The following is a 72,089-nucleotide window of genomic DNA, read 5'->3' as shown; positions in this document are numbered from 1 at the left end:
ATGAAAAGATGGCCGAATATTTTTCCCTTTTGACTCGTTAAAGAGAATAAAATGGGGGATCTACTTTTAGCTCTTTTCCAACGTTTTAGACATGGCAAGATTACCGAGCTCTTGTCATTTTGAACTCGTTAAAGGATGCGAAACACCATTTACCCAGTATATGTTACCCCCTTTTTGTGTTGGGATAAACTATTTACGAAAAAGGTAATCCTTGACTGAAATGGTCAAGTGTTTCTCTTAAGTATTGTTTTCTACCTTTTTGAGCTCGAGAGACACATATGTACGAAAAGGGACCATGTGGATTTTTCTTTTCTGTGTCTTTTCAAACTCTCTAAACATGAAAAAGATACCGAGTTACACCTTTGTTGGACTTGTTAAAGCATTAAACAACATCAAATTCGTCACCATGACGAACGTGAGCTTCTCCTTCCTAGCGCTCATTCAACTTACTAGGTCAGATTCGTCAGAAGGATGAACTTACAGTGCAAGCACATGTTATCCCCTTCAAGCTTGTGATAAAAAATAATTGGGGTACCTACCAGAAATGGTGGGGGAAAATTGGAAATCCTATCATTCATGTTAGAAGCTCACTCTTGAACATGACACTCTCTATTTCATGTCGGATTGGGATATCCTCACTTCATCATTGACTTTCATAGGTTTGGTCATTTACTTGACCTTCCATTTGATCTCTGCCATGTCATCACGACCACCGATCCCATGGATCCGAAAACTGCAATAGTCTGGAATTGTGTCGCTGATATGTTCAAGAGTTAGTCCCTCTACAGTTTCACTTACTCTTGATTCTCTGTACCATTTGAAATCATTTTCATCCCTTTGTCTCGTGTCAATGATGTGGGATACATCATGGCCCTCCTTCGACGCAGTCATTTCCTATCGACTTCAGCTCATTATCCAGGAAGTTGACTGAGAGACTCCCTTCCAGTACCTTAGAGCTTGCATGCCCTAATGGAAATTTCTTCACACTCGATGACAAGTTCACGTCATTGGCTTTCGATCAGGTGATTTCATGGGTGTTCAAAATCAGTTCCTTTATTCACATTCCGTGAACTATGCTTCCAGTACCTTGAGAGCCATTGTCATTATCGATGGCTTCTCTCGTGCTTGTTAATAGTTTTCATCATTGACCGGTAATCAAGCGATTTTATAGCATGTTTAACTTCAATATATCTATTCACATGTTAGAATTTGTACTTTAATTGGGTCGTGTTGGAGCGCAAGACTCTGGGCTCAGATTACAAACATCCAGGTTGCAAGGCCAAGTGACATGATCATGCTAATATAGATGTCTTTTTCAGATGGATGGTTGCGACCATACCATGAGTTGTTATATGTGATTCTTCGCATTGTTGGATGGCTGTGACCATACCTTGGTTTCATTATGATTCTCTCTATTAGATGGCTGTGCCCATGCCTTGGATCCATTTATATGATCATTCTCTTGATGGCTGCGTCCATACCACGATTCATGTATCATTTTTCAGAGTTTTAAGTGATGTATATGTATCTATACTTGCTTGTAGGTTCTCATAGACTCTGATTCCCCGCACGCACTTGTAAATAATTTCACTCCTCACTCTAATTCGGCCTTCATGCTTTAGGGGCATTTGTTACACAATATTTTGTCACTGTCCCTATACTCCCCGTCCATGATCCTGGAGGGCCTCTACAGTGAACCCCACATGCTTTCCTCTCATGAAGAAACTCCCATTATGTCCCTCTTCATGAGCAGAATAATTCCCTTTTGCATCATTTCCTAAAAATCTCCAGTTTACCCCAATTTACAACACCGATGCTAATGACCCATGTCCTCCTCACGCCAATATGCAAGGATTAAAACTGTCACCAGCACTGATTGGATAGACTAAGCCCTTTCTCATTCGTGTCAATCCTCTTTTGGAAAGTTTTTTAAATATGGGGCCGAAGCTTCCAACTCTAGAATATTTGGAAGAAAAGTCTGGTAAATCGTTACATCGGATGGAGCCGAGGAGGTTAGTTTGGTCTCCTTAGCCCTATTAGGATGGAACAAACTTAAGAGATAAGGCCTTCTCCCATGAAGAGAGAAACCATCTCCTATCCATCCAAGCTATATAAACCTCTCTTTTTCCCAAGCAAAAGTTAGTTTTAGTTTGGAGTTAGAATAATCAACAAGACATCTATAGTTTGAAGTTTTCTAGTGTGTGCTTGAGGGAGAATAGTGTGCTTTGGTGTGATTTGAAACTAGAGGGAAAGAGGCCTTAAAACCTCTATTGTTGGGGCTGTCCATAAAGTAGTAGAGGTGTGGGAACCCGGATACGTTGGAGGAGACCAATAACGTCAAGGCACTGGTTGTAATCTCTTTCTGATTTATATAAATGCAACTATTGATTGATTTCCTACATGAAGTGTCATTTTACGTCTTAGTGGCTTAATGTTCCTTGACCTATTAAGTAGGTTGAATACAATATTGTATCCTATTACATTTGTTGTTTGTTATTGTTTTCTCATTTCAGGTGTTCGAAGGAAGGAAACAAAAGATAGTTGGAGCGAGGAAGCAGGATCATCAACAAGAAAAATAACGTTCTAAGAGGTAGGCCCTCTTAATTGATTCTAGCTTAAGGAGATCTTCCATAGATTGTTTGTTTGTGACTAGACCTACTCTCTCGAACTAGAGGAATTGTTTGTGTCCACACTTAAAATTTACCTGAACTACAAATCTTCCTTCTGGCGATCTAGGCATCCCATATTTTCTCCCCCATATTTATTTACATAGATCTGTTCCTCCTTGTATCCATATCCACCATAAATTAGCCCCCATTACCTGGTTTAGGATATATGAATCATTACCTGGTTTAGGATATATGGATCTCAAAATCCCAGCCCCCCTACTTTGTTTGGTTTAATTATCCAATTACAAGAGAGTAATGCCCATTTTTTAACAGTTTGTAGCCCTTGCCATAGGAATTTCTTAAAGATATTGATCATTCCATTACATACTATTTTAGGAACTGCTAGGCTTGGGAGCTGGTAGATCGGGATTTATTGTAGCATTGATTTTAGCAGAATGACACTACTTGCCATGTTTAAAGTCCCGAATGTCCAGTTCTAAAGGCATCCTTGAATATTTGCCAGAAGTGCTTTCCAATTTTCCATTCTAATCAGGTTTATACTTAGCGGAATCCCTAGGTATTTCTATGGGAAGGTTCCGATATGAAAGCCCATTGTTCTTGCCAGGAATGCTTGTGATTAGGTTGTTGTATTGAAGAAAAAGATATCCGACTTCTCTTTGTTGATCTGCGTTCCTGAGGCATTTGTGAAGTCTTGCAAGGTGTCTAGTAAGGCCATTGAGTTTTGCTTACCCGAACATCATGATGTCGTCAACAAACTATTGATGAATTAATGGAAAATCATTTCCCCACATTAGCAGACCTTTGAACTATCCTGCTTGTGCCTTTGCTTTTACATATCCTCCTAGCCCTTCAGCTGCTAATATGAATAAGAAGGGGGACATCAAGTCTCCTTGTATTAGTCGCCTTGTTGCATTGAATTCCTCTCTCGAAGCTCCATTCAAGAGAATTGAGAACACAGGCGTTGATATCATAGAGTAGATCCAATTTATCCATTACGAATCAAAGCCAAAGGCTTTTGGGATTCCTTGGAGATAGGTAAAACTTCATCAGTCGTATGCTTTCGATAGATCTAGTTTTATCATCATTCCATTAGCTTTGATATTCTTAAGTGAATGGATTGCCTCTTAAGTCGTTACTATCCCATCCATAATTTGCCTTCATTTTACAAAACAGGTATGTTCCTATGAGATTAGACCTAGGATGATCAGTTTGAGGCGATTGACCATTATTGTTGACAAAATTTTATATATTACATTGCATAAAGCTATAGGTCTAAACCCCTGGGGCTCTTCCGAGTGATCAGATTTTGGTATAAGAGCTAGGAAGGTTGAGTTCAGGGCCACTTGCATCCTTTTAGTTTGTCTGGACTCCTCCACCACTTCTAGGATATCTTCTCCTAAAATCAGCGATGTTGCCTGGAAAAATTCTGTTGTGAAGTCGTTCGGTCCCAATGCTTTATTCTTTGCTAATCCTTTGATCACCTCTTCCACCTCTCCCATGGTTATTTCCCTCATTAGTGCTAGGTTCTGATCCCTATTGACCAGATGAGGGATATGCCTAGTAATCTTATTTATATCCTCCGTCCTTTCTAAATTTGGTTTTGTCATTATATTTTGGAAATGTTGGACCAATAAGTTATCCATCTCTTCCTTCTGAATTAGGCGATTTCCTTCCAAGTCTACTATCTTTTCTTGTAACAATTCGTGGTCTTTATGTATATTTCCAAATTCTTCCTTATTCCATTTTCTTATTTTTCCTTTGATTTCTTTGAGGCGTAGTTTGAATGCATGCATTTTGTTTCTCCCTTGTTCCTTACTTGAGCTCCACCATTCCTTCAATTTTCCTAGGAAGGTCGGATCACACAGCCAGAATGCTTCAAACTTGAATGGTCTTTGGTTTGTCCTTGTTCAAGTCCACTTCTAATATAATCGACCAATGGTCAGATCCCATGCAGAGCAGGATTGACGCTTCATAATATACGTCTCTGCTTATTAATTTTTCAGTGGCCAAGAATCTATCTAACCGGGACATAATTTTTCGATTTCCACCTCTTCGGTTATTCCATGTGAAAGTTCCATTGGTTGTCGAAATGTCTACTAGATGGAGCTCTTCTTGTAGATCCCTAAATTGTTCCATTTCAGGTTCTTCTCTTCTTATCCCACCTTTTTTCTTTCCTTATACATTGTATAAATTTTTCTTTCTCTGCAAGAATATGCAGCCCATATACTACTGAGATTATGATCCATTCTTTAGTACCTATATTCCAGAAGCAACCTGTGAGGATTCTCTGCATTCCTATCCAATAGTCTACCTTTACCTATGTCAGGTTCCATATGATTGCAATGCCCCCTTACACTTCCTTTCACATCCAATGCTACTGCTTCATATCTTGGTTTCATTTTTCATAGAATATCTTCTAGTTTTTCTCTTGTTATCTTTGTTTCCTCAAGAAGAATTAATTGAGGCTCTTCCTTTCTCAATTGATCATGTATATATCTTTGTTTTCCCCGGCTGTTAAGGCCATTTATGTTCCATGATAGTGCTATCATTGGGTAACTTTGTTGAGTTGTTGGAATACTGCTGATAGTGGTACAACCCTTCTAGTGTTTACTAACATCTCTCCCATTATTTGGATTGACTCCTGTAGTTTTATCCTCCCTATTTTCTTCCCTCCTTTACTTATGTTTTGTTGTTCCTGTAAATTTTCTTGTTGCATGTCCAATTTCTCTGGTATCTCAACTTATCTTTGTCCTTGGTTGGCTTTGTATTGCTGAAAGGTTTCCTTATACAGTTTCTTTTGATCCTCTAGGATGAATATTTCATCCAAATGTCTCCATTCATTTAGCAGATTTTTTATAAATTCCTCTTCCATACTTAACTCCTCCCCCCTACTTGTATCTACTTCCATTATAGTGAGATCAGTTCCTACCTGCTCTTCCTTTTCTATAAGATCTATTTGGGATTTCCTCTTTGGGGTTGCTTTTTATTTGCTTGGGCTACTTTCTTTTTCTTTTTCCTAATAATCCATAACTTCTATTTCATTTTCTATTGCTTCTTCTTCTTGCAATACCTTATATCTATTTTCACTGATTTGTTGTTTTTCATTATTGTTTACTAGGTTTTGATGTCCTTTCGGGTTCTTCCCCTTATGCTTGACCTCTTGGAATCCATCACTCACTTCCTGTGGGGGCTTCATTTCATTCTCTTTTAAATCCTAGACCCATTCTTGGTTCGGCATGCATTCTTTAAATAAGTGTCCATATTCATGGCATTGTTGGCATTAGAATGGGATATGCTCATAGTCTACGGTCTAGTGCCAGATTTCTTCATGATATTCTAGTTCTATTGCTTCAAGGATAGGCTCTGATATATATTCATATACACATATTCTACCATATGAGGTATAGTGGCCCCTTTTTGTGGTTTCTTCTATTTTGACAAATCTTTCTATTGAATTCCCAATTCCTTCCAGTATTTCTGGATCCCAGAAATCCATTGGGAGAATGAATAGTCTTACCCATACAGGGGCTGCCAGGAATTTCTCTTTATCCAAGCTATAGCATTCTTCCCAATATCTCATAAAAAATCCTACATTATAATGAAAATATGGACCGTTTTAAAAAACTCTTTCCTTATCTCGCAAGTTTGAGAAGATTATCGTGAAGAAGCCTCTAGCTCCCAACTTGAGTTCTACATGGCCTTTTTGTTTCCATTTTTGTTGGATCCATCTTGTCAGGTCCTCCGTTGGCCAGATCCCTATGAATTTGCAAATCATCGTGTGGTCCTTCATGTAGCAGTGGTATCTTTCCAATTCATTCATCGATATTACGAACCTGGGTTTCTTTGTTGCACATGGCGGGCACTACCCTCTACTTCTTGCCTGCCATCTCGCTTCAAGGACTGGGCCATTATTCATGCATGCTGCTTATTGGGATTTTGGATGACTGCTGGTTTTCCCACTTGAATCTCCAGCCATTACATTCCAAGAGGGGATCTCTTCCCCCCGTCTACCGCTTGCATATTTCTTCCTACCACTGTCTTTCTGTCGTTCAGCCACTCCACCTGTATTGTCAAGGTTTGTGCAGGTTTTCAAACCCTAGGGTTCGCTAAGCTTTTTCATAGCACTTAATGCTTCCTTCTTATTAATATATGTGTCAATGTTTATTATTAAAATGATTCCCAATTATTATCTCACGTCCTGTGAAGGCATGGAGAATTTTTGTGAAGGGTCGTAAAAGTCATTCCATACCAACTTTATTGTTGGGAAAATTATTTGTTGAGAGGCGTATAGATTTATCAAGGGTTATTGACTCTCGAAGGCCCAATTCTTAATTATTTTATAAAGCCCAATAGTTATTTGAGCATGGAGTAAAGTTTTTGGAAATTATTTCTAAGGCGGATTGATAGGGGTTGAATTTTTTCAGCGATCAACCAATTTAGCACTGAGAGGGCCAATTATTCATTTGCAGGTGTTTTCATTTTCAAGTTGAAGTTGTTTTTGGAAAATCCAATTATTCATTGACCTCCATTTGTTGGGCGAGTGACAACGATCCATTTTTAAAGATTATCTGAAAGTAAGAGCACAAATTTCTCTCTAGAAGCTGAGTTTGTTCATCATTCTGAGCGCGGGGGTTTGTTTTCCCAATTCGAAACCAAGGGTCGGTTAGTTGAGGAATCAGAAGTGATATAACTAAAAGGTTCGAGATGTCCCTCTCTTCCTGGTGGCAGAGTTCTCCCTCTAGGTAGTGTGAGAATTAATTATTTGAGGGTCAATATTATGTGTTGTGTTTCCCATCTTGTGAGTGCCAAAATTATTGTCTTATAATAGAGCTGTATCATTCACGTTTGATATTTCTCAACAAAACTTAGGAGGCCGAGATCACTATTTCTGACCAAGAGCATTTTTTAATCAATGTATTCTCTGAAGAGTCCACGTGGGATGGATTTTCTACTTCCATAAGCAACCAAAGTCAACCAACATAGTGATCCTCTGTTCCAATTGTTAAGGGCATGGTTTAAGATCAAGCTGAGTCACGTGTTCTTTGGAACTGGGTTTATGGCAGAGTTGCAGTACGATCGGAAAGCTCGACGGTGATGTTTTGGATGAAGTCGATTTTTTAGGATGATGTGAAAAATAGAGTTAATCACAGGTCCATTACTTCTCTAGATTCATGATTCCTCAATAAAAATCGAGTTAATTGCACGTGCTTGAAAAAAAAGATTGAGGTTGTATAATAGTTATACTGAAGTGGGAACAATTACATGGAAGTGTATTGTTAATCATTTGTTGCATACACAACTAAAGAACATCTTGCGACCAAGTTCCTTTTATAGTCTCAGTTGTGTATCTCAGTTATATCAATGTTGTGGATTTTTTGTCAAATATTTGAGTTATTCCTAGTGATCAAATACATTTTGAGTATTGCATGGTAATCAAGATTCTTGGAATCACCCTTTCTCTACACAGTTTTCTAGCCAGGTTTTGTAATTAAGGTTAGTGCTTACTTGAGTTGTATACAACTATCCATTGTATGGAGTGAAATGGTTGTCAACTATCATGAGGGTTTTTCATGAGGACAGAGCATGTGAGAAATTGATGGTTATTGAATTGAGGGTATAGTATTGAGAGGAGAGAGTATGTCTTGATACATTTATGTTACTTTGTTCTAGTGTTTCTAAGTCATTTTAATGAGCAAAGAGGGTTGAATAATTATTGTCCATTTTTTAGAGTATTGTTGCTAGAACTGAGTGTGTCCTATCACAAAAAGGTTGAATGCTTGATTGTTGAAGCTATTATACCATGTATGCTACTAGTAAAAGGTGAAAAATATACGTATTGAGTTAGCCATTCATATTATTGAGTACTTTTGTTATGTTACCAATTAGTCATATAAAAAAAAAATCTTGATATACTTAACATCATTAAAATAAAACATGGATGAAACCTTCAAAAACTCACTTAATAAACTATCAACAACAATGAACATATCCCTTTCCAAGGGGATATTTACTATGATACAACAAGAGCAGCCATAGAAAGACGATGAAATGGGACACAAACTACTTGCACTTGGGATAGATTTGAGATTCATGGAGGTTATAGTAAAATTCCTTCCGAAGTTTGAAGAAATTGCTTCACAAATTTCTATGGTGGATCAATCAGATGGGAAGAGCTTGATTTGGGCTCTAAAACCAGCCATGCTTGCCTTAATACAACCCAAGTACTTGGAGCACCCCTATGTAGGGGTCGAAATTTTAGTTGTTTCTTGTCTCAGTAGTATCATGATGTTGACCGCACCTACCCCCCTACAATGATGACATTGTGAGGGGATTCTTCAGGTTGATAGTGGAGACCTTTTAGGATTTGGATTAGAGTGAGCGCCCTACCTTTGGGAAGAGGATACAGATTCTATAAGTCATGGCCTTGATTAGATATTATGACCTCATGTTTGAGATAGAATGTGATGACTTGATCCTACAAATGTTCCAATGTTTCTTCAGCATTAGGAAACACCATCCTAACACGGTCATAACACACATGAAATCCATTTTGTCCTCATGTATGGGGGACCGTGATGCCACTTGCAAGAGGTTTCAGTCTAGGTTGTTGGCCATTTGGATGGAGGAATGGTTGGTTTCACCTGCTTCTTAGGAACTAGTTGAAAGGTTAGTTGAGTAGAACACTAGGTTGCTCAAGAGACAATTAACCCAGGAGGAGTTGCAGAGGATTGGTGGTGACCAATCATGCAACAAGAATGAGATGAGGAGGAAGGGTCTTTACTTCATTTGCAAGGAACCTTCGAGACCTTACCACTCATGCTTGAGTGACACTAAGGAAATGGTAGAGATAGATTAGGAGGAGGGTCCTTCTAACTTTCCGAATGAGGATTCTTCTTTTCTAGTTGAGTCCATGGGTTCTTACGAGGATACCTTTGTGGAGCATGAGCAGTCATGTGAATTTATTAGCAACAATCCAAATATCCATCCACATGAGATGGAGTATGTTGAGTAGTAGATTGTCCAAGGAGCAAGCTTGTTAGATGAGCAACTAGTGATTCAACGTTGAGAGTGCATAGAGGAGTGTGGGTTAGATGCGGAGGATGATATTCCTAGCGGGTGTGACATGCCATTTTTGGAGGGTCGCTAGTGGCTCATGCTAAGCCAATGTCAGGGGAGGATGAGTAGCAGTCCTTTGGGCTAGCCATCGCGAGGAGTGGACAGATGTACAAATATCCAATAGGGTGGTATTATTTGCAGAAACTTGTCGCCAGGAGGTGTTGGAGATTAACAAGTTAGTTTTGCATGAGGCTAGTAGACGAGAGCAGAGTGGAGTTTCTGATCAGAGAAGAGAGGAGATTTTGGAGATGGTGGTGCATCCATATTTGGGTCTACCCACTGACAAGGTGTAGGTAGATGCAGTGGCAGCTAGCGAAGCTGCAGTATTTCCAGAAATAATTCCTCTCCAGGATTACATAGATAGGGCATGTAGCATGGTTTTCTCACATATAGGGAGAGAGGCAAGGATTCCTAGACATATCTGATTAAATCATTGGGCAGAGCTACATGAGTTGATCTTGGCATCTCAATAGACTCGTACCATATCTAGGTGCACGTGCATCTTATCCTTCCCAAAAGATATTGGCAGGAGATCATGACTTGGTATCATGTTGGTGGCATGATATCCTTAGTCTAGAGCATAGTGCAGTAGGTCCATGGAGCATTGATACCTGTTCTGGGTGGCATTGGAATCCAAGAGGATTTGTTGATGATAGTCGAAGGTTGGTCTGGGATCCAGGCATTGAGAGGTTTGTTCATGGTTGATTGACATAGAGGCATAGCATCACCCAGTGGTTTGTATAGGACCCGAGCATTGGGTCTTAGCTGCATTGGGCCACCAGATTAGTCCACAAGTTCAGATTGCTTAAAGGAAATCAATCTTAGGGTGGGAGTATTTTTGATGTTCCTTTTTCTGGTGTTCCTTATAGCATGGTTAAGGTGGAATTTTAGGGTTGGAGGCAGACAGGTCACAGGTCAGGTTTATGTCATCAGCAGGCCTAGGGGTTTTTGGATATATTTTATGGGGTCTGGAGGAGTTCACTTGCCATAATTGATCATCAGAATTAGTTCTCCATAGCTCGCTTCATGTTCCATTGCATTCTAATAATTCTTGTAAAACGAGGTTATTATTTTGTATAACTCAATTAATTACACTTAAGGTGGCATTATGAAAGGAATACTTGACAAAATACCTTAGTGTAATAGCTCATTGGAACCGTGACAAAAAGATCTACAAGATGGGATATCTAGAGGTGATTTTCAGTGGCCTAAGGAGATATGGTGGCCAATTTACCATTTTCCCTCATTAAAAATATATTTTAATTAAAATAAAAAGTGGGAAATGTGCTCAATAATGAAAATGATAATAAAATAGGAACTTCTAGAGGGGTTCATTAGATCTATAAAAAGAGGAGGAGGAGGCCATTAGAGGACATCTTGGATTTTATCTTCTTTTTGTATGAGAGGTTTGAGAACCTGGTTCTCTACTTCATGTGTAGCCCCAGAACGGAAACCCTCGGGTCATTCAGTGAGATTGGGTGGGTGCCCATCTCCCCTTGGTGAATTCATCTAGAATTCACAAGAGAGCTTAGCAATGCAGTTCATGTCAATTTGGATGGTCGATGCAGTATAGAAGATTATCTCGAAGGCTAGCTTTTCATATTAGCTATTTTGGTTGTATATGCATGTAACCCTAGTTTATCTATTATAATAAATTTGAGAATGCTCATGTTTACCTTGTTATTTTTCTGTATTCTATTGATTATATTTTTACATGGAAATTTTCTATTGAATGAATGGTAATTTTATGGAGAAATTTGGTTGAGTTAGATTTCTGCAAAATTAGCCAAATATCCCATTTGGGATATTATAAATTATCTTAAAATATTATAGGAAAATAATTTTACATGTCGTAGAGGAACAATATTTCAAGACAAATTCAACAATTTATATAATGGAACGTGTAGAAACCCTACTACATAAATGCAACATGAAAAATATAGAAAATATGTAATAAACTTGCAATTTTTTAAAAAAGAATCACTTCAATCAATCCCATGAAACCATCCTCAAGAAAAATGACATCTCCAAGAGAAATTCACACCACAAAAGATCACATTTTGGCCAAATTTAGAAACAAGGACTAATGCACACTCCCAAAGAGAGGAGAGTGTGATGAGTGATTGATGATCCAAAAATGAAAGGAGGACTCCTCTATTCATATGAGATCTAATATGTCTTATTTCAATAATTTTAAAGGAAATACCTAAAACATGTTTGGATAAGTGTTCAATGTGTCTAAGGTCATAAGAGGACCTTAGGATAGCTTGAAAACATAACACAAATGTAAAAAATATCCCACACATATGGGAATCCTCCATAAATGCTCAAGGGGCCTCAAGCAAGTGACAAAATGGATCATAAGTGCTCCTCACTCTAATAAAACTGCAAATCGCATGGGTTTGTCTCCATAAAATACCTCCTCAATGATGACATCATCCAAATTATGCCCTACGCCACCCTTCTAGGGTTGAAGAGTGGAGTGGCATCGTGATATGCAAGCATTGTCATCCAAAGGTGATGTGTAAACCATCCCAAGTCATCTCAATGATAACCAACCATCATTGGTGCTTCGAAACAAGTAACATCCATCAAATAGTGTCAAGGCTAGCCTGGGAGCATCCTAGGCCCATTTAAGCACATCACCAAGTATTCCAATGGCCAACATAATTAGCTTAGAATTTCAACATATAGGTGTACATGTGGGGATCAACTACTGTGTTGGATAATCTCGTAGCCAAATGCTCATCTCTGAAGGGGAAACATTGCATCACAAAGGTCAAAACTCATCTCAAAATGGGGTACAATAACCTATAGAGTGCTAATGAAGGATATCAATGCTCCATCACCTAGGGGGGCCTCTAGTGCTATGATAACACCACTTTAAAAAAACCTCCCAAGATCAAGTGAGATGAATAATCACTAGGGAAAGAAACCATTAGAGCATCATATTGGACTACATGTAATGATAAGGGTACAAGAACACTTCACACAAAACTCACCTTCAAATGTGTAACTAGATCAGGACCTATAAATAAGCTACCTTACTTATATTAGGGATGATTTGGTCAACAACCCTATTAAGTGTTTCCAAACCCCATCCATAGGTGTGTGTGACAATTATGATTACAAAGTGGGATCGAAATATAGGTAGGAGCCACAACCATGAGACTAGCTAATGGGGTTCCAACATCTTGAGTGTATATATGTAAGGAAGGAGAAATCATGGTGGCATGAGTTACCCCTTTCCTTGGCCTACTTTTTCCACCCCTTTGGTGCATCATTTACTTTAACGATATGTCTATATTTGGTGCATAGCTCAAGAGGCCAATATTTCTTTTGTATCTCAATACAACTTTAATATGTATCAATTGCTTGCTTATCAAGGTTAGTTCTTTCAATAATTAATTTCTTTAGATGAAGCATTAAATGCTTGAGGATCTCGATGATGGCTAATGAGTGGGGTAGAGCTCGTGCTAGGATTTTTTCCACACATAAATAATGTCTCATCCATCTTTTGTATTTTACATTTTCTTCCATTGTTGGTTTATATGATTTTAGCTTTATTTTAGTTGCATCAACCTCTAGGGCCAAGTTTATAGGCCCTGACTCAAGGATGTGGATGAAGGGTGCCAGTCCTAATGACCAATAATTACTAGGCCAAAGAATGGAGATGGATAACAAGGAGAGATGGAGAGTGGTAACTATGAATTATCTTAGACACAATACATCAATTAAATTTTCCCCAATAGTTCACTTCCTAAACTCTTAGGCATCATAGGAGGTCCCACTAGACTAGAGTCAAAGACTAAACTCCTAGGTGAATTGTGGGAATAAGAATAGTATCTAGATCAATCAATGATCTATTTTCCTAAGGGTTGCCAATTTTTTGGTGGGTAACATTTAGCTCCAACTTAGGGACATGTGCTAACTATAGAGTTCATGATCCCTATGATAAAATTAGTGCATGAGAATCCCAACAATCCTTGGTGCTCATAAACATGATACTTGTACACTTACGTTAATTTGTTGATAGCAATTGAGCAGTGTTATGATCTTCACCCTTGCAATACTACGGTAGAAGTTTAGCTACATACAAACATGGTATCTAATTACTATGCAGACACATCAACATGAACAATATCAAAAGAAGGATGCACACACAAGAATTCAATGCACATGATTTAATTCTAATATATGTTATCATATAGTACATATACAACTAATGAAGCCAACATGTTATCAAATCAATATCACACCTCTTACCCCTATACCTAATCATGTGATAAAATAAGGAAACATCACAATAAGCAACCATTACCTCATAATACTCAAATGTTGGATCAAATCAATAAGGGTGGGTGGTGGGAAAACTACAATAAAGAAACCATGGCTCATCCTTGCTTGAAGTTGAAAAGGAAACATAACAAATTTTCCCACATTGTTGCATCCTCTCTTGCAACATGAGGATGGAGTATTCATAGATCAATTTTAAACACTCGTTCCCAATGGCTATTTCTAAAATACAACTTTCCTTCATGTCAATAGGGACATATTGAGAGTGGAATTTAGAAAAAGATGAAGAGAAGATCTCCACAATAGGTTGCTTGGAACAAAAATTAGATTCTATAGGGATAACCAAATCCAACTCTTGACATTTATAATTCATATATTTTTAATATGATTGAGAAATGGCATCACGAGGAAGCAAAGATGGTTCAAACAAATTGGTAATCATATATTGCTAATCCTCATATTATGTGAAAGGGTGGGAAATATCATCATCAGTATCAATATTCAGTATCATAAATTGAATCCTCGTCAAAATGATAACCATTAACACCCCACTTCTCCTCTTCCATGTGCTATAAATCATAAATGTTATTCTCTAGAGAATTAATAGGACCATCCTTTTCAAGGTTTCCATAATATGTATCATCAAACTCAATAGCCATAGAAAGGATAAAAGCTACCTCATTTTTAAGAAGATCTCCTTTATCACTACTAGCATCTCTACTTGGATCATGATCTTCTTCTTCACAAGTGAAAACTTGATCAGGATCATGATTTTTCTTAAGATATTTTTTGCCATTTTCCTCTTGATGATCAAGAACACAAGGTCCTTCTTAATCACAAAAATAGTATTCATCAACCTCCTCTTCAACACATTTAGGAGGATAAAAAAGAATCTCCCTTTGAAGGTCCTTGACCAAGTCTTGAAGGGTGTCTTCATAACTTTGAATCATTGGCCCCCAATATTCAAGAAATTTTTCAATAAACACCTAAAGAGATGGTATGTTTTTTAGTTCACAAAAATATTTAACCCAATCACTTTTATCTCTTATAAGAGAACTAATGAGTAATATCATGAGAGCATCCTCATGAACAATATTGATCTCTCTAACATGCTTGAGAAACTTCACCGCATAATCAATGGTTGAAGAAGGGACACCATCACACTTTGTAACATCTATTATAGAATTTGTACAGTAGGATATCTAGGAATATCCTTAATATAATATTATGTAGGCCTATATGGCCTATATAATATTTACGAAAGTCCAAACAATATATACCTAGACCAATTAAGTCAATTATAGGGTTGCCATGAGTTATGGTTTTGCGTATTTTCAATAATAGGGCAAGGTATGTCATATAACAGTCAAAAGAAAAAGGACTTTCAATGATAAATTGACAAAGGAACAAGACCTTCAATTATAAATAAAGGATCTAAAGTTTTCAATGGAGTTTTATGGCTAAAACATTCACAAAACAATAAAGGATGATGATGTTAGTCCTAAAATAGGGTTTGACATCCAAAGAGTGTTCGTTTTCTCTTTTATACAATTATTCGATGCAATTCCTATATTATGAGCAATGACACATCAAAGATAAATATCTTATTAGCAATAATTTCCAAAGAGAGGAGAGTGTTATGAGTGATTGATGACCCAAAAAAGAAAAAGGCCACCTCTATTTATATTAGGCCTAGCATGCCTTATTTCAAAAAAATTACAAGAAAAGCTCTAAACAAATTTGCTTAAGCATTCACCAAGTCTAAGGTCACAAGCCAACCTTAGGATAATTCAAAAACATAACATAAATGGCCAAAAATAGCCCACGTGTGTGGGAAATAATGATCTTCATCATGACATCATCCTCCATAAATGCTCAAGTTTCCTAAAGAAAGTAAAAAATGGATCATGAGTGCTCCTCACTCTAATAAAAGATCAGAGTGCATGGTACATCTCCATAAAGTTCCTCCTCACATCTTCCAAATTATTCCCTATGTCACCCTTTTAGAGTTAAGAGGAATCACAAGCATTACATTCCAAAGGTGATATGAAAACCCTCTCAAGTCATCTCGATGATAACCACCCATCATCTAGGATACAAAACAACTTCCATCAAATAGTGTCAAGGCCAACCTAGGAGCATCTTGGGTTGATTTGGGCACATCATCAAGTAATCCAAAATACAACCTCATTGGCTTAGTGTTTCAACATTTGGGGATTCAAGTACCATGTGGAATCAATCCTCAACTTTAGAGGAACAACATTGCATCACGAAGGTTCTTAGGATGTGGTACAATTACCTCTAGAATGTCAATGAAGGGGATCAAACCCATAACTAAAGGGGTATATATTGTTGTGATAACATCACCTAACAAAAACCTCTCAATATCAAGTGAGACCAATAATCATTGGCGGAAAAATATATTAGAGCATCATAGTGGACCATATGCAATGTAGGGGAACAAGAATACTTGATACAAAAGTCACCTTCAATTGTATAACTAGATTAGGACCTGTAAATCAGTGACCTTACTTATATTAGGGACAATGAGTTAGAAACCATACTAGTTATTTCCAACCCCCAAGGGAAGTGACATGTTCGAGGTTAGCCCATTAATCCATAGTTGTGTGGGACAATAATGGTTATGAAGTGGAAAAGACTTTGAGGCAATGGCAACAACCACGAGACCAACTAATGGGGGTTCAACATCTTGAGTGTATAGATGTAATGAGGGAAAAATTGTGGTGGATTTAATTACGCCTTTCCTCATCCCGCTTTTTCCACCCCTCTGGTGCACCTTTTTACTTTAAATATTTGTATTTTTTTAGTGCATAGCTTAGGATCCAAATATTTGTTTTGTATCTCAATACCCCTTTAAGATGTAGCAGTTTCTTTCTCATCAAGGTTAGCTTTCGAGATAAATCATTAAATTCTTGAGGATCTGGGTGATGGATAATAAGGGGGTAGAGCTCATGCTAGGCTTTTTCCCATGCACTAAATATTGTCCCCGTCATCTTTTGTATTTTACATTTTCTTTCATTGTGGCTTTAAATTCTTTTAAATTTCTTTTAGTTGCATCAACCATTAGGGCCAAGTTTCTAGGCCTTGACTCAAGGATGTGGATGAAGGGTACCTATCCCAATAACCAAAAACTACCAACCCAAAAAATAGTGATGGATAACAGGAAGAGATGGAGAGTGGTAAGTATAAATTATCTTGGACATGCTACATCAATCAAAGCTTACCCAATAGTTCCCTTCCTAAACCCTTGGGCCTTGAAGGAATTCCTAATGGAATAGAATTAAAGGCTAACATCCTAGGTGAAGTGTGGGAACAACAATACAATAAAAATTAGTTAATCATACAGTTTTCCTTGTGATCCATGTTAGTATGTTGATAACATTAAATGAAAGCATGTGATTGTAATAATAGTTATGGTAGCTTATGACAGATGATTCACCTTCCTTCAAGAAGAAATGTTAGATGGGAGAGAGATATGACCGGAGTAATATGTGGAGAATCATGGCATAATGTTATGTATTAATAATCATATATATGTTGGTTGGATAGCTATCCAAAGAGGAGAAAAAAATTCTCCTATGCGTTACCCACTTTCTGGTGGGAAACAAGAGCAAATAATAAAAATAAGATAATGACCTATAAAAAAGGATACAAATATCTATAATACGATAATAAATTTGTTGGAAATCAAGAGTGACTCCCTACTTAATGTTGGAAAAATAATACAATCCTATCACAATAGGGGAGTTGTAGATTTGGTCAACAATTTCTAATTGACGCACATAACTTTACAATTTTCTCAGTTGATTGTATGGATTTATTACTTAATACTACTCCATATGCATAAAATTACGAAGACCATAGTTGATTGCTTGTTATAAAATGGGATGATTTTCAATGGGATAATGTACAATGTTTGGAGAAATGATCAGTCCAATAACTCTAGTCAAGTTTTAATTGAATTGATCCAATTACCCACATTGGACAATAGTGGTATTCAAAGTAGGGTGGGTAGATTAACAAACCTGGAAATCATTTTTGAACACATGAAACCCCTAATTATATCCTTGTTTTAGGTGTAAGTTAGATATCATAAATACTACTCCATATGCATAAAATTCGTAATAACATAGTTGATTCCCTTGGGGTATTAAATGGGATGATTTTCAATGGGGTAATGTAGAATGTTTGGAGAAATGATCAATCCAATAACTCTAGTCAAGTTTTAATTGAATTGATCTCATTACGCACATAGAACCATAGCGGTATTCAAAGTAGAATGGGAGTTTCAATAAATTAGGAAACCATTTTTAAACACATGAAAACCCTTAAGTATATCTCAATTTTAGGTGTAAGATAGACAACATATCTATCCTCTTGATTCCACAAGAACTAAGGACACAATGGTTTCCTTATTTCCTAAAACCTATGGACATGGTACAGCAATTTCTACATAATTTCTCCACCATAAATAATAAGTGTGGATTTTCATCAAGGATTAATCAAAATTTATTAAACCTTGAGGAAAGTACACTTAATATTAAGAAACCATATGTTGCAAGTAGTAGTTGATATTGCTTATTGTTTCATACATGAGTGTTCTCCTCTATCATAACATACATTTCAAAAGAGAATGGGGGATTGTATGAACAAAATAATCATTGTGGGGAATAATGGCCATTAAAAGAAGAGGATGGAAATGGGTTTTGGAGATGAATAATAATCATGATTTTTACTTGCCTATTTTCCTTGCTAACCATCCATATACATGGGTAAACCTAGGAAAAAATATTCTGTTTCCAACTAGTAGCCTCATATGATCCTCAAATAATAGCTTCTCAAATTCCTCTCACCCACTCATTGGATATCTCATCCACTTCATTAGCATGCTCACACCTAGAGTATACCAAGGTCAAACTGGAATTCCAAGTGTGTAGAGTTTGCCTTGAAATTGCAAAAAGAATTAATCAAAGTAGCACATTTGGAACTATGGGTGAAATTTAAACTCAAATTTACCCACTAAAATTACAAAATCATAACCACCAAAAAGAAGTATAGTATTATTGAATCGAACATAAAAATTCAAAAGCATGACATAGACGGAATATTTCAAGAAGAGATCTAGTCAACTTTTAAAGCTAAATTTATGTATCAGAGTGAATATTTTCTACCAAGAGGACACCCGCTTATGACTGAATCCATTATTGATAGATGTCTAAATGATTATCTTTTCCCATTACCAGATTTTCCTAAATCTCAAGATCCATTTTATCTGAAGATGAAATGTCAATGATTGAAGAAGAACTACACAATCTGGGAAATCATATAGAACCTTAATACAAAAGCATCGTGGACCCAACCTTTATTTATTATAAAAAAAAAAAAAAACAAATTGTTCAAGATTTTTGACCATATATTGTAATAATGTTTTGTGGGTGGCATAACACTTTTACTATGCAAAGTAGTAGTGGTATTGTTTAAGTTTCTCCTTGGTTTTCAATACACTCCACTTTGTAAGGTAATTTCAATGTTTATTTCAAGTCCCCATACCTCAAAAGACCAATTAAGGGATGAGCTAACATGAGGTAGTCCCCTCTTGCTTTGAATCATAGTATTAGTGTGCCATAACTTTTGAATTACGAATGCCAGTCATGTCTACTAGATACATCAACTAAAATTCTCTAAATAAACTATTAAAGTCCCATTCTCATCATCGATAGTTAGAGTCGTGAGAAGATTTGGGTATAATATCTTCATGTGCATCTCATGATTTAAGAGATTAAAAAAAACTAGCATGTTTGTATTGTTGAATATTAATACAAAAAATTATTTGCATATGCTCTCACCCTATGCATACAATTATCTGGGCAATCAAAAATAAACTTGGCTAGAGTCATATTCAATTTCAAGTATTCATGAGTATATACAAGTCTGAATGAAAAATGGAGAATGAAGATTTGTAAAGTTAATAATAGAGTCTAAGATTGGGCATCAAAGTGGTATCGAAGCCACACTCTGTTGTATTCAATGAGCTTCTGTGAATTTTTAAAATGACTTGTTGCATTAATACAATATTTGGCTTTAATTTATATTAAATATGATGTGCATTGTTCAAAATGTTTATAGTCTACTTGGTTATCTCGTGAAATTTCCATGAATGCATCAACTAGATATTGTTTTCCTAATTGATTAGCAGTTTATTTGTTTATGGCGATTACCAAATAACTCACTAACGAATTCTTCACAAATAAAATATGTTGCGGAAGTAAAATCAAGAACTGACAAATAGATGCACATAGATAAAAAAACCAACAATTATTTTGGACTGAAAAATCCCCGAAAAAACCCCGAAGGGAAAACTAATGTAGCAAATTAGGGTTTATATTATTATTATGCAACAAATTTGGAGAGTAAAATAATCTAGATGCTTAGCTGGAAATCCTCTCAAAAATATATTGACTAAACATATAAGAGAGAATTTTCTCCCTCTGTAAATTGATTAGCCCTCCACTAGCCTCCTCACATTGCCCTATGGAAATGTGCACTGCCATGTCTAGATAATTCACACTTCCCACTAATCAACACAATTTGAGCCCTCCAACCTCCCTCTACCTCTGGAAATGACTTTCTCTACCTTCCAGGTGATCTCTCCACCTCCAACAACTGAAACGACCTCTTTCCAACAAATCACATTAGGGTTTCTAGCTACACTGGGTAGCTCGATCTACCTTAGCTAATTCATTCTCCCTCTTATGTTTATATCCATCCATCAACTTACTCTTACACTCTCTCACTTAAGCATCAACAACCTATATCTAATCACGATCAATGGATAAGATCATCTTAGACTTGATCCAAGTCATTTTTTGGAAGTTCTTAGAGCATAAGTTGATCTCCTCAGTTAATTCTTTTTAATTAACCACTTTTCCTAAGTTAGACTTAAGAAAAATTAAATGATGGCTAATTAATTTAATTAAGATGTTTCACAAGCTTATCTCGCAAATTTTTTGGAGATATCATGTTCCTTAGACTCTTAGACATAAATCAAGACTAGAACACTTGTCTAATGCTACCATATCATCCAAAAACTAACACTCCCTCTTACCAAGGAAGGTGTTCTATCATTCCCAACTACTATACTCTACATCCTGTAGCCAAACCATGCTACTTGTATATGACATCTACAACATATTGTCACTATCCGCCAAGCTACTACACATACTTTGATTCACCTGCTAACCTTGCAGTTGGACCATCTTACATGCGATGTTGTTAACATGGTATTGCGCCATCCTGCACTTCTACATACGCTACAACTGATCTCATGTTGTTGATCCATCACTACTACAACTATTGTAACTGAGAGTTGATGAATTGTTTCCTTGCAACTGGCTTTGCAGCTATCTCTTGAGTCTTTGACTGCAACTAGCATTTCACTATCTAGCGAGGAAATTTTTATGCCCAATTGTCTTTGCGCCTCTCTAGTATTTGACCACAACTAGCTCTACACTATCCCTCGAGATCTAACTTCACTTGCTAAAAATTGACCCTCCTACTACTGAATATTTTGGTCGAACCTTGCCCGATCCTAGAAATTTGAAGCATCACACTCCCCCTCAATCTAGAGATATAACTATTATCAATGAAAATTCCTCCAACCTGGAGGTCAACTCATCTATCTCTGTTGAAGCTACTTTTTGTTGTTGCCCCTTCTTATACTTCTTCCTCTTTGGACACTAGGTAATGTAGTGACCAAATTCACTACATCCAAAGAATTTGACTTTTGACAGGTCCTTCTTCTTCTCGCCTCCCTTTGACCTTTGTCCCTGAGTGGAATTCTTCTTCACTTTCCCTTTACTCACAAGGGCTACATTCTCTTCTTCCTCCTCAAGTTCCAGTCCTCTATTTTTTTTTTATAAAACCCTCAGTGAGACTAGGCCTTAACTCCTCCTCTTGAGTGAAGGAGCTCCATAGTTGTTCCCAATTTCGTAGCTTGTCTCGTCTAGTGATTCCCTAAACAAAATTTCTCCATTCCTTGGTAAACCCGTTCAAAGTTCTCCTCACCAACTCGCTAACTTATGGCTTATCCACTACAGCTACAAGCTCGTCATGGAGTCCTTGAATTTTGGTGAGATAGGAACTCACACTCTCACCTTTCTACATCTTAATGGTCCTAAAATTCTCCTTGATAATCATTTTGTGATTCTTTGGTGGTTCTTGGTATAGCTTCATGATGGCATCCCACATTTCCTTTATTGTTTCCTTCTCTGCAATGTGTGGAAGGATATGATATTTAGCCCCATCAAAGATTATCCTATTTGTCTTGGCCATCTCTTTCTTGAAGGCTTCCAATTGTTGTGGATCTGTTGGTTTTTCCATGAAATTCATCACAGACTCCTTCAAGTCATGCCCGCCCAAAAGAAACTGCATTTTGGCTTTCCAGATGCCAAAATTAGAGGCTTTGTCAAGTTTATCCTAATATCTCAGACATATTGTGGCCATTCCTGTGAAACTCAAATAAATAAGAGACTATTGCAAGAAAAACCATCCTCTTTCCTGCTCATCCTTCCTTTCACACTCTTTCAAGATTGCACAAATCTGCCTCTAGAAGTCCTTCTCTAGAAAATATACTACCTTCAGTTGCTTACTATGACTACTTACTTTTCCTTTCGGGTGTCTTTATCCTAGAATTAGCACGCAAACTGCAACTTCTACAATGACTTTATCCTAGAACTGGCACACAAACTGCAACCTCTGCAACTCAAACTGGTTAAGCCTAGAAAATTTGCACTAAAAAAATAATTTTCTTGCTTCAATTCTACTACAACTGTAAATTATGGATATCCTCTTGGAAAATAGATTTGGAAATCCTTTAAGAAATTATGAAAATTTCCTTGTGTTTTTTTCCCTTCCTACCCAACACAACTTTGTAACTACAATCCTTACTACAAATCTATAGTGCCCAGATCTGCTTTGTGAATCAACTAATCTGCTCTCTAGAACCACTTCTCGGCAAATCCACTACCTACTGGAATTTTTCTCTAGGAAAATCAAAATTTTCCTACACTCTACTTCTGGTAATCGGTTTTCATACCCCACAATTCACACTGCTTGGCTGACCTACATAGATCTGAACTTTGTGCTTCAGATCTCCCTCTAAAACTACACGATCTACTAATCTTTCACACCAACTGGATATTATTTTCTAAACTTATTAGAATTTTATTTGTTTATGGTGATTACCAAATAATTCATTAATGCATTCTTCACAAATAAAATGCATTCCAGAAGTAAATTTAGGAACTAAGAAATAAATGTACACACATAAAAGATTGACACAATTATTTTGTACTGACAAGTCCCTCGAAAAACCTTAAAGGGGCTATTATCAATGAAAATTCATTTAACCTGGAGGTCAACTCATCTATCTCTGTTGAAGCTACTTTTTATTGTTGCCCCTTCTTTTACTTCTTCCTCTTTGGACACTAGGTGACGTAGTGACCAAATTCACTACATCCAAAGCATTTGACTTTCGACAGGTCCTTCTTCTTCTTCTTGCCTCCCTTTGACCTTTGTCCCTGAGTGGAATTATTCTTCACTTTCCCTTTACTCACAAGGGCTACATTCTCTTCTTTCTCCTCAAATTCCAGTCCTCTATTTTTTTTTTTTGATAAAACCCTCGGTGAGTCCTTAACTCCTTCTCTTGAGTGAAGGAGCTCCACAGTTGTTCCCAATTTGGTAGCTTGTCTCATCTTGTGATTTCCTAAACAAAATTTCTCCATTCCTTGGTAAACCCATTTAAAGTTATCCTCGCCAAGTCACTGCCTTATGGCTTATCCCCTATAGCTGCAAGCTCATCATGGATTCCTTGAATTTTGGTGAGATAGGAACTCACACTCTCACCCTTCTACATCTTAGTGGTCCTAAAATTCTCCTTGATAATCATTTTGTGATTTTTTTATGGTTCCTAGTATAGCTTCATGATGGCATCCCACATGTCGTTTATTGTTTCCTTCTCTGTAATGTGTGGAAGGATATGATCATTAACCCCATCAAATATTATCCTGTTTGTCTTGGCCATCTCTTTCTTGAAGGCTTCCAACTATTGTGGATTTGTTTTTTTTTCCATGACATTCATCATAGACTCCTTCAAGTTATGCCTGTCCAAAAGAAACTGTATTTTGGCTTTCCAAATGCCAAAATTAGAGGCTTCGTCAAGTTTTATCCTGATATCTCAGACATATTATGGCCATTCCTGCGAAACTCAAATAAACAGGAGACTATTTCTAGAAAAAACATCCTCTTTCCTGCTCAGCCTTCCTTTCACACTCTTTCAAGATTGCGCAAATCTGCCTCTAGAGTTCCTTCTCTAGAAAATGCACTGACTTCAATTGCTTACTATAACTACTTGCTTTGCCTTTCGGATGACTTTATCCTAGAATTGGCACACAAGCTGCGACTTCTGCAATGACTTTATCCTAGAAATGGCACACAAAATGCAACCTCTGCAACTCAAACTGGTTAAGCCTCGAAAATTTGCACTAAAAAAATAATTTTCTTGCTTCAACTGTACTACAACTGTAAATTATGGATCTCCTCTTGGAAAATAGATTTGGAAATCCTTTAAGAAATTATGAAAATTTCCTTGTGTTTTTTCCCTTCCTACCCAACACAACTTTGTAACTACAATCCTTACTACAAATCTATAGTGCACATATCTGCTTTGTGAATCAACTAATCTGCTCTCTGGAACCGCTTCTTGGCAAATCCACTACATACTAGAATTTTTCTCTAGGAAAATCGAAATTTTCCTACACTCTACTTCTGGAAATCGATTTTCCTACCCCACAATTCACCCTACTTGGCTAGCCTGCATAGATCTGAACTTTGTGCTTCAAATCTCCCTCTAAAACTACACTATCTACTAATCTTTCACACCAACTGGATATTATTTTCTAAGCTGATTAACATTTTATTTGTTTATAGTTATTACCAAATAATTCACTAATGCGTTCTTCACAAACAAAATGCATTACATAAGTAAATTTAGGAACTAAGAAATAGATTTACACACATAAAAGATTGACACAATTATTTTGTACTGAAAAGTCCCTCGAAAAACCTTGAAGGGAAAATCGGTGCAGCGGATGAGGGTTTATTTTATTATTATGCAGCAAATTTATCCTCCGAAAAATATATTGAAAAATATTTGGGAAATAATTTTCTCCCTCTGCAAATCAACTATCCCTCTGGAAATGTGCACTCCTTGGCCTCGTTAATTTGCACTGCCTAGTAATGAACTCTAATTGAGTCATCCAACCTCCCTCTACCTCTGTAAATGACTCGCTCTTCCTTCCGTATGACCTCATGGTCTCCAAAAGCTAAAACAATTTATTTATGGCAACTTGCATTGAGGTTTCTAGTTGCACTGGGTAGCTCAATCTTCCTTAGCTAATTTTCTCTCCCTTTTTTGTATATCTCCTTGCCATCGAATTGCTCTTATAGTCTCTCATTGAAGCATCAATGACCAAGATCTAATCATGATCAATGGCTAAGATCATATTAGAATTGATCCAAGTCATTTTCTGGAAGTCTCTAGAGCATAAGTCGATCTCCTCATTAAATTCCCTTTAATTAACCACTTTTCCTAAGTTAGACTTTGGAAAAATTTAAATGATGGCTAGTTAATTTAATTAGTTTATCTCATGAAACCTTTTCTGGGTTTTGGAAATATTATGTTCCTTAGCATATTAGACACAAATTGAGACTACAACACTTGTCTGATGCTGCCATATCATTCAAAAACTAACATATCCATTCTTGTAACTTCATTTGCTAGTAAAATTAAGGAACCATATAGTAGTGGAATGTGAGGTGGTCAAACTTTCCTCCTAGTCCAGTGTAACGACTTTTAGGTCTTTCATTGACTATCTAAGAGGGGCATGGATAAGAGGCTTTGATTTGAGGAAGTACATCCATATCCTTTCATAATTAACACTTGCAATGTATCCTTGATATATTGTCCTTTCTTTTGTGTGACTATTGTCATTTGCTTGTACCATTTCCTAGTTTACCTCATCCTATGAAAATAAAGGCTTGGAAAATGCTAGAGGTGATGTAGTTGCAAAAGGAAAGAAACTAAAAGAATATTCCAATTGTTAAAATGCAAAAAAATGGTAAAAGATGAATGACGATTAAGATCCAAGTGACTTGAGTTCTGCCTCCTCATGTGAGGCTTTTTGTTCATAAATGTTTACACCCAGGAATGTGGGAAACTTTTTGAATCCCACAAGGGTGTGTTCTTTATGGCAACACTTAGAGAAGGGGTTGTCACATAATCTCAACTCTCTCCTTCTATACTCTCTCCTAGCTAAGCCAAAGGGGGTAGACCCTAAGGAAGATTCTAAAAGGAAATCTTGCTAAAGATAACAACTTCTAGGAGATAGTTAGTAAACCAATTAAGAATTCACTATTCAAATAACTTTAAATATAACTTGAAAATGCAATGAGCTTGAATAACAAGTACACATGTTTATGAGCATATAAAAATAACAATAGATGTAACATATTCAACAAGATATCCTACAAGGAAAATTGTAAGTAGACCAGTGCCAATAATACTTGCAAAAAATATATGCTCAAAATGAAATCACAATACATACAATAAAATATAACTTTTAAGTTACTACAATTTGCAAGAATGGGAAAACTACAAAATAAGTGTTAGTGAATCGAGACAAAACCACAATAGTAAGAGACTATATACAACTTTGAAAGCTGAGAAACGTAAATTGAAATAGAACTTGCAAGTGAACAAAACTTGTACTTGAAAATGAAATTGCTCCAATAATGATATCAAAGGAAACTTAATATTAGCATGTAAATAAAATGGAAAATACAAGTTCATGAAATGAAATTCTTGCAAGTAAATGTAGATGCTCACCATCCAAATTGTATGATAACCAATTAAAAGTAAGGCGAACCAAATTTATAAGTGAGTATGTGAATTAAAGTGGTATTGGTAAATTTTATTAATGCATATTATAAGGTGTGACGTCCCCTCAATTTCTTCAACTTGGTAAGGACTCGAGGTGGTTGCAAGAAGGCTAGGGTCATGAAAGCTATGGCTTCATTAATGATACCCACCTAGTGCTTCAATACAACCTTCATGCCTTCATTCCTACAAGGGACTTAACCACATAAGAGAATTGTGAGGTCATGTGTTTTATCTTTCCTCCAAACTCAAAATTTGGGAGATTAAATGACAATTGAGGAAGTTTCCCTAAATATCTATCAACCAAGCTTATGCTTGGAGGTAAATTTTAGAGAAACAAAACCACTGAATGTGAGTGAAATGAATCAAGTTAATACAAGTGCTTAAGATTGTTTATGAGTTGATATGTCAATTCTAGCTCAACAAAAAATCACACTTGTATAAAATTGTTAGATCTAAAATGCAAACCAATTAGACAATGAAGTGACCAATAAAATAAATGATATACTAGCAATAAGATGAATAATATATACAATGAATAGATCATATCTAGGCTAGTAAATCAACTATGAAAATTAGTACACTTCAATGTGCTAAATAGTTTAATGAAATATGTGAGTTAGCGATTAGATCTAGAAATTAGATGAGAAATCATATGATGAAATGAGCAAGTAACTAAAAAAAACTAATCTAGCAAAGCAAATGCAAAGAGTTAGTTACTAACTATCTAAAAATCCTCCTTCCAAATTAGAAGATAGGGATACCAAGGGGAAAATCCCAAGCTCCTCAAGAAGAAAAAAGATTTTATTATTTGGAGAAACCCTCTTATAGAGAAGTGAGGGTTTTAAATCTTGAGGAGGGTTTACAAATAGAGGGTTTCAAAGAGAGAATACCCTTCCTCAAAATTCAAGATGGAAATGAGAAAATTATTTACAATTCTTTTATATTATAATGAGAGAGTTCCTTAGTAAGGAAAACTCATTATTTTCCAAGAGATATAGCTCTAGGCTCAACATCAAAATTCTTCAGGAGGAGCCTGCGCAAGAGAGAGGAATAATAGGGTTTTATCCATGAAAAATGGTAGGAGGAGGTTTTAAAAACTATATATCTCTTTATTCTCAAGCCTCCTTATAAATATTGTCAAGAAGTCTACAAACAAAACCCCTCCTCTCAAGCCTCCCTATAGATCCGCGCAAGCACAAAAGAGGAAGATCGGATCTGAAGTAAGAAAAATAGATCAGAAAATAATGATAATATATGCATAAAAATACAGTTTCTAGTCACAAAAGGATGAGGATACCTTCGCTCTTGTGCAAGCACGAAAGGGTAAAACCCTTCAAATAAGCTCTTAAAAGCTAGATATATCATTGAAAGCACATAAAATGAGTAGATCTTGATTTAGAAAATGAAATACCTTAGAGATCTGGGTAGAGACTCCATTCTCAATCTTTAGATTAGATCTTTGAGGAAATAACTCAATGTGGATCCTTGCTCATTTTTCTTCCTTGAGAGTGAGTTCATTTAGCCAAGAACTTACCCCACACTCAAGATCTCATTCAAGACAACAAGATCTCTACAAACTTGAAATAAAATTGTTAGATCCATAAGGGACTGGACTACAAAATGAAGAAAGAAGCTAGAGTTTCAACCAAAAACCTAATAGTGCTTCTAGATCTAAAGTGGTCCTCCAATCCATATATTTATACAAGATAGCTTGCATAAATTAATCCAATAATCTGGAAAGTGAACTAACAAGATTGATTAGAACAAGTAGAGCATTAATCACAAACTAAAACAAGTATATCTGAAAAGAAGAAGGATAACACCACATATAATAAACCCCAAAGTATTTTTATTATAACATGAGAAAAGAAGTTACAAAATTTGGCAAAGTCGCTAGCCCAATAGCTAATGTATGCAAATGATAAGTAAAAGCCTCAATTTATAGAAAAAATGGTAGAGATCTCAATCTTAGATCCATCTCCAAGTGTCAATTTATGGTCCCAAGTAAAATATCTAAATCTCCTTGAGAAATGTCTAGATCCATTAAGGAAAAATTGAAACCCTGCATTGGCTCACGCATATCCCCAAGAGAAGTAGTCATTTGCAACTTGGAGTAAGTTGAGTGAAGGGGTATGGGACTTGGTACCACTTCTAAAATTTTCCTCTTAATTTTCATCATCAAATCCCATTCAATTTCCATGATTTAATCAACTAACTTAGACCCTTCCTCAAGGAATGTGATTTTTTGGACCATTGAGCCTTTGGACCATTGAATTTTTCTTGGTGGTTAACTTCTTTAGTAAATGTGATCCACATTGGCTAATTTATTTGTCAACTTTTGCCAAAACTTAGAAAAAATGGGGTTTGAGGGGTAAATAATCATTTTTTGACCCTCAAAGTGTATCATAGTGTAAATTTGAGGTTTATAGGTCTAATTTACAACACTCATACCCCTACAACTTATCTATACAACACTTATTACATTTTGCATCATAAATTTATTAAAAATCATGTACTGCAAGAAATTTTAAACATTTAAAATTTGACACCTAGACTTAACCAAATTCCGTGAAACTTTAGAGATGATCTAGTATGGTAATATACATTGACTCTAGACATTAGGACTCACCTAAGACTCTACCATCAAGCCACACTCCAACTTTGGGGTATATATGGGAGAAAAACTCAACTAATTATTCAGTGTTAAAAAACACAAATAATTAGCTAAGGAAAAAAGACTCCCTAGAGTGAACTCGCTTGCTAGTAAAGTCCTATGGTACCTAGATTTGTTACATGGCTTTCTTTCATCATAGTAGCATCATTTTTATAATGTCCCCGCAGGGCTATAGAATCTCAACAAAAGAATGATGAGAAGAAAAAAGGGACTTAAAATCCTTGATGAACTCTAGAACTCTAACTGATTTAATGATATTGGAATGCTCTAAGTGTACTTTGGGCATGGAGTCTTTCACAAATATTCAAATGAAAATTTAGTGGTTAACAAGGCCATCACCCCAGTCCCATGCATATCATCCAAAGTAAAAAAAACAAATTTCCCATACTAAAAAGGGATTGAAATGAAATTAAAAAATTTTAAGCAAGTCAAATCAAAGCAAAGAAAAAGGCCAAGTAAAAGGTGGAAAATGAATGTCAACAAAAGGGTAACTCAATTAATGCAAGCACTCCCTCCACAGAGGCACTCACATATGATGTTCTTTCATAACCTATGTATAGAACTATGACACCTCTCATGAAGTACACCAGAGATAATATCACTTATCACTCATGCCTAATGATTGAACCATTGGTCTAGGAACTATTACTCACCCTAGGAAAGGGAGCATCTAATAAAGGAAATTGATTATCTTCTCATACCTAAACATGGGAACTTGTATAAGGTATTAAGCTAGTGTGAAGTTTGAACAAGATACTTTGTGCGATACACTTGCATGGATTTAACATTGAATACGGTCCACTTTTTATTCTTTAATAACTCTTGTGTCCATGTTAATGGATTTCACTTGATTTCTTGGGCTTGTACTTGATGACGATCTAAACATGGCCATGGTCCGTTGGAGAGCGTTGTTGGTGATTTTGTTGCACTTCATGAATGATGATTATGGACCTTTTGGACGACCTTCCATTTCACCTTGGATGTTACACACTTGATGGTGGGCGTTGAGCTTGATGATGATTTGGAATGTAGCTAGAGACACTGCATCCCCAACACCTTGGACATTGCCCATTAAAGCTAGGAATTGTTTCCTAGATGATGATGTGATACCCTATTGTATACAGGTGCTTGAGGACGATGACATGGGCTTCAGGAAACACTTTTTTATGGTAAGACACAACCATTGATGAGGAGGCATGCCCCTTGGACCATTCATTACACCTCTTAATGTATAGACATGCCTTTTGAGGATGATGTTACCCCTTTTAGGCCTTTACACTCACATGTGTGAGATTTTTGAAGGGCTTTTCCATGTTTTATCATCATATTTTCACATTTGAAATGTATCATGCAATTTCATGTTTTAGGGGCTTGTAGGAGAATTTGAGGCTAACGTTTGATGTCCCTCATATAAATAGGGGAGTGTTAGGCCTTATTTCATCATTGCACCAATTGAGAGATCCATATTTCTTGGAATATATCTCTTTTCTCTAGTATGCTATGGAGCATTAGTTGAGTGACTTGCGGGGACTCCTTGGATATGGATTTTATCTCTTTTCATGGATGTTTATGGTGAAACTTGGATGAATGGATGGTAACACAAGTAAGTTAATTTATTTTATCTTGGTTTTTGTCTTATTCGATGGATAATTCATGTATTAATCATGTTGGCATGATGTTTGTTTCACAATTCTTGTTAAACTAACCCTTCTTCCAAGACTTTGAGGAAGTAGCATTTTAGTTCCTTCCCTTAATCTATCTTTGAAAATTGATATCCTTGATCCAAATCCTAAGGTAAGTAGGTTAACCTGCCCTAATTATTTTGAGTACTATTGCTATAAATCTCCCCTAATTTCATATATTCCTAGACACCATTAGCATGTTATCATGGTATTTGTTTCATGATCATTTTTAAACAAATCCTTCTTCCAAGACTTTGAAAAGTAGCATGTTAATTCATTCCTTTATCTATCTTTGAATTAAGAGCCTTAATTCAAAACCTAAGGTAAGCAGGTTAGCTTTACCTAGTTCTTTTAAGTCTTATTTACACTACTCTTAATATCCCCTAAGTTTGAATGTTCCTAGACTCCATTAGCCCTAGATTGAGAAAACACTAGTCCTCTGTCTTATGATAATCCTGAAAACTGTAAAAAAAATATTAACTTATTATAGGGTAAATTAGGGTTTATTTATAGAAAATTCATATATTTTTAAACATTTTTTGACTTGAAAAATGATGTCCTAGGGTTAGGAATTGTTTGAATGCATTGAATGAATAAAAATTACATTTTATGTGCATTTTCTAGCCTAATTAAGGGTTCAAGTGTCCTTATACCCATTTTAAACCATAGAAAATTGTTGTAATTTATTTCTTTTTTTCCACATAATTTTATCCTTCATTCCACATTTTATTATCACAGCTAACATGGTAACCTAGAAAACAAGTACTTAATCAAGTTCTCGCTTTTTAAAGGTAGAAAAAAATCATTCGATTTCAAAAAGTATTGATTCAAAATACACCTTTTTTTTAGAACATTCTTTAGACTTTAAATTTTCGTATATATTAAGTATGCACATTTTTTTAAAATGTTAGTTATCTTCATGTCAATTTGAAAAGCGTTATTGTAACATCGACCACATTTTTTGGGCTTATTTTTTACTCTAAATTTTTTTGATATATTAAGTATGGAAATATATATATATATATATATATATATATATATATATATATATATATATATATATATATATATATATATATATATATATATATATATTGGTGATTTTCATGTGGATTTTGGAAAACATTAACTTTTTTTGGCGGACATATTTTTGACACTTTAAATTTTATTATGTCCTAAGTGTTGTAGCTTTTTCTATCTCCTGTTGCACAAGTGCTTCAGAAGATATAGAAGCCTCCTAGAGACATCCTCTAGATTGATAGGAGACCAATTTCTAAGGCATCCGAGAGGAGTGCTTTTGAAGATTTTCTAAGGGATTTATGTTGCACTTTATATGTCATGTAATTGGAAAAAGATAATTCAGGGGATTGGTTCAATAGTCCTTCACCAAGGTAAACTCAAGAAAATATGTAGATCTAAATAATCAGGGGGTAAATATGGCTAATTTCAAAGAGAAATGTCTTTGGTGGCCGACACACAACAATAGGCGACTTAATATTAGCATTGTAGTAAAAATGAAGAAGAGGAAAGAAAGGAGGGAATTTGATGCAGAGGTTTGGGTACAACACATAATGTTAAGCAACAAGTTCCAATAGAAGTACGAAAAAATGAGGTGAAAACGCAAAAATAGTGGAGTGCAAATTAAGGTCTCATGCTCTATGCCTTATCACCAAACATCAATTAGTAAATCTGTGCACACATAGGTACTACAAGCTATAGACTAACATAAGTAAATTTTTCATTTGCACAAGTACTATTCACTACTTAGTAGCATAGATACATCCATAAATGAGAGTGGAACCGACAACTTCATTACACAATTTTAGAAGAGGAAAGACATACATGAAATGGTATACAAAGGGGGAACATACTACACATTGCTCTGATAGGTATCAACAAAAAAATTTAATTAACCTTCAATATGTTTTCCAAATCAATGGTCCATTACATTTAGCAATTGCATAGCTCAAGCCCCTTATGAACAAGAAAATTGAACCAATGTGGAACCACAGAATTCGAGCCTCTTAGATGCAGAATTCAGGAACCCACCTTAAGTGTTCCATCCCTCTATATATAAGGAGTGGGGAAGCTTTCAACAAAGGCCACAAAATATCTCAGCTAAGCTCTAGTTGTCTGATCGACTAGTTATATCAGCATGCAATGGTTTTGTAGCCCAAAATCATTATAATAAGATTTGATTTTTTTCTTGAAAATGTAAAAATTACATAATAATAGACAAAAAGGAAAACTGAATGATGGATGAGGAAAATATCTCCCTTCCATTCCTGAGATCGCCTCTGATTAGGCCACGTATTTTCCATGAGGTGCCTCTCCTGTTACTCAGTTGGTTCACCTATCGCTTTCACCTTAACTACTTGATTTCCCATTCTCTAGAGCCAGAAATGATCAACTTTGGTTGCTTGTCATAGTGCAGAAACGAAAATTGACCTGGTATTATTTCTTTTCCTGACTATGTGGAGATCCATGTTGAGGAATTATTGCTTCCTGAGTCCCATACCTCCATTTACCTCGTTGAAGATGTGCACGTGAAGCAATCAAATTCATTTATGTTGCCACAATTGTCCTTGGTTTCTTGTTTCAGAGTCTTCCACAGGATTTTCCCTTTTCAATTACCAACTCCTCTATGCCTTCATTTAATATCACAGTTGTTGACCCATCCATCTCTTACTTCTATGCATTACACTATCATAGCCTAATATGCCTTGTAATATTGCAATAATGTTATATCATAGCTATGACTTTTCAAAACTTTATTCTTAAAAGATATTACGAAAATAGTGAGTTCTGATGTCCTTGGCGCCCCTCTTTTTTAGCCCCTTTCTATTTTTATCCATGGGACCGAGGGTTGTGACCTATTGCTTAGCCTTAAGGAGCTAAGGAATTTTGTTCCTGCTAAGGGCCATTTTTCCTTTGTAAAGCGCTTTGCACCCCTTGGTCCTTTAAACTCTTCTCGACCATGCACTAGCCAAATATCGGAGCCCCTCTCATTAGCAATTTCCAATTGTGGAAATAACTTTGGATTTGTGACATTTTAATTCTCTGATATGTCGACCTCCAATATGATGTCATCACTCCACGTGGAACTTCCTGAGTGGTGAGACATGTCACCCATATTTTCCCCCTTAGGCACCTCAAAATGCCAAAACTACCTGCCATGTGTCTTGTTGTACCACCATGTCATGTTGACGTTAGATGCTAATGTAGCTTTATTAGAAACAATCATATCCTACCACATGCCCTACTAGAGGAGAGAGAAAAGGGCCCATCCACCTTTGGTTTTGCAATGAAATCCTTTGTTAATCCTTATTGGAGTTCCCTGGTGGTTTTTACACTATCCACACATTACCCATGTCGCAAATTTTAAAAGGTTGTAACCTTCAAAAGTTCTGATTCTCTGACTAACGATGTTCCGATGTTCCGGTATTGTGATGCATCGATCTCCTCTAAGCTCTAATGTATTGGACCTCCAAAATTGGGACTTCCAATATGCTTTATGCTCTGATTATTTCAGTCACCAATATCCCTGACACCGTCGTCACTGATATGCGATGTGCTGGTATGCATGAAATCTGTGATATTATGTTGCTCTAATGTGCAATCACCAATATGCGATTGTCGATATCCTTGATGTTCTGATGTTGTGATTGTCAATATGCCTCTCGCTCTGATGTATGATCACTGATCTTTGATGTCGTTGGACCTTTGATATTCCTTCCTAAGGCTTCAATCCTTGCACTTCAGCATACCATATATTTTGATCCAGGAGTCCATTTTTACTTCCACGTATCGTTGGAAGCCTTGTTCATAGAACTTTCCAATGGAGAGGGTCTGATGTAGGATTTGAGTCCTTTTATGACTTGGAGGATGACTACAAACTTCTCTTCTCATTTACTCTTTGGACAACTGAAAAAACATTTTATAGTAAGTGACAACATTGGCTCCAATTGGGGACAGTGCCTTGCTGGTAAGGTGTTGAGAACCTGCAAACTAGTAGCCTTCACTATTAGGCATGGATTCAAAAAATACATTGAACCTATAAAACCAAAAAAATCTTCGTGGAACCTTATTTTTTGGAGTCTTTTCCTCATACTAAAATGTAAAAATATAAACTCTAACAACTGGAAATTAAATGCTTAGCTAGTGAGCTTATTTATATACAACTCCTATTTAGGCACAGGGCTTAATTCACCCAAGTGAGGTTAACCTTCCAATGGTACTAGGTCAGAATTTGGGTGTGGGACCTAATGCCTCCATACTACTGAAATTTAAAATTCAAAACAAGCATGCACCATGAAAAAAATTCAAACAAAAAACTTACATACTCCAGAAACAACATATGTTTTTGACCAAATAATGTTGTCATGTTGTAAGCTACCGGGTCATAGAACTGATGAGAAAAATTTATAGTTGTCTCCCTTTCTTGAACAATTTCCAAGGAGGAATCTTTTTACAATAGGCAGCCACAGATATTGCTTAGCTCTTTGACTTTGGGCTCCTCTTGAAGAATTTATTGTTGATCATATTCTCCCCACTTATTTGTAAGAAAATCCCTTTGAAAGTTTGCAACCATCTTATACTCCTTTGAATCATCTGAATCATAGATTGGAGAAGGTTCTTGAACTTGTTCTCCAAGTGAAGGATGTGAATCATAAATTGGAGCCTCCTTATTAACCTCATGGTGGGCCTCCTCTTTTTGTGTAACTTCCCATGATTGAGACTGTTGTGGTTCTACATTTCTTGACTCCCCATCGGAGTCATACACACCATAAGAAGGAGAATCATACAACTAATTCGGCATAATAAGGTCTTTGAGGATTTGTTTACAGCTCGATGATGTCTCCTTCTCTTTCTTGATCGCTGGGTGATGCTTCCTAATGTGAGTAGATATCCTCTTGGAGTAGATCCCCACAAATATCTTTAGCAGGATCATTAACCTCAAAAATATTTTCAACATTAAAATGCGCACAAAAATATCCAAACAGAGCACCCAGTGGATATAATATTTTGCAAAAATGATTGAATGTTATGTGAAATCTCTTTAAGGAAGATATGTTGCCACGAGGTATTGTTTTTTACCAAAGTCTAACATCTTCTTCTAAAGAATACATGAACAATTTCATTTTCACATCTTTAAAAACAATACCCAGTTGTTCCATGCATTCATGAAAATCCTTGAGGTGCTGGCCTGACCTTCTATCTATGTTTCCACTGAATCTAGGCACATAGGGATACAATTCATGAAATGAAGGGACATGATGGGGATAACCAGCAATAGAAGAAAAATCCATTAGGGTAAAATTTTTAGCCAAGAATGCAAGAAGGGCCATTTTGAAAACCCCTTTAGGTGAGTGATCTCAAGTTCAAATTGTAGGAGAAGTTTTCTGTTGTTTAGCATCAGAGCAAGTATGAGGCCTCTTGAAAGCTAGGATGACCAAATAAGGATATAGGTAGTGGAGTCGCCAAGGTATTTATTATAAGATTCAAACAGTGGATCCGCCAAGGTGAGAGATTTTCAACCCACACTTCCCTTGCTCAACCGATAGAGGGAATGTAAAATTTTCCGTACCTAGGGAAAAATATTCAGATTCGTTCCCCGATAATGACGCCAGAAAGATGTGTCACTTTTTCTATCCCCTGTCACACAAGTGCATCAGAAGATAGAGAAGCTTCCTAGAGATAGCCTCTGAGTTGATAGGAGACCAATGCCTAGGGCATCCGAGAGGAGTTCTTTTGAAGATTGTCTAAGGGCTTTCTGTTGCACTCCATATGTCACGTAGTTTGAAAAGAGATAATTCAGGGGCTCGGTTCAATAGTCCTTCATCACATAAACTCAAGAAAACACATATATCTAAATACTCAAGGGGTAAATATGGCTAATCTCAAAGAGAAATGTCTTAGTTCTGGTGGCCGACACACAACAATAGGTAGCTTAACATTATTGTTGTAGTATAGATGAACAAGAGGAAGGAAAGGAGGGGAATTGATGCAGGGGGATGGACGAAACACAAAATCATAAGCAACAATATCCAGAAGAAATATGGAAGAGTGAGGAGATGAAAATACAGAAAGAGTGGAGCGTGAATTAAGGTCTCAGACTCTATGCCTCATGAATACATTTGTCACCAAAAAAAATAAATAAATATGTGCACATACAGGTACTATTTACTATAAACTAACATAAGTAAATCTGTCATTTGCAAGGTACTGTTCACTACTTGGTAGCATAGATACATCCATAAATGAGAGTGAAACCAACAACTTCATTACACAATTTCAAAAGAGGAGAGACATACATGAAATGATATACAAAGGGGGAACATACTGCACATTGCTCTGATAGGAATCAACTAAACAGTTTCATTAACCTTGAAGATGCAGTCCAAATCACCAATCCATTACATTTAGTAATTGTATAGCTCAAGCCCCTTATGAACAAGCAAATTGAACCAATGTGGAACCACAAAATTTGAGCCTCTTGATGCATAGTTAGGGAACCCACCTTAAGTGCTTCTTCCCTCTATTTATAAGGAGAGGGGAAGCTTTGAACAATAGTCACAAAATATCTCAGCCAAGCTCTAGCTATCTGATCGACTAGTTGTCTCGGCGTGCGATGGTTTTGTTGCCCAAAATCATTACAATCGGATTTGATTCCATTCTTGAAAATGTAAAAATTATAGAATAATAGACAAAAAGGAAAAATGAATGATGGATGAGGAAAACATCTCCCTATCATTCCTATGATTGCCTATGATTAGGCAACGTCTTTGCCATGAGGTGCCTCTCTCGTTGCTCGGTCAGTTCACCTGTCCCTTTCACCTTAACTGCTTGAATTCCTACTCTCTAGAGTCAAGAGAGATCAACTATGGTTTCTTGTCAAAATTTTCAATTCTTCCACTGTCAATGTTCTGATGTTGCAGTATTGCGATGAGTCGATCTCCAAGCTCTGATGTATTAGACCTCCGACATTGCAACCATTGATATGCTTGATTCTATGATTTTTCAGTCGTTGATATGTCAGATGCCACGATCATCGATATATGATGCGTTGATGCATGCGATCTCTGATATTTTGTTGCTTTGATGTGCAATCACCAATATGTGATCGCCAATATCCCTAATGTTCTAATGTTGCGATCTCTGATATGCATTTTTCTCTGATGTGCGATCACTAAAATTCAATGTCGATGGACCTCCGATATGCGATCTCCGATATTCCTTCCTAAGGATTCAATCCTTGCACTTTAGCAGACCATATCTTTTGATCCAAGAGTCCATTTTTAGTCTTCCAAATATCGTTGGAAACCTTGTTCAGAGCACTTTCCAATGGAGAGGGTCTGATGTGGGCGTTGAGTCCTTCTGTGACTTGGAATATGACTGTAAACATCTCTGCTCATTTACTCTTTGGACAAAAAACACATTTTGTAGTATGTGACAACGCTAAATATGCACAATTTTTTTTTTAATTGTTGATTATTTAACCATTTTCAAGTTGTCTTATTCATCTTCTTGTTTTTCATCCTAAGATGCTTGTTTTTTATGGGTTTTCCAAACTTTTGTTTTTTTTTTCTTTGTAAAAAAAATTATAATGACATTTTAAATTTTTTTGCAATGTTTAAAAAAATAATAATAAAATTAACATTTTTAAGTTAAGATTTTTTATATATTCATATATCATTAATTAATACTTCAATACACATAAAATAATTGTCATTAAAAAATAATAATTTCAAATACTCGATTAAAAATAAACATTTTGCATGTAAATATAATCAAAACTAGTCTTTTTTGCTAAAAATGACACATTAAATAAAATATTTTTATAAAAAAGGAATAAAAAATAGCTGAAAAAATAGCAAATTTTATGAAATTTTTAAGAATTTTATATTAAAAATGATAACGATTGAAGTTTTTTTTTCAAAAAAAAAAATTCAAACAAAAGTTTAAGTAAAAAAAAAAATTGATATATATGTAATTTTTTAATTACATATATTATTAATTTTTTGTTTTAATTTTATTAATTTAAATTAAGTTAAATTTATTTATTTTATTTATTTGTTTTTATGCTTTTTTTTAGTCTTTTTTTATTTAGCACCACATTATGTGTTAATTTGGTAGTTGATTTTAAAGTTTTCGTTATATTGGATCAAGTCCGTCCCCACAATATATCAATTTCATGGTTGATTTATAAGTTTTCATTGTAATGGGTCAAGTTCACTTACGCTACATGCATGTCAATTTGATGGTTGAGTTTTTAATTTTTGTTGCAATGTGTCAAGGTGTCTTATTTTAAAATGGCTATTAAGAAAGAAATTATTTTTCATGCGTGTCAATTTGATGGTTGATTTTTAAATTTTTGTTGCAATGTGTCAAGTTGTTTTATTTTAAAATAGCTATTAAAAAAAAATTGATTCTTTCATTCAGGTGTTCATTTAAAAAAAAAAGAATAGTCATATAATTTTTCCATAATGCCATGGTTGAAATATGTTGAAGGTTTTCTATAGTCATAATATTTGGTTTTAATTCCATGGTTGAAAATTTGTCGAAACTTTAAGGTTTTCCTTGATTTATGATATTTTATCTTTAATGCTATGGTTGAAAACAATTATAAGTATTGAAATTTTAAGCTTTTTGAAGTCATGGTATTTATCTTTAACGTCATTGCTAAAAAATGTTCAAATTTTACCTCAAAAAAAAAGACGTTATTCCAGCATCAACACTTTTCGTTTTCAATTTATTTTTTGCAAAAAAAAATGGCTTTCAAGAAAAAAAATCGTTCAAGCATACACACTTTTCATTTCGAGGTTGTATTTTCATGTTTTTTTTTGGGTTTTTGGGCTAGAGTTCTCATTTTGAGGTTACATTTCCCGTTTGATAGGTTACTTTGTTAGTTTCTAGGGATAAATTTGTTTTTGTTGTGATTGTATTGTTGCAAATTCTGATTTTAAGAGCTAGTTTATGACAAGTAAGTGTAATATCTTTAGTATGTGTGTTTCATTCTTATCTTGAGACTATATTGGTTGATCTAAGCCTTTATATTGAGCTATAGGAACATTTGAAACCACATGAAAATTGATCTCTAATCCACCATCAACCTTAACTTTTTATTCTTATCCTCAGGTGGAAATCATTGTAGAACTTTTAGGGTGAACTTACCTTAACGTAGTTGAATTATTTGATCCCTATTATCTACTAAGAAAGCCTTCGTTGTGTTGGATTGTGTCAATCATTAAAACAAGGGGAGTAGCTGATGAAGTGACAATGATAACACTCATTATTGCACTTGAGCTAGGTTTTCTAGTGTGGCTTTGCATTAGGATGCTAGATTTTTCTATAATAAGGTATTTTGTTGACAATAAAAAGTTTACTATCACATAATGGGTTCTATCCAAAAATGTTCAAGGATTCAAACTACAATCATAATTTTCATGTGATTTTTACTTGGTTCCACATCAATTAGGATTTATACTTTAATATCGTATTATGTCTTCTAGTAAAAAATGTCCAAGGATTCAAATTGTGATATTCTTATGATAATTGTACTACTGGTCTACATGGAAGCATAATTGTTGGGATATTAGTCCTTGATATAATAGTTGTTTCATTATTGCCAAAACAACACTCCAAGTTCTTCTATAATAAATTTGATGTGGCATGTTTTGTTTTTCCTTTTCTTATTCACAAATTTATGTATTTTCTCTTACATACATTTTTCACCCATTGGTGGTTTTTCTATTCTTCCATTGATGAGTTCCTTTTTTGTTATGAAACTAGCTCACAAAAAGATAGAAAAGATAGATCAATGCTTTAGAAATAAGCCTCTTCGAGGGGGCAACCTCCTTTACATTACACAAATGAACAATCCTTAGATGATACAAATGACAAGACCTCCTTTCTATATATAGAAGTCTAAGGGGTCATAATATAATCAGAGCCGACAAAACAATAATAGTGTAGGGGCACAACAATAACAATAGTGTGCTTCTATGGGGCACAATAATAAAAATATGGGTACTACATGGGCACAAAAATATAATAAGGTGGTTGCACTAATAATAATAAGGGGTTACACTAGTAGTATAGGGACCTAACATGCCCCTCTACTTCAAAAAGTGTTGTCCTCAACGCTTGAGTAGTTTTGGATGCTTCTGTATAAAATTATCATCCTTCCATTTGGAATCTTCAGTGGGTAAGTTCTTCCACTTGATGAGATACTCTGAATTTGATCGATTTCGTTTGTTGACTTCTTGGTTCTATGGTTGCTTCAGGTTCCAATATGATTTTTCCTTCCCTATCAAGTTTTAGAAATATTGTTGGAACTGGGATCTTCGACAACTTTTGAATGAGTCCCACCCTGCTTCGCCATTCTTCCATTCATCCCTTGCTTTTTTTATCAAATTTGGTTGAATAATTATACCAACCTCTACCATTTTTGCAACCATATGTTCAATTTCACTCCTTTGGGCATATGGATATCTATAAGGCCTGATGTTTGGAGGAACACTTCCTAGAATCAAATGAATAGCATGATCATGATCATGAATACATGGGAGACCATTGGGAGTCTCAAATACCTTGGAATGGTTGTCCAAGACTTTTTGTAGATCGGGATAAATAGATGATTTCGATGTGGAAACCTTTAGCGAACGTAATTGTGCAATTACGCCTCATTGTTCTTTCTTTAGAAGCTTTGTCATTCCATTAGAGTTGATTATCTTTCCTGGTTTCCCTGTGATACCCCTTAATTCAACTTCATTTCTTTCTGAAGAAAATTTTATGAAATGTTCTTGAAAATTAAAAGCTATTGTACCCAAGGATTGTAGCCATTAGACTCCTAGTACAACATCAACACCACCCATTGGAATGGAGAGCATTGGGCTATTCAATACATATTATCCCATGGATAACTTGATATTATGGCACTTTCCAGAGCAATTTACGGTTCCTCCACTTACAACCGTCACTTGACACTTTGGTGCTGGATATAGGAAGTAATTTAATTCCTTGACTATCTTATAATGAATGAAATTATGGGTACTACCCAAATCAATCAACACTATTACCTTTTTCTTCTTGATATGTCCTTCTATCTTTATAGTTTGAGGAGTGGTAATTCTGACCAATGCATTACAAGATATGGTCAGATTCATTTCTTCTTTCTCTAAGGTTAGTTCCTAGTGAATATCCTTTTCTTTGGAAGTTTCTTGATACTTTTCTCCCTGATAATTCACTGCTTGAACCTTCTTCTTCTTAATGTGTCCTTTTATCTTGAGATTTTGAGGAGTGGTAATTCCTGCCATTGCAGTACAAGATATTGTCGGATTCATTTGTTCTTTCTCTAGGGTTGGTTCCTAGTGTATATCCTCTTCTTTTGACGTTTCTTGATCATTTTCGTCATTAGGAGGCCTTTCTTGTAGCAGCTTTGTCCCACCTTCCTTCAAACCTTCCATGTCTTTTTTCAAATCTTCCATGCCTTTCTTCCAATATGCTTTCATATCATCGATATTAGCTTCATTGGCATAAATAAAACTATTTATCTTTTGCTTCTCTAGAATATCATTTACCCTTATATTCAATTTTTGAAAGTCCTCAATGTGATCTTCCATTGAACCCTTTTGATTGAGATTTATCAATTGGTTAAAGAAGGTGTTGCTCTTTCTATCCTCATAATGTGCTATCAATTCCTCGATGAAAATTGACCATTTAACAAGTGGTTTATGAGAACAAAGCCCTTTATACCATAAAAATTGATCATGTTCTAAATATGAAGATGCAATACATACCTTTTGTATTAGTGGTACACCATGTAGATCAAAATATTTCTCCATCTGTAGTATCTAATTTACCAGATCCTTGCTATCAAACTTCCTCATCTCATTTTTTCTTGATTTTAGGAGCTCAGTATTGAAATGACTGTAACTCTGTAATTTTAGATCTCCGAGTTCTGAAATTTCTTCCTAAGGTAGCTCTCCGAGTTCTCTTTCTAACCCCGCAAGTCTAATTAGAATTTGATTATCCAAGAAAGAGTTATGTCAAATCTCCCACGGTGACCTGATTATAGACTAGTTTAGTAGAGCGAACTTGTACGACGTGCCACGTCTCATTGTTTCGAACTTAGTACCTGAAACTGATATTCAGAAAACTACAGGAAGTCATCTTTCGACTACTTCTTACGAAATTTCAATTTGATGCTGAGAGAGAAAGTTATGAAACTTTTTCCTAGGTCACCTGTTTAGGATGTAATTCAGGAGCCTGCAGAAATCCTAAATGTCTTGGACTGTATCTCCGAAAATATAGGAACCAAGATATGAAATTACAACCCAAGGTTCAGCGATATTTCGTATCAAATGGGTATTTTTAGCTTTTGAAACGTCGCAGAAAATAAGTTATAGCAAAAATGCCACGATGACCTGTTTAGAGCAGAGAAACCCTAGAATCCAAAGCTCTGATACCAAATGTTATGAAACCAGCTCACAAAAAGATAGAAAAGATAGATCAACGCCTTAGAAATAAGCCTCTTCAAGGGGGAAACCTCCTTTACATTACACAAATGAACAATCCTTAGATGATACAAATGACAAGACCTCTTTTCTATATATAGGAGTCTAAGGGGTCATAATATAATCAAAGCCGACATAACAATAATAGTATAAGGGCACAACAATAACAATAGTGGGCTTCTATGGGGCACAATAATAATTATATGTGTACCACATGGGCACAACAATATAATAAGGGGGTTGCACTAATAATAGTAAGGGGTTACACTAGTAGTATAGGGACCTAATATTTTTAGTTTCTTTTTCAATAGGTTTATTAAAATTCATTTCCATTTCTCTAGAACCATTCTTATTATGCACTTTCCCCATGGGTAGATACCTTCTTTGGAGAACAAAATCTTGGCTCTATTATTCCTTCCAACCCTTATGGTAGCCAATACTTTAACCTTCTTTGTAATGTTGTCCATTTGTACCTCTTTCCTTCATGGGTTAGTTATTTTTTACATCATTTTTGCACAATTTTCATGCACTCACGTTGAAACTGTGAGTAGAGAACTTTGGTTTTTCTATCTTCTTGTACATATAGTATGGACTAGGTAGGGTAATTGTGTCTTATTCTTCTTATGTGATCCTTTACATAGAAGAATTGGTTTGTCTAGGATTTCAAGGTTTCATTGTCCACCCCCAGCCCCCACTCCCAAGTACCATAATTTCCTATAGTTTTAAATATAACTTGCAGAATTTTTTGTCCACTAAAACACTATGATTTCTAAATGAAAGGAGTAATATCCTATGGTTGATTAAGGTCTCCCTCTAGCTGGCTCTTGGTTTTATGTAGATAGAATAGTGAGAAGTTCCAATCTCCTCATTAATGAGTAATTTTGACCACCTCAAGTAATCTTATCATTAACCACCCTTAAATATTGTAGCTAAGGTATCTCAGGGAGTAGGATCTTGCATTATTGTTTCCCATCCATTTTACAATATCTTTTGTACTTTAATAATAATTTATTGAGCCACTTTGCAATAACTACCCCAATTTATTATTTGGACATATAGAGTCATGTCTCATTTGCACTATCCAACAACTCAAACAAACACAAATAGAGCTTCCTTTTCCCAAACCCTATGTTGCACGAAACTTCTAGGAACCCGACGTTTCATGCCGTACCCGTACCCGTAACTCCAAAACTTGGCCGAAACTCGACCATCACGTAATCATCTATGAGTTAATATAGGCTTGTTTCTCCTTCTAAATTCCTTTTTTCCTTGCAAGATAATGTGTTATTCACTTATTTATTTATATATATTTATATATATACATATATGGTGTTTCGGCCGATGTTTCCATTTTTGGGAGGTGACGTTTCTAAACATACTCGTTTCGTAAACTCCGAAACATTTCGGCGTTTCATGCAACTTAGCCTAAACTTCAAGAACTTAAAAATAATAGCACAAATGAAAAGATTTTCAATTTTTCATACATTCTCGAGAACCCAAGTCTACTATTCCAATAAAGTCTTCAAACTCCTATGGTAATAGTATGAGAGGTTGGACCATCTTCTCCAATGATGGGAGGATTTTTTCAAAAAAGTATTTTATATCCTTGCACCAAAGGTTGGATGAGTTGGAGAGATTAACATCTTTCTAACATCCAAACTCCAATATTTTTGCATGAAGATGGCTTATTTCATCTCATCCATTCTACCATGTTGAAGTTCTATAAAAATTGGACAATAGCTAAGAGAAACACACTGTACAATCCCTAGATTTCTCTAGATAATGGTTAACATCTTTCACTTTTTACCCTAGTTGATGCACATTTTAGAGGGAAATACATCTATTTTTCATCATATCGGTGCCTTCTTCATTTCCTTTTCCATGGAGCTAATACTACAACAAAAAGAGGACAAATTATTTTGCTTATTAGTTGATATCCTTCCCAACTTAAAAAATATGAGAAACTACAAAATCCATGTAAAAAATAGATATATGGCTTTCAAGGTAAACAATGTCAAATATGAAGGAGATCTATGTACATACAAGAAATTTTCCATATTAGAAAAAACATAATGATTGTTGGATCATTGGGTATATGCGGGACCCTCGTGGGATGTTAGAATATATATATATATATATATATATATATATATATATATATATATATAATAAGTTAATGCATTTCAACTTTTATTTATCAATAAAAGAGAAAAAAACAAAAAGTACAATTGTAAAATACTAACAACTAAAACAATATTACTTGGTTGGTCTCTATGACTATTATTAGTCATTTCAAAAATGCATCATCAATAATACTACTCTATATTTCATTTTCATAAAGAATATATTAATTAACCTCAAAAACTAATTAACATCATATTATATAAAATAAAAAAAATCCATATATTAAATAACCTATCAAACACCACTATTGAAATTATATCGTTACTCTTAAAAATCTTCAACTTCACATTTATAAAGTTTTTATGCTTATCCTATTTCACTTAGATATGAAAATTATTGAAATTAGATGCTCACTCTTAAAAGTCTTCAACTTTAATTATTAAAAAAAAAAAAATGAAAAAAAAAACACAAATTTACGAAGGTTTTATGCTTATGCTATTTCACTTAGACATGTTTTTCATTTTATGATAGAGAGAAACCAAATGTCAAACACTTCTCTTCAAAATATTGGTGGAAAAAGTGACCTTAATATTGAAGAGGGTTCAACTTGTGCTCCTCAGAAAGAAAGCCCATTATAAAGTTGTAACCATTATTTTCTAAGAGGTAATAATTATTTTTATAAAAAAATTTCCTTCCGAAATAAAATAAATAAATAAAATCTCACATTCTTGATATTGCATATATACCCAGCAAATCCAGACTATCTGAAGAAAATGATTGAGACAAACTCGAGAGATAATGATTCCAATGTTTGAGGACTACCCAAATGTATAAGAAAAATAAGGCAAATAAGATGATAATATACGCACCTTAGCAAAGTGAGCATGCATCAGACAACATTGTAAGTAAGTTGCTTTCCGGGCATATCGAAAAAATGTAATAAAGTTTGTCAATCGAGAGGATCTGAAATCAGACAAACCAACAAAAATACCAGATGTTGGCACAACTGGGAAAAAAAGAACCCATAAACAGTGACAAAAAAATATCAACCAGTAAATAGATATCAAGAACTCTACACATCAAGAATTCACATCAGTAAATAGTGTGAGCACCTACTTTGCTACCTGCCGAGCGAATATAACCTCACTTGTGTTTCTTATATCTGGGGTCATCTTTGACAGGTCAAGGGACAGCTCTGCGGGTTCCACCTAGTCAGAAAAGCAAATTAATAAGCAAATACAGGTAAAAGAACCACTTCACATTGTAACTACAAGAAGAGAAAATGGAGCAGAAATTGCACCTTGTGTCCAGGATGTTTATCCAGTTTTAAGAGTGTATAGTAGCCTCTGAATTCTGCTTCACTGGGAACAAGTATTCCCCTCTTTCTATGGTCATCATACATTTGAAATAATTCTACAGAAGTCTTGTTCATTTGTTCAATATTAAGATGTGCATCAAACCCTTCAGAGAAACCTTCTCCCTTTGCGGATTCACATAGCTCGTGCATGGCCACAATGTGGAATCGAATCTAATAGTCAGAACCATTGTAAGTAAGTGGTAAGTGGTAAAGGTCATATTAAGTGGTAAAGGTCATATTTATGTGAACTGTAAATCTTGAGAATATTCTAGAACGATTGTAAATCTTGAGAATATTCTAGAAATTGACAAACAAGCGGAAATTCACTTTCATTCTTCAAATTCCAAAATATTTTCAGAATCTACCATCTTATTAAATTCCAAAATATTTTCAGAATCTACATTCCAGTTAAATTCAAATGTGAAATCATCATCAGTGAATAACCCAACAGAAATAAAATAAAATAAAATGAAATTTAAATTTCATTCAATTGACACTATTGGGTCTCCCAAACTAAATTTCAAATTCACTGGTTTTTTTTTTTGTGAATTCCATTTTTTCAAGATAGCATAGACTTACTAGGAACCTCATGTATGTTTATCAGAAAAACTAAACTCAAGGAATAAAACAGTAGAATGTCATCTAGGTATCTGGGATAATGGAAACATACAGACCATTTGCTCAAGCATTAGGATGGTATCCTGATTAAAGATATGCTGCATCCTCAAATCCATACGGATGGCTCTCATTCGATCCCAGAGAAAGTTGTACATGCTTAGAAAATCCTCATTATAGGCACAATTCAGAAGATTCATCAGATGGTCCATGGTTTGTTGCAGAACTGGCAATGGCCGTATCAACCATACATCCCTCTCAGCAGCTCTGTTGTACTGTTTGAAAGAAACTGTCATCATCTATCATCACTTTTATCTTCATTAATCCGAAACAAAAAAGGGGCAGTATAGCTTGTAATATGTTTTTATTACCTTCTTAACCAAAAGATAGCAGTCAGGCTGGTTTCCATTTCCTTCTAAGCGCTCAAACTTATCAATGTCCCCTGTTCGCTCACGTTCTTCCCGTTCAGACTCTGCAGAGTTTAAGATGATGAGCAAAAGCAATGTACAAAATTTGAAACAAGCCATATACTTCCAAATTAATGTTCACCTGGACACATTTCCTGACATGAACCAAGAATAGGTTCTGCCACTGCACAATCTCCTCTATCAGGAAGTGCATCAAAGTCTTCATAGTCCATGTTCTCTTCTGTTTCCCCTCTTTTGGGTGTTGATGATTCTGCTGCAGCATCTTGCAATGCTTTACTCCTCCTCTGTGGCTGAGAATTTCTGCTGCCTGACAGAGGAGATAGATCTGCCTGAGGAAGGCCTGGTGGACGGTTCAATTCAGTGTTAAATCTACAGAGTCTCTTTGCCTTTGCTTTTTCATCTCTGCATTCAAAAGCATCGATTTCATGATCATCAGAGCCTTCAAGTACAAAATATTTCCATACCTGTCACCTATTAAGAAACATTCTTAAAGGTTTCTAGCTATATAATACCCCCTTGCTGAGAAATATTGCATAAATTTCAGGAAAACAAATCAGTGTCTCCTCAGTAAAGTATACTTAACCTTAATTACCACGTTTGCAATCTGCAAGAAAGAAATTAACAAGTTGTTAACCTATGAAACACTTCCTCAAGGCTCAAACCACACATTCATCAGAATTCTGGAAGTCCCTGAAGTACGGCCTATAGAAAAGTAGCAGATTTTATAGCGGCAATGGCAATATACTTGGCTCTTATTTGATCTTTGCACTCATTAAAATCTAATTCATTTTCCAAAGTTGAAAACAATAATTATAACTGGCATTGAACTTTAAATGTTTGCTAACATAAAATTTAAGTGTTTGCTAACATAAAATCTGAACACCCCCCATCCTGTGTAAGTTCCTGATTCTGCACCAACCATCACAACAATGGCTCAAAACATATTCAAGGCAAAGCTTAACAAGATTAACTGTGGACCTGAAGAGATGCATCTTGATACCATGTAACTAACATTCAATTTCAGTCTTTCATTCTACCATTACATATGTTTATAAACAAAATGACTGGAGCTAAAACCAAATTGTGAATACATTTCCCTGCATGGAAAAGCTATGTTTAAAAACACCAAGTCCCAACCTCCCCAACTGTTAAATTTCCTGGGTCTGACTAAACTAATATTGTTTGATTAACACTTTTGTTTCCTGGAATTGTGTGGATGTTGTATAGTTTATTATGTGGATGGGGAGCATCTGTGAGAGAGAGAAGGGACAAGGCGAATAGATGTAGCGTCTTCAGGTGCAACTTAAATTTGCATTAAGCCTTTTTTCTATCAGGTAGTCGCTCTACTTGTCACCATATTCTGTAAAAGAATTAGAACATTATTTTATAGGCGTTGTGAACCAAATGTAAAATGACAAATGATCAAAATAAAAATAATAATAATAATAATGGCCAAGAATCTGACAATCTTAAAAGGCTTGTTAAAGTTCAGGATACTAGACATTCTGAATAAAAAGATAAATGAAAATTTTGGATAAAGTCTTACAAGGTTTGTTAAAGTTCAGAATACTGGACATTCTGAATAAAAAGATAAATGAAAATTTTGGACAATGAATCAAAATTGCGGGAGTGTGGTAGCAACAAGAGTGATCATACTTGTATTAACAAGGAGATCCAAGTTCAAGTTCCTCACAGGGTGTGCATCAGACTCTAAGTTGCCAATGATTTTGACAAATATATATATACTCTGTCATGGACAGAGTCAAAAAACCATATTATTTTACAACTAATATGCCCTGAGTAAAAATAACAAATATCTTAATGACAGCTTGTTCAAATATCTGGATAAATTTTAGTTAGCATATTTTTAAAGTTCAGAGTAAATTAAAAGACTTTAATATTAATTTTATTAATAAGAATTATTAAAATATTATTATTAATTTTAAACGTTCTGAAAGTAATATATATAAAGTAATTTCATATATATATATGAAATAATTTTCAATATATTTTGAAGAACATGTATTCTAAAAATGATATCATTTCATGAACATTATAATTGTATATGTGTTTTTATTATTTTTTAAATTTAATGTTTGCAGAATAATTTAATTGTAATACTTATATGATTTTTATTAATAATATTAGTGTGAAAATGTTTCTTGATTTATTTTAATACATTAATTTTGTGGAGAAGTGCTTTTAATATAATATTGTAGACATGTTATAATATCATGTAAATATTTTGACTTAGTTAAAATAAAAATAATTTTATGTTAAAATAAAAATAATTTTATGTTAAAATAAAAATAACTTTAATCTAAAATTTTATATTATTATTATTATTATTGTTGTTGGTAATTAAGGTAAATTTGATTTAGTCAAATTATTAGTGGTTTTTGAGCTCTAGGTTTATGAATACCCACAGTGGAATATAGTCTATTTAAAGGGCAAAATTAAACCAACCTAAATCCATCTTAACTCTAGTCTTTTGAAATGCAAACCTCTTTTAGAGTGAAAAGAGATTTTATCCCTCTCGACGTTTGGTAGATCTGGATTTAAGATGGATCTAGGTTGGTTAAATAATTAATTAATCAACTAATATAGCAATTGCCACATCATCAACATTTATGTTCGGTTGCTAGAATTTTCTTGGTGTAGATGTATATAGTTGGCATGTGACTAAATTGAGTTGCTAGTCCTCAACCACTCATGTTAATGTTGTTTGAATACTTGGCATGAGAACCAACTGCTATCTAGCTAACATTTGAATTAATTATATGTTTTATTGCCTTAAGAGGTGCATTCTACAACCCAGTTGCTAGTCCTAAACCACTCATGTTGATGTTGTTTGAATACTTGGCATGATAACCAATTACTATCTAACTAACATTTGAATTAATCATATGTTTTATTGCGTCAAGAGGCATATTCTACATCCCAGTATGAAGATGATGTGTGATTTTGTCCATACTCAACATGGAGTTGATAGGTGTAAAATGTTCTCTAAATATAAAAACAATGTCGTCTATAATAAAAAATAAAAATAAATATGCATGTTTGGTTAGTTTTAATTAAAACATTGTAAAACATCAAATCTTAGCCTCATTATGATCACTTGATTTATTGTTGATATACAACTCAATGTGATACAAATATTTCACTCTTTCCCAATCATAAATAGAATATTTCAAAGTCCATATGATGTAATATAATTTCACATCAACTTTAAAAAGAAATGGAGTAATGAGAAGTAAAAAAAATGTGAGAAATATGTTTAAACATTATATTTTTAAAAAATGTTTCACCCTGAATTTAAATAAACTATTTAAAGATCTATGTTAAGTCATTTATGTCGCTATCAACTTCATATATATATATATATGTTAAAAAAAAATTATTTTAATGTTTATATATAATAAAATATTCAATGTCCAAAAACATACAAGTAATTGAAAGTTATATATATATATGTGTGTGTGTGTGTGTGTGTGTGTGTGTGAAATTTATTTATTCTTACTATAAAATTAATATGTAACATTTAAAAAAATTATAATAATAAAACATTTCAATGTGACTCATTAATAAAAATATTTTAATAAGTAGGATTAAGTAATTTTAACCTATACTTAAAAATATATTAATAACAGTTAAGTGGACAATACAGTACATCAATAAAATGTTTCAATGCACATGTTATGTAAAAGATTTTAATGTCAACCATGTATATATTATATATTGTTGTAAAAAAATATGTACATATCATATAAAGCAAACGAAAAAATAAGTTTTAATAGTCAAAACATTCAAAGCATACTCACTGTTTTAAGTTTAAATGGTCTATATATATATGTGTGTGTGTGTGTGTGTGTCAAATTTCCCTAAGATCCAATAAAGGTTTTTTGGACTTACAAATTTAACTTATGTACTCTATAACATTCCAAAATACAATTTAAACAACGAAAAATTACACATTGTATATATATAGAGAACCACTATAGATTCATTGAGATCTATCAAGGGATGAGAGGGATGCAATATTTTTTCAATTTTTATGCTCTAAAAGATGTTTGCACCTAAAGAGATTTGATCCTTTTTTTAGAAAATTGTAGTCATGGTTAGTATTTCCATCAATGAAAATAGAAGAAAAAAAGAAAATTAAATTTGAATTTATTGCACCCACAAGTTTCAAGTTGGCATCCCCCTTTGATCAAGTCGGCTAGGCCCCTTGGAGGCACCCATTTGACCCCCTCTTAATGACTATATATAGGAGACACTTGCTCCTCATTTGGGCACTCGTTTTTGCTCAATAAATCTCTATTCTAGCGAAGGAAGAAGAGGGTTTGGAGGACGAATTTATGAGGAACACTTGGCACTTGTGGGAGGACACTTTACTAGTAAGATCTTTCTTGATGCTCTATTTTGAGTGATGTACTTAATGAACCAAATATTCTATCATATGAAAAGCTTTTTGGGTTTTCCCCCTTGTGGGGTTTTGCCTTGGCCTCGAGCTTGATTTTTGTCTCTTATCTTATTGTTGCATCATTATCTTTACTACTCTTTTTCATGTGGTTGTGGTTGAATTTTCTTTTGTATAACTGCTTAATTATTTTGGTAATGTGTATGTGATTATCACTAACTGATCATAGAAAGTAGTTATATGTTGAAGAAAATGTTTTTAGTATATGTACTCTAGAAAATCAACACCTTCTTGGAGCATGCTCAAGATATTTTTCTTAGGTAGGGAGGATGTCAGCTCAATGGATTATTAACTCAAGTGGTTGAGTCTTGTGAGTTGGAAGTAGGAGGTCATTGGGTTAAGTCCCGGAGTTGGCTACCTATATGGATATTGTGTGTGTCATTCAATATCCTAGTTGGTTTATGTTTCCAAAATTGCAATTAACTAGATTACCTTAGATACCATCCTCAAAATGAGGTTCATTTCCTAATTGGTTTTCCTAGGATGTACATTACATTGAAAAAATGTGTGGAGGGTGTCCCCATTATTTTCTATTTTGAAATTATAAACACACAAAAAAAAATCCACCCATAATTCCAAGACATGATAGTCATATAGTAATTATCTCACAATAAGAAACTTATGAAGCCATGCTAAGATACCAACTACACAAAGCCTAAAAACTATTAGGTATTTAGCTAGAAGGATAATTTCTTCATTTTAGATTAATTGTAGGCAATTTCCTTCAATGGTGACAAAGCATCATGGAATTTATGTCAACTATCTATTTTAGATATATATGAGCTAAACACATTTCCAAAAAGGTCATCTTTTTTGTGTGGATATTGCTATGTTAAGGGATTGAAATTAGTTTTTATTTTAAGGCTAGGCTTAAATTTATATATGTTGAAGTTAGCCACTTTGTATTATGTCAAATGAAGATTACATAAATGAAAGAATTTATGTTATTGATCTACCCGAAGGGAAACAAACCAGTAAAGTTCAAAGTCTTGAGGCTACTACGACCTCATGTAACTAGAGAACCTTTTAAATATAAACTTATAAAAACAAGTTGGTTATGCCATACCTTGACATACATCGACATGAGAAGACAAAAAATACTACTAGTGTTGCAAACAAAACTCTAGTGAGTCATGACAACTATTGGGTAGAATCTCCTGGCACCTATGTTGGTTGGTCATTATCCTCATCAAAGGAGATGTTGGTTGATCTCCTAGCTAGAATGGTCAACTTATGGTCAATACTACCAATTTTTTTCTCGAACTCTACCAATTTGATAGAATTCTCCTATTAAGTCCTCTCATACCTCCTTATCGCAAAATTTAAACCTTTTCAAGCAAAGATTTCGAGTAATTATCTATTACCAGTTGTGATAGGTTGATGACAGTCGAGTTGTTATTAAAAAATAAGGTTTTAATATTTTTATTTATATATAATTGACTTATTCAATATGAAAGAGATGTATAATTTTATGATCAATATAAATATAAACTTGATAAGTGGTATGTATATACAATATTAATTTTAATAGCAATTTTGAATATAAAATAAAATAAATTTAAATGTGAGATTAATTCTAAATAAAATTACATTATATTTATTGAATAAATCTAAAAAAATATCTTTAACATTTTTTTAACTTTTTTTAATGGTTTTGCTAGAATGTTCGAATCTTTGAAAACTTTAAGTACATTCCAATTATGCAATATAAATAAATAAAATTTGTAATTTAATAATTATTTTAAATTTCTAACCTATCACTAGAATTTTTAATTTTTTTTTTTAAGCTTAGCAGTACCTTTCATTCATTCATCTATAAACAAGCAGGTTACAAATATATGGTTCGTTCAGTGGCCTCAACTTGCCTAGTGGGAAACCAGGTCTGTTGGTCATCGAATCACATTATAAGCCATCCAAAACATAAATAGTTTAAGTCTTTTTAGTCAAGCCTTATAATGTTGATAGTTTGGAAGCCAACTAATAAACATCAAATTGAAATCATAAATGCTACCCAACATAAACAACAGAAAATAAGCCAAAATTAACAGTCATAGCTTCAACCCATTACTCATCTGATGATTCCATCGGAGTAGGATCTTTAGCACTTGATCATGGCGGCAGGCATGATATCGTTCGATGTGGCCCAGACAGGCATTCTGGTTCTCTAACTGGAAATGGATAAGGTGGAGCTCATTTTGAATGTCTTGTAGACTCAGCTCAGCCTCACTGAGCACCATTGTGTTGGTGGTCACAGTTATTACTTTGGCCACTATGCAATTCATTAACCAGTAAAGATGAATGGAATGTCTGAACAGGGTGAGACGGTCGCACATGTACTCAGGATCCATGATTAGTTCCCCCCAATATTCGACTGGAGGTTCAAGATCAGCTTACGAATTCAACTATGCTTCCCAGTTTGCAATCAATTGTTTCACCTGTGTCGGGGTTCCTTTGCAATAGGCTTTGACCATGGCATGAAGATTCTTAGAATTTTTTTTCAACCCATCTGTCGCACAGTCCCCTATCGTGCAGTCCCCCTTTGCATCATCCCCTATCGCGTAGTCCCCTGTCTTGTTGTCCCCTGCTGTGTAGTCGCCTACAGCACAGTCTCCTATCGCTTAGTCCTCTATCGCGCGGTTCTCTGCCACTCAATCCGACTGGAAGATGGACCTGCATCTTTTCCTTTATCTTCCTGGTGTCTTTTGCCTCTTCTGCCTCAACCCAAGGCTCCACTGCAAGGTTGAGACTTCACCATGTCTACCAAGGTCAGGCCCCCTTTCTTCACCCTTCTCCCACTTTCCCATGCTCATGACCCGGCCTACTATACAGAGGCTGGAAGTGAAGAGCGTAGGTAGACCTAGAATATAATTTGTATAGAGAACCACCGAAAAATAGGCATTAACTTAATGAATGGCCATAAAATGAATGCAACATTAGACAACGTTGCATCCCTTCAGAATTCCACCACCTGAGCTAGCAAGCATATATAATTAATAACCCTCCGGAGGTGGGAGGTATCACCAGATAAAGAACAGTGTCCCCTATATCCCCATGAGCCCAGAGTTCGTAGACTTGGCCCTGATCATTTTCCAGAACCCTTGCTCTCCACAGGGCTTGCCCCGACAATTCAAGCTTAAATGAGGAAACCCAATTATCAACATGCAGGGAAAATATCATGATAAAAAATCGGAAAACAGTAAACATGCCCATGCAAGAAAGAAGATTTCCAAAAAAATATAGAAATCAACTTCACGTGATCGAGAAGGCCTATATTGCCAGTCACAGAAACTACTAATTTAATCACTGTTTCCTTTCCCCTCCGGGCGCAAAGTTTATCCCAAGTAGCCACCCCCAACCCAGGATACAGAGATAGCATTATAACATACCAGACTTTATACACCAACCTCAAGCAGAGACAGGAAACAACTAGGTATTCCTCTCATGTTCCTGACACCGCGAAACTGTAACCAACAAACTTAGGCTCCTTAAGAAGCTGAGGACACGATTTTATACGCCGGATATGAGGTCTTAACTCCACATTTATCTCCCACTACCTGTAGGCACCAAGGATAACCAACTTTCACGTCATGGATCTCAAGATCTACCACACTACATATTATCACAGTGAATACGCGTGTGAGACCATGGGGATACCACCCACCAGCCCAAAACATCAAAAGCTTTGTCATGTCAATCAAGCCCAAACAAACCTCCAATTGTCTCACACCCCAATCAAGAGAAAATCTTAAAAAACTTTAAATACATTTGAATTATGAAATATAATCACTGAAAATTCATAATTTAATAATTATTTTAAATTTCGTAAATTCATTTAAAAAATAAATTAAAATATAAAATACTTATAAATATATGTTATTAAAATTTAAAAATACAATTAAAATTATGTTATTAAAAAAAAACTTTTACTTATACTTTCATTAAAAATATTTATAAAAATATCGTAAGTTAGTAATCTGATGAACACTGACTTCAATTGTCAACGATTTTCTGAAAATTAAAATTTAAGGAAATTTTATAATTTAGATTGGAATGTATTTTAATGTTTGATAAATTTAAAATTAAATAAATTAAAGTTGATTGTGTGGAGAGACACTTTTTAATTTAATATGGTAGAGATGTTGTAACATAATGTAATTTAATGTAATTTGGTCAAAATAAAATTAAAAAAAATATAATAATAAAATAAAAATAACCTGTGGTATTCATGTAGAATGTAACCTATTTAAAAACGGAAATTAGCTTAATCTAGATTTATTTTAACTTTAAATCTATCAAGAGTCGACATAGATCAAATCTTTTTTCATTTAAAAAAATCACATATCAAGAAAATTGATTTCTCAACACTTAATAGATTCGAAATAAACTAAAGCTAAACTCATTTATATTCTTTTTATATTAGTAAATAAATGATATTCAAATAAAAACAAGTTTTTATATGATTTTAAAATAATATAAATATTTTTAAAATGAAAACATAAATAAAGCGTGAAACTTATTTATAGTTAGATATTGATTTTTAATTCTTTATAATGGACTAATGGATTTACATACTATATTTTTAAGGCATGGAAAGTTTTAGATGTTAAATTATAGTTATGGAAAAGCATAGGGGAATAATAAATTGCAAGTCAATTTATATAAGTAGATTAAAATTTGGAAAAGCATAGGGGAATAATGAATTTCAAGTCAATTTATATAAGTAGACTAAAATTTGGAGGGAAGTTTGGATTTCAAAACTGAATCTATTTTAATATAATGAATTTAAAATTAATATAGATAGAAGTTGATTTTACAATCTTTTCGCTTTAACGAACATTAAAAATGTAATATTTAAATGAATATTATAAGATGTATGATTTTAAAATGAATATATTTTTTTATAAATAAAAATGGAGATCAAATTCAAAATGTATATTTATGATCGGAAATAAAATTTTAACTTAATTCTTTATAATTATTTTTAACTTATTAATAGTTAATTGACAATCTAAATTATTGGATATAAAATGTATTATAAGTTATTAGTGACTAGTAGAATCAACTAGTGAGGTAGTCTCGTACTTATGTGATATGGGGTTGATTCTATCTACTACCACTATAACCACTAGTTGCACCATGCTTAACTCTAATGTGGACATGGTTTAACAAGGGGATAAAACCAATGACCTCATAATATTTTACATAACACATTTACTTCTAAGTCACTTGGCACAATGACACAAGACATAGAGGACATGAAAATAGGATTGTTTGACATGAGATATGTTAACCCTAGAAACAAGACATGGAGGACACATTACATGAATGAAATATAGTCAAATTCAAATCTCCTTAGAATTTAGAAATTAAAACATTTACAATTTACATAATACAAATTCAATCATACAACTAGTGCATATAAGCAAAATAGCACCAAGTGAAATACATTTTAGAACAAAAAATGCAGCAAAGAGGCTCTAAATGGCCTCTAGAGTCCAAAAAAATCATGCTACAACAAATTTAGTACTTTATATCATTAAAACCATTGCCTATATCAAGATCCTCATCATGATTGTCATACTCTAAGCATTAAAATGAAATAGAAAAAAATTAGCGTGTTAAATCAAGATTTCGTTTGAGTAAAGGTACACTTCCACTAGGGTCATGATAGAGGAGTTCAAATAATCATTGCCACCAACATCGAGGTATATAGAGGGTTTGACGCTCTTGATTAATTGGTAATTGCATACCCTCATACATGACGTATTTGAATAGAAACATTACAATTCCCCCAAAGTCTGAAACCCTATAAATTGTTAAGCATGATGGATTTTGAATATGATCTAAAATTCTACTTTCTCTACATGAAAACCAATGAGATTGGAACGACTTTCAAACATGTTAATATAATTAATAATAATGTTAAAATTTTAATAAAAAGACGAAATGAAAGATAAAAGAGAATATTATATTTACTTTAAGAATTTAACATTACCATTAAAGCATTAGTATGCCTTAGACAAATCCACTTCCCATCACTTGGAATCCCTTGTAACACTACTTAATCACCCTTAGTTGCACTCCAAAACCTTTGACAACTACAAACTTCTGATTGGATTGCATGAGAATGAGGCCAAAAATCAATTTTAAGAAAACATGGTTTGCTATTTTCATCAGACACATGCTTGAATTTCGAGACATGATTAAGGATTGTGTTTAACATTAGTCAAACTTGGGTAGAACACATGACCCACACATGTTGTGTCTGACACGTAAAATACGTGACACCGAGGATAAAGACATGTAAGTGACTTAGGTTTACATGCTTTTCTAAGTGAGCTACTCTCAAAAACTTATGTGAAATTATAATTATGAAAAAAAATAGAGAGATATTGAATCCCAAACCAATTTATATATAAATTTTCGAATTTTTGAAAAAAAAATTATTAGAAAAAAATAATGAAAAAAAATAAAAAAATCCCAATTAATAAATCTAAAAATAATGATTTAGAAAAACCAACAAAGACAATCCACAATCCATTTTACAAGTGTAAGGCATTGCCATGAACGACCTGCAATATAGACCCACAATAGTTGCAATTTTAAAAAACACTTGACAAAAGATCCCCTTATTTGGACAATTATAACATCCCATTTTCATGAAAGTTCTATTTTCATGGAAATCTAAATTCTCTAAACAAATAATAGTTGATTGGTACGCACCTTCACAAGGCCTTCTCGTTTGCTTGGCATGTAATCAGCAGTTAAATCTGATTGTATTAGAATGAAATTGAGATCAATGTTAAGGTTGTGGGTGGTTAGTGTATTTCTAAATGAGGTTTTGATATGCGTGATGGAGTACTTGGAAGATCTTGGAGATGGCAATGCTAAATTTGTGCCCTTGCTGGAGTCAGGTAAAGGAAGTTGAAAACATGTCGTTAGGGAACAAAAGGTTACGAGCATCAAATAATGTAAAAGTTAAATTAGAAACGAATAGTAATTTAATAGAATCAATCATATTGCTTGAAACATGTTATTAGGGAAGAAGCGGGTACGAGCATAACAAATAAATGTAAATTAATTTAATATAATTAGTGATATCGGTTTCAACAATATGTAAAGATAACAAATATTTTCAAGAAATGAAATGCAAAATCAAAATAATCCCAAAGAGTTATTTAATAAAATCAATTATAAGAATAAAATAGTAAATATTTGGTAAAATGTATTATTAAAATATATTTTCAACTTATCAAAATTCTAAAAAAAATTGGATTAAATTAGGAGGGAAAAAAGAGAAAAAACAAAGAAACCCTGAACCAAAGTCTAAGAGGATAGTAAACCACATAAAAAAGGAAAAAAAGACATAAGGGAAAAAAAGAGGGAAGAAAGAAAGAGGACAAAAACAACTACACCAATTCAAAATCATCATGGTATAAATAACTTTTTTTTTCCTAAAAAGAAATTATTTATACCAGTGGAAACCTATCAATGAAAACATGATTTTCTGACCTTAACTAGTGAACTTTCATTGATTTAATGAAAGTGGAGTGTTGGGATCACCATTACAGAAACGAATGAAAGTGGAGTGTTGGGATCACCATTACAGACTTAAAAAACTGAAAATACAGCAGTTGCCACTCACTTTAACCAAAAACAACATTTCCGTTAGGAAACCACCTTAGCATTTCCATTTCCATTAAGAAAAACCACCTTAAGGAAGAAAGAGCTAAAATCACAGAACTAATACCTCTCATCCAAGAACATTCCGGCCCCACCACTGCGGCCCCCATCATCGAGCTGCTTCGCAGAGCGCTTGAAATGCTGCTGCTGCTGCCTGCCAGTTGCAGAAACGCCCTCTCCGTCCCATGAAGAAGTTGTAGGATTTCCCAGATTATTATGCCTTGAATTCTGTCTCCTGAAGGAGTTCCCCCTGGGCAAAGAGGCCCTAACGTTACCGCCGGCATTTGCAGAAAGATTGTCTTGAGAAACAGAGGATATCTGCCTGGGGGTTGATTTCAAAGATTTTGATTCTGCTGAGGCAGGAGGAGGAGGGACTGCACGCCTGTAAATAACAGGAAGAGAAGAGGTTCTTGGTAGGCCTGTACTCTCAGAATCCTTATTTGAAACACCGGCCCTGGTATTGATATCAGGATTGTTGCGGCTGTAGCTTGGATTTCTTCTCAGGTTGCCCACTGATTTTGGCGGTCGGGCGCGAGGATTCTGAAAATTTTGCGATGGAAAAGAAGCCGACCTGGCAATACCCCCGCCGCCATTGATATTCTTGCCCTGCCCTGAACTTGGTCCTTCCCGTCTTCCTGGTGGTGGAGAAGTTGCCTCTGGCCTGGAGCCGGAGGGAATGGACGTTCTGGAAGGAGATAGAGCCATGGGGTCGCCGTCCATCCCCTGGGATGTCATTGCAACGGTCGTCTGGATGTGGAAATTTGATTTTCAGAGAGGTCACATCAGCTCTCCTCAAAAGTGAATACCTAACAACGGTATTGCTCCAGCGTCTTTCGTCCCTTTCTTCTGATGTTAACAACAGCGTAGGCCATTGTGAGACCGTTTTTTACATTAAATTATTTTAAAATAAAAATAAAAAATAAGTTTCATGCCTTATATGTCTTATTTTAATAGAATTGTTTTGTAATAAAATATTATGTAAATCATGAAATTTCAAGTTTAAATGTTGTATTAGTTATAAAAAAATATTTATTAGGTGTAAATATTATGTTGTATTAGTTATAAAAATATTTATTAGGTGTAAATATTATGATTAGATTTATATGTGAAAATGTAAAGAACATATATGTATTTTTTTGAACTTTTAAAAGTTGTGATCACTCTCTAGGAAAAGAATATTACTCATATGAACTATAATAATGAATATGCATGGATATTAATTTTAATATTTGGTGTTAAGCAAGGGGTTTCCATTTTCATACTTTTCTTACATTTATATTAATAAATTTGAACATGTTTAGAAAAGGATGGATGCACTGGCATTAACCTGGCTAGAGTGGTTATTATCATTCTTTTATATGAAGATGCTTTGTTCAACTTAATAAACTTGAACATGTTTAGAAAAGGATGGATGCATTGGCATTAACATGGCTAGAGTGGTTATTATCATTCTTTTATATGAAGATGCTTTGTTCAACTTTTTAAAAAGTCTCAGATATAACATTTTTTAAAAGTTATTGGTAATTTTACAAGCTAGTCAAAGTTTTCCAGGGCTAGAGTGGTTATTATCATTCTTTTATATGAAGATGCTTTGTTCAACTTTTTAAAAAGTCTCAGATATAACATTTTTTAAAAGTTATTGGTAATTTTTACAAGCTAGTCAAAGTTTTCCAAAATTTCTATAAACATTATGAGCTTGCTATTAAATGAATATTGCTAAGATTGCCTATGATTTATTATCCATCTTTGTGTTCGAAACATTTGGAGGATTCTTTAAGGTACTTTTTAGACAATGGTTCTAGTAAAACATGTGGATTTTGAACCTGTATTTATATTTGGAGTTGTAAGCTACTATGTGAGCACCTATGGAAGGATAGTTGCAGGAAGTTCTTTTCTCCCTTTCAAGTAATTGGAATTGTGTTGAATGTTATTCGTGGATAGCATGACTCTTTGCTCTTAACTCACTACTCCAAAGACCTATTAGATGACATGTTGCTAGCAATGAAGGCTAGTTTTGTGAGTATGATGATCTTCCCTAGATAAATGAACCTATTGTAGTGGCTACAACCACCCTCCAAAATTTTGGCCCACGTGCAAATTTCGGAGCCTACCTTGGATCCTGCGATCGATCGTTCCTTGGTCACTTGTTGGTAAGTTGGTGATCTCAAGCTCCCCTCCATGATCTTAAGAGTTGTCCATGTTCTCATCTTTCTGCAGCATGTGTCATCTTTGGGCATAGAGATTGTTCTTTGTCATGCAAAGTGGATTTTGTTTTGCTTCAAGGGAAAGCATTTGTGCATGATTTGTTATCATCACATAGACATGTTTCACACTCACTTCACGCACTCTTGTCACGAAGGTTGTTGCAAAAAGCAGAGTATGTTTTATGAATTATGGATGGTCTACATTGTATCACTAAGTGTTCGTGTGTGATCATAGTCGAGTCCTATCACTATTTACATCTTTGTCATTGATCTCACACTTAGCCTTTTCTCGAGCAACCTAGCCTCATCCAGCTTCCCGGAACTATGCATTTTTCTTCTGCAACCATCAAGCTTTATCCATTGCCTGCTGGAAATGCACAGTGGCGCAAAGACCCCAGCCTCCCTTGGCATCCAAAACTGCGCAGTGGTTTCCTCCAGTGTCCTTCCCCAACTGGAACCCACTATCTCCAGAAATTGTGCAATATTGTCCCTCAGTTGCTCATTCCACCTTGCAACCTGAAACTGCGTAGATGTGTCCTCCAAGAACCCATCCCACAGCAGTGCCTTGCATCCAAAAATTGTGCAGTATTGCCTCTCAGCCTGGAATACACTCAAAAAATATGCAGAGGTGTCCTCCCAAGACCCCACCCCATAGCAGTGTCCTATGCCTTAAAACTGTTTCGTGTTATCCAAGCTGCCCTATTTATCTTGCATTCATAAACTGCGCAGATGGACCTCCCAAGGCCTCATCCTGGCAACAGTCACTGCCCACTAAAACTGCGTTGATCTATCTCTCAGTGACTACAAGAAAATGTGACATGCTGAGATCACTCCTAAGGAGTTGAGGAGAAGGACCAAGAGACCAAGTGATGGAAAAGATCAGGACCACATCCAAACTCTGTTGGATGCATGATCATCTCAAGGGTAAGTATGGTAAGTAAAGAAAGCCTTTCGAAGTACATCTCTTAGTTGAGTTTATAGGACTAATTGTCATTATCATATCATCATGTCTTCAGTAACATGCATGTGTGCAAACACAAAAGTCATTTCATGCATTTCCTTTACATGTCTTGCTTCCTTTTTGCTTGTTTGACAAATTGTCATCTTCGGCATGTTGATTGCTATGTCATGCTTGTAGCCTTGTTATGGTGATATCAAAGGTTTGTCTTTGTTTGCATGAGTTGTTTCGATTATGTAAACACGCATTGCACTCACACACAATGTTGTAAGAATTATCACACAAGTGTCTTCATGGTCGTCTGAAGGTTTATCCCAAGTGTCGCACTTGTTTCTTTCACCATTAGACAGTTCTGTAGAGGGTCATGCTGAGCATATGTTGTCTTGTCGATTTGAGGTGTCCTGTCGTCGAGTCATGTTGAGTGTGTGTTTACAAGGTTATGTATACACGAGTTCACTCGCTCACACACTGTCATTTTTCCAAAGATCTGTCGACTGAACCACCCTCCATCAACCAGACCTCCACTAAGCTGCATTGCGTAGTCTCAGCCCTCAGTGACCTTGAACTGTTACCCAAAACTGCGTAGAGCTTGAGGCTATCGTCTAGGCAACCTGCACTATGCAGTTCCAGAATCAAGCCAGTTGATTGTCACCCAAAATAGTGCAGAAGTTACCCAAGAAGCCATTTCAGTCTGTGCTTCCCGCAAGCCTATCCATCAAGCCTCCCGCTAGTCAACCAAAAAATTTGACTTGACCTATGACCTAGGTTTGCACTCATCTCCAAAATTGCGCAGTAGTTTTCCATCCTACTTACCTTCATTACTTGTAGAAACTACATAGACGTGAGGGACAAGCACTTGCTTCCTGTCATTGTACTATCCTAGGAAATTGTGCAATTTTGCCAGGTAGTCCCCGTGCGAGCGTGCTCTCCACTCCTCTTGAAAACTACACAGTATTCATTGATAGTCCACCTACTACCCGACACTTCACTCAGCCCGAAAACTACATAATCATTTCTTGCTTGACTCCCTCCTAGAACTGCGCAGTTCTTACTAGCAAGTTCCCACAGCCCGATCTCGGCCTCCTCCAAGAAACTGCATAGTTTTCACTACCCGTACGCCCACAGCCTGATCCCGGTCTCCTCTAGATAACTGCGTAGTTTTCATTGCCAGTGGTCCATGTTGCCCGCACTACCTTCCCGGAAAAATTGCAAATCTCTGCCTGCCAGCTGAGCCATCTCCCGCAAATGTCACTTTTGTCACAAACCACTTAACCTAGCCTCCAAATTACCTCTGCACAGTGTTTCTTGACAATGTCCCAGAGCCTCGCATTCCAGCCTGACATTTTCTCTGCGTTGTTTCAGAGCCTTTTCCTTTCTCCGAGACACCTACACCTGGAAACAAAAGACAATGCATCATGGTAAACTAGGGGATTTCTAGATTTGATGTTGTCTCGTCATGAGTGATTACAGAAACAAGTACATGGATGAGACATGGCATGAAGACGAACGAGATGAACAAGGAGTGCATGCTAGAATACTTGCTCGTGGTTGGACAAACACATGAAGCATACCAAGTAGAAAGCAAAGGAGACACATGCACATGCATGAACCATCAAGCAAACACCAAGACCATTGAAGACTCTACACACTTTTCCATGTGGAGGTGAAGCTATGGTACACCACAAGCACACTCATCACTCAGCAACACAACAACTCGACACGAACAACACAGCCAACATGTGCATACCAGCAGTTTCATGTCGAGTTGTGTCATGAGTCACCTCGGCCACATCACTACTTTGGGTGATACTTGTGTAATCAACGTAATGTAACGTGGAAGTCTAAGAGACCCACGGACGAAGTTAAAGATTCATGTAAGTCAAGCATTCATGAGGGAAGTCGAAGAGTCACAAGGGTCAGTTTCACCCTTGGCATAATATATACCCTCTCATTTGTACATGGAAAGGAATTTTCACCTTGGCTCCTCCCTCATAGCCTTGAGAGTTAGTAATATTTTCTTTGAGGAGTGAGCAGTGGCTCCAACGCTCCACTATTGGGGCTAGTGATGTATGGTGTACGAATGTTTCTTGGAACTTTTGCTTAATTCAGAAGCCTGTCGTAGGCCAGCATGTTTTCATCCATGCATTGTATTCGTTTGTAAGATTATTCTTTAAACACTTGTAATGCATGTTTTCTTAACTTGTACTAGGATAGTTGAACTACTTCGGTTATTCTAGTTCATATATTGTTGAAGATGTGTTGTAATGGCTTTTATTGTTGTCTCATCGTGTGGACTAATCCGCCAGACCTAGACATATTCATTCTTGTATATTTTTTATAACGATTGTCGCATTCGTGTGGACTACTCTGCTTGGGTGTTGTATGTGCTATTTATTTACCTTAATGTTTGTGATTGCCGCATCCGTGTGGACTACTATACCAAGGCTGCACAAATCCTGTTGTGTTGTGTGTGTCTCTACCTGAGTTGGGACTACTCCCTCTCGACCAGAGACTCACTTTCACCCTCCCCCTCTGTAGTGAAGGAACTTAGACACAAGTTACACTAAGCACTCACCAGGCACATGTACCTCACTTTTTGAAGACCAAGTATATCACTCTCATGTGCTGACAAGAAAGAGCTAAGGCATATCTTTAAGATAATGGCAATCGGGCCATCATATCGAATGGGACTCCTACACCAAACAGTGTGAGGTCTAGTTGGGACTTCATACCGGGGAGATCCCCTGAATGTTGGCGGGTCCAACACCATCAACATTTCTAGCGCTAGAAGGAGGGCCAGATGACAAGTTGAGCCCTCACAATCTATTTTGAATCTCCGCTCATTTATCATGACTAACTGTACAATTCGTCTTCTGAAATATATGTCCTATGGAAAGGACTTTAAAATATCAGAGAAACTCTGGAATGACTTGTCACATAACACATACGAAGGTGAAGGTGGTGCAGCCTTTCTTAGACACGTAGTTTCCTTCATAGGCTCCTGTGAAAGGCATGAAATCCAAGAAGATTACATGACCTGCGCGTTGTTCACATTCACACTTCAAATGAACCCGCTACTATGGTGTGCCACACTGCCCTACAAAATATATTCACTCTTTCTCTCAGTTGATCGCAGAGACAGCTCATGCTTTTAATCATTTTTACCATAAAGCACTCAATAAAGAAATTTTGAAATTATGGAAAGCACCTGATGAATCTGTTGAAAAATTTCACACACGTTTTTGTAATCTTGCATAATGATTTCCTGCAAATGAAATTGATTTGGAATTTCTTGATGGAATATTAAGTATCTTCTTCACATATCCGAAAATATGCAATTCTTAGAATCATTTGAATACCTCCCAGCATACCTCGGTGTTAGAGCTTCCAAATCTAAGACGAAAAAGGTCGTTGTCAAAAGTGATTGTCTGTCCTCCTCTCATCAAACAGCTCTAGCTCCGCAATGTGATGTGGGAGAAGGTGCATGCACATCTGTTGACCTATCACATCCTCCCATGCCACCTATTCTCAATGTCTGCGTAGAATTGGCTTGCAAGCCTATTGGTTGTCAAGTGGACTTGTTCCATCAACCTCCGTCCCTGCGTTCCATTCATCCTCTGGATTGTACCATGTTTTGTTCTCTCATTCCAGACTCCACATCTTGTGTTCACGAGGATCAAGTTGTCGATGGAGTTGGTGTTGTGCAACGATCATGCGCTATCATTCATGACAAGTGTGTGTGGGAATCTGAAGAAGAACCCACGATGAAGGATGACTCCCTTCCATTCACGCCTCATCTGCTCTATCCTAACATCTCTTGTGATTATGCCACTTTTGATTTTCACTATGAAAACTCATCTCTGAATATTTCTAGTTCCGATCATTCACAGGATGCACCGATATCAACCTGTCATTACATTGCGGAGAGGACACATCTTCCTCTAAAAATCTGTCCCATCTGTCATTTGTCATTTCTGAAAACACAGAGGGTGAACATCCTTGTTTCTCATCAACCCCTCAGCATGACTCATCATATCATGAGGATGTCGACGAACATCTTGAATTTTCTGACCGTGGTTGTCGTGATCACTGTACTTATTCATTTAATCACGATTTTTCTTCACTTGTTGCTAATCTTTCTAAGTCACTAGCCTCCGACAATCTATCTATTGATGAAGTGGAAACCCCACAGGTTGTCGAGGCACTTCAACCTGAGCTGATGGTTATGCCAGGCCCTCGTTGCCCTGAGGTTAGTTCCACTTCTGATCAGAAAATTTTTGAAACACCCAAGGCTCCTCATCACTCTCTGCTTTGCATTAAAGATCAATCTAATACGTAGAGTTTACTTACTCCACTCGAATCACATGATCCCATCGCTCATGGCTTGGAGGAATCTTACACAACGAGCATGCTTTCAAAGCATAAGTTATATTCACTCGTAGGTCATAGTTCAAAGACTGTGTATGTTTACCATCTGCACGCAGTACGTCGCAACACCATGGTACATCTGCAAAATGTTTGTCTTATGCATTTGCTCTTTTCTTTTCTATGGATACTTTAGAACTCATAGTGTGTTGGTCTTCGTTGTTCTATCTTTCTTCTTCACTATTTTACATGTATATCTTTCTTGTTTACCATACCTTTTCCAACATGGGTCAGCCAATGCGCTAATGGCTACATTGGAAATATCACTTCACATGAGTAGGCCCATGCGTTGTTTAGTGTAGGAATAGGAGTAGTGTTTGCTTTCTTGCTTTACTTTTCTTATTGGTTCGCCTGTTTGCTTTGATTGCTTACTTGGTTTGGTTTTCTTTCTTGCTTGCTTTGCTTTTTTTTCTTTCACTTTACTTCTGCTTTTTGCTTTCTTTGCTTGCTCGCGTCCGTAGGTTAGGCTTACATGAAACTGTTTTGGCTCTCGAGACAAGCCAGGAAAATATAAGAGGACTTGTACAGCTATCAACAATTGGTTATCTGTTGTCCTCTCTCTTTATGAAGACCTTGTTTTCTTCAGTCGATGATGCCTTGATGGAAAATATGTTATGTTCAAAGTGAGTCCTGGTGAAAATACAACGCTTGCACTGTTAACTAGTGTCGCCTACTCTAATCGGTTCTTTTGGGTTAACCCTTGTCAGCTCAGTCAAGTAGAGTAAGGTGAGGGGGAAAACCTTAACAAGTACATTAGAGGTATATATAACATACTTCTCTAAAAGAACAACCTCTTCTACTCTCAATAAGTTAGGATCCCTCTTCGGCCTCTGAAATAAATAAGTACCTATGCACAGTTCTTTGAAAATGAAAAATAAAAATAAAACAAAAATAAATAAATAAATAAAATGAATAAGGCAAAAGAAAAGAAAGGATTCATGTGCATAGATTTGAAACAAGTAACTCTATCGGGGCACTGACCAGGCTTGTTGGCAGCAGAGCGATGCTTGTGTTCCTGCATGACTTTGTCGAGGTATTGTCCAAGCCTGCTGGCAGCAGAGCAACACCATATATGAAAATTAAACTTTGACAATTATATTACTTGTGCATCCATATACTCCTCATCCCCAATCGAAACAACTAATTTGACTTGGCTTGGAATGTGTGCTGACCGATTAAGAGAATGGTAGGGACTACATCTTTCACACAAGCTAGTGCGGAAGCCATCACGATCAAAGAATCGAACAATACTTCTGGAAGAGACAGACTCGCTTTTCACGAAACAAGGTCCATACAGAGAGCTGGAGTTCTACCAATGTGTCACCAATGTTGTAGCGGCTACAACCACCCTCGAAAAATTTGCCTCGCATGCAAATTTCAAAGCCTACCTTGGATCCTGCGATCGATCATTCCTTGGTCACTTGTTGGTAAGATGATGATCTCAAGCTCCCCTCCTTGATCTTAAGAGATGTCCATGTTCTCATCTTTATGCAGCATGTGTCATCTTGGGGCGTAAGGATTTTTGTTTTTCATGCAAGGGGGGTGTTGTTTTGCTTCAAGGGAAAGCATGCGCGTATGAGTTGTTATCATCACATAGACATGTTTCACACTAACTTCATGCACTCTTGTCACAAAGGTTGTTGCGTCAAGCAGAGTATGTCTTATAAATTTTGGATGGTCTACGTCGTATCACTAAGTGTTTGTGTGTGATCATAGTCGAGTACTATCATTCTTTACATATTTGTCATTGATCTCACACTTAGACATTTCTCGAACAACCTAGCCTCATCCAACTTCCCAGAACTATGCACTTTGCTTCTGCAACCCTCAAGCTTTCTCCATTGCCTACTAGAAATGCACAGTGCGCAGAGACCCCAGCCTCCCTGGCATCCAAAACTACACAGTGGCTTCCTCTAGTTTCCTTCCCTAGACGGAACCCACTATCTCCAGAAACTGCGCAGTATTTTCCCTCAGCTACTCAGTCCACCTTGCAACCTGAAACTGCGCAAATGTGTCATCCCGAAAACCATCCCGTCAGAATTCCTTGCATCTAGAAACTGCACAATATTGCCTCTCAAGTTGCACTACACTCAGAAACTTCGCAGAGGTGTCCTCCCAAGACCCCATCCCACAGCAATGTCTTGTGCCTTAAAACTCCGCAATGTTGTCCAAGTTACCCCATTTGCCTTGCATCTAGAAATTGTGTAGATGGGCCTCCCAAGGCCTCATCCCGGCAACAATCACTGAATGCTGAAACTGCACTGATCTATCTTTCAGTGACTACAAGAAAATGTGATTTGCTGAGATCACTCCCAAGGAGTTGAGGAGAAGGACCAAGAGACCAAGTGATGGAGAAAGATCAAGGCCGCATGCAAACTTTTTCGGATGCATAATCATCTCGAAGGTAAGTACGGTAAGTAAAGAACACCTTTCTATGTACATCTCTTAGTTGAGTTTGCAGGATTTCTTGTCATTGTCATATCATCATGTCTTCAATAACATGCATGTGTGAAAACACAAAAGTCATTTCATGTGTTCCTCTACATGTCTTACTTCCTTTTCGCTTGTTTGACTAACTATCGTCTTTGGCATGTTGATTGCTATGTCATGATTGCGACCTTTTTCTGGTGATATCGAAGGTTTTTCATTATGTGCATGAGTTGTTTCAACTATGTTAACACCCGTCGCACTCACACATAATGTTGTAAGCATTGTCACGCAAGTGTTGCCACAGTCGTCCGAAGGTCTATCCCAAGTGTCGCACTTGTCACTTTCACCATTAAACAGTCCCGCAAAGGGTCATGCTAAGCATATGTTGTCTTGTTGGTTTGAGGGGTCTTGTTGTTGAGTCATGTTGAGTGTGTGTTCGCAAGATCATGTATACACAAGTTCAATCGCTCACACACTTAGTCGTTTTTTCGAAGATCTGTCGACTAGATTGGCCTTGCACTATTGCCCAGAACTGCGCAGAGCTTAAGGTTGTCCTCCAGGTAGTCTACATTGCACATTTCCATAATCAAGCCAGTTGACTATCACCTAGAACAGTGCAGAATTTTCCAAAGAATCCATTTCAGTCCACGCTTCCCACAAGCCTATCCATCAAGCCTCTCACTGGTAAACTGAAAAATTTGACTTGAGTTGTGACCCAAGGCTGCACTCATATCCAAAACTACGCAGTAGCGCTCCATCATGCGTACCTGCACTGCCTATAGAAACTGTGTAGACATGAGGGGCAGTCACTTGTTGCCTGTCACTTCACTATCCCGAGAAATTATATAGTTCTACCAGGCAGTCCCCCTATTGGCCTGCTCTCTGCTCCTCCTCAAAACTGCGTAGTTTTCATTAACATTCCACATGCTACCCAAAACTTCGCTCAGCCCTGAAACTGCGCAATCATGTCTTTCTTGACTCCCTCCCAAAACTACCCAGTTCTGACCAGCAAGTTACCGTTGACCGATCTTGGGCTCCTCTAGGAAACTGCACAGTTTTCACTCCTAGTTCTTACGCAGCCTGATCCTAGTCTCCTCTGGAAAACTACGCATTTTTCATTATCAGTGCTCCCTGCTTCCCACACTACCTTCCCGAAAAAACTGTGCAATTATGCCTCCCAGCTGAGCCATCCCTTGCAGATGTCACTATTGTCCCAGATCGCTCAACCTAACCTCCTAGTGAAATTTTTGCAGTGTTTCCCAAGAGTGTCCCAGAGCCTCACATCCCTTCCTGACATGTGCTCTACACTTCTTCAAAGCCTTGTCATTTCTGCCGGTTACATGCACCCGAAAACGAAAGACAATGCATCATGGTAGACTAGGGGATTTCTGGATTTGCTGTCGTCTCGTCATGAGTGATTGTAGAAACAGGTACATGGATAGGACATGGCA

The sequence above is a fragment of the Pinus tabuliformis genome, chromosome 5_2 (genome assembly GCF_031772625.1).
Source record: "Pinus tabuliformis cultivar Carrire ecotype Pingquan chromosome 5_2, CPIR1, whole genome shotgun sequence".
NCBI classification, from domain to species: Eukaryota; Viridiplantae; Streptophyta; class Pinopsida; order Pinales; family Pinaceae; genus Pinus; species Pinus tabuliformis.
This window is presented reverse-complemented; position numbering follows the sequence as displayed.